We start from the raw sequence: 72,089 nt of genomic DNA, 5'->3' as shown, positions 1-72,089 counted from the left end.
TTATATTGTTCAAACGGAGCAGTTGAAGGACTTGGGTGATTTTGTGGCCATTAAGTTGTATTCCATTCTCTCACATTCAAAAATGGTTGGTTCTCATTAGCAGATGCAGTTGAGAGAATCCTATTTATTTGGAGCGTTGCAATCATACTTCAGTTCTGAAGGAAGGCCCCCAAATTCATGTTGATTTTAGAAATAATTTACTGAACGAAGTCTACGTCTTTGCTGTTCAGAGTTTTCAAAATCCCTTTAGCAACAGGAGTCTGAAAACTGACAGAGCAGCCCACAGTGCTACTGAAGCACTCCTTTAATAAGAAACTTGTTGAATCTGTTAAAACAAATTGAAGAACGATTTATTCCTTCAAACGTCAATGCTGTTCTTCAAAGGGACATTAATTACGAGCATGACCGTGTTTGAAATGGATTTCACCCCTTCGAGCGTTCTTCCCTTTTACGTGGATGTTACTAAATGCCTTTCTCCACGTGGGGGAGAAGTAGGGCATTGCTGTTGTCCCAAAGAGGAAGGGAACAAAAATGAACTGTTATGCTTGTGTGTTGGGGGCAGCGGGGGGGGGGGGGCGGGGGGGGGGGAAGACGGTGAACAACATTTTAAAAAGTCATTGAACAAGAGATGTTCTGGAATCCCGAAGAATGGAAAAGCAACTTCTACCAGAGAAGGTGCTATGACGCACCCCCAGAACTCAAATTCACTGCACAGTTTTCAGAGCTGCCAACGTTCTGCCAGTACGTGCTCGGTAGACCAGCTCTCACAGTGCTGGCACTGAGCACGTCTTCTCACTGATAAATAGTCAAGGGACAAAGGAGTGAAATAAGTGGCATGTGGCCGCTGTAGAAGACGCATCTCGATGGAAGTGGAAAATGGCGGTACCTGCAAGGAATTTTATAAGCCAAGTCTGCAAAACAATTAACTGATAAGGAGAGCTAAGTCATGAGGGAAACAGAATTAATTAAAGCGGTATATAACTTAGAGACTTATAATTTATTTCAGATAAACAATGAATAATTTTAGTAGGAGACGTCCCGCGTAACATTTTTTCCTTGATCTCAGTGACCCTATGCATGGGTAATTAGAAATGACTTAAATGGCCATCACTATTCCCCTGTGCGGCTCTGGTACCACCCCACCCCTACCCGCTCCCTGGACTATGCCATTCCCGGGGCAACCTTGGCCTCAGCCTCATGTCTGTGGAAGGACAGAGCTGCAGGCTGCCTGCTGTGAAATGGGCCTGAGAAGCCCGTCCGGGGTCTTCCTACAGAGCTGCCCCAGGGGCCACCATTCGGGCCGGGCGAGGGCCAGTGGCAGGCGCGGTGGCCAGGACAGAGGGCAGAACTGAAGTCTCCTCTCTTTAAACTGCCAGAGAGAGCACAGCCTCCAGCACCTGCGCCCATGGGGGCCCGTGGATGCCTGTCGGGGGCGGGGCAGAGCAGAACACCGTGGGCCTCGGAATCAGGCCTGGCTGTGTTTCTTACTCTTTCTTTCTTTCTTAATTTTAATTTTACTGTGGCAAGAACACTTAAAATGAGCTCTACCCTCTGAACGAATGTTTATGTGTACAATTCAGTACTGCGGACCGTGGGCGCAGTGGTGGCCAGCGGACCTTGGGAGCTCGTTCATTTTGTTCAGCTGAGACTTTATGCTCCCTGATGAGTAAGTAACTCCCCATCCCCCTGCCCCAGCCCCCGGCAGTCTCTTATCTACTTCCTGTCTCCATGAGTTTGAAGTGGAATCGTGCGGTATTGTCCTTCTGAGTCTGGCTTATTTCACGTAGTGTAGTGTCCTCAAGGTTCATAGCATGTGTTAGAATTGCCTTCCTTTTTAAGGCTTGAATAATGTTCCACGGTATGGATGGACCACGTTGTCTAGCGTATAGGTGTGGCCTTGGGCACTTACCTGGCCCTGTGTACGCTGAGATTCCTGTCCTTACCGTGCCGTCCTAACCCTGATCTGAAGGTGGTGCTGCCACTTGATGTATACAAAGCTGTTATTAAGTGAAATCTTCACGGTCTATTACTTCCCAGATTAGACTCAAAAAATAATCTCTTTCCTGTGATTTATGTGCTAGCCAGGAACCCCGGCTTCACTGAAGTCTTAAGGCTGTGTGCAAGGAAGAGCAGAACCTTCCAGGCCTTTCCTACCAGGTTAGTGATTATTTGTTAGAGACCCTTTACCTGGAGTGCCCTGGGTACAGGCTGCCGTGTTTGCTCTGTCCCGCTTTCACCTCTCCCCGATGCTGCATTTCCTAGAGACAAGGATGGCCTTGATATCAAAAAAAATAGTAGCCCAAACCTGTTCGTAAGCATGACTGGGGATCAAGTGTTTTTACCAACTTCCTAAACTGTGAGCAGAAATTATTCTTAAAGTCTCCAGTTTATAAAAAATTAATAAAAAATCTGACAGTCAAGATTTATATGTTCCCCAAGATTTATATGCAGAGGATTTTCCTTCTCCACTTTCTTCCTTTAGAACATTTCAAAAGAGTTTTGAAAATATTTTATGTATGTGTATATATATACATTTTTTTTTTCAGAACAATTGAAAAGTTGAATGGCTCAGCTGCCTTTTCCTAACCCCTTCCCACTGTGAGGATCACGTGGTGGAGTTTAGAGAGCACTGAGAGGTGAGCAGAAGTTAGCTGTGTGTTCCTGCCTGGAAGGTGATGTGATGGCTAGAGCCACAGTGGCCACGCTGTGGTATGAGGAACAGGCCAGGACAATTGTTAAAATGACTGCCCTGACACTTTTGAGCTGCTGAGCCAAGCTCTGACTTGTTGTTGTTTTATTTAAGCCACTAGAGCTCTTCTTCTATTACTTACAGCTGAAAATATTCCAGAGTCTAACAACAGGTCATGGACATTGCAGGTACAGACCACAGTAGTGCCTGGCAAATGGCATGTCCTGCGTAGGGGACGTAGACAAGGGTGTGACATAAGTGGCCAGATAGTGAAAACCCTGAAGAACTCAGGCTAAATTCTGCAGGGTACTGGAATCCTGCAAAACACACACGCTTTTTATTTTAAAAAGCATATTCAGTCTTAAAAGGAAACTAACCCCATATTTTAAAATATACTTGAAAGTACATTGTGTTCAATTTTCAAAATCTTAAACTGACATTATACTGAATTAAAGAACGAAAACTAAATGAAAGCTGTATCTGGAAAGGCAAAGACGGAGAATGTGTTCCAGGCTACACTTTAGAACACAAATGTTTTGATGCTCATAATGCAGCCCATAGGTCAATGTGTATTTTCCCCTCTCAATTCGCTGAAATTAATGGGCATGTTTTGGCACACCAAGCAAAATAACAAACTTCCTAATTCGCTTTGTGAGAGCCATTCAGGCTGTTAACAGGGAAAATGCTATTTTACAACCTGTAATTAGAGGAACTGCTCCCAGCCTGCACCAGGAGTACGGGGACCAATCACTCTTTGTCCTTTGTAATAAGAAGAAAGAATCCTCGTGAACCCCCAAACATGCTGCAAATGAACACTGAGTCATCAGCAAAGGACGTGCTTCAGAATCCCCGCAGAGGGGTGGGGGGCAGTTGGCTGATCGCAGTTTCTTGCGAAATTACTGGGTGTGTGAGCTATTAGGTGACAGTATGACCTGATAGACTTTGACGTCAATGCATTAGGGTTTAACTGGCAGAAATCCTGTTTTCCTTTGGTGACGGTCCTGAGAAGTAAGTGGTTGTAGAGTGTGTCCTGCATGCCATCTTCCTGCCCGTCCCATCTATAACCAAGCTGGCTCCAGCTGGGTGGGGGAAGCCTCGGACTGTGGGAACCACAGAGCATGCCGGCAGGACTCTGGCTTCAACACTCTACTACATGCTTCGTGTCTCAGTTTCCTCCCTTACGGTCGCGGATTACACAAGGTAACCCCTGAAGAGAACTCAGCACCTCCCGCCACGTGCCGTGTGTCAGTTTCCCAACAGCCTGAGAGCTGTGCTCTGCACCCTCAGAGTCCATCGTCTCCCTTGTTATTTCTGCTTCTGTGCTGCTCGTCATCTTACGGGATCACAGCAACCCCCGCACATCTCACTACAGGGCAGTTCTCAGACGTGAGAGGTCATCCAGGCCATGCCCCTGCTACCAGTCAGTCTTCTGGGAGCTCACGGGCCACACATCTAAACTGTCACTCCCCAGGGGACACTGGAGTGACTCTCGTGTGATAATCAGGCTATGTAATTTCATTGGTTAGGACCCACCCTCAGTCCCCTCACTGTAGCTTGTCCTCTGGTCAGGTGGTAAATCCTCCAGGCCCTCAGGGAAATCTCACTGTTCTCGTGAGGCTGAAGGCAAATCTTACCATTGAACTTGTGATACAAAATTTGGACAAACTTATATGTATTTTCTTGTCCTCATGGAATTATCTCCAAATAGTTAATCAGGTTTGCAGATGCAATTAGCTGGATTGGTATGGTGTGGGGTTCAGATGGCCTGGGAGGATGGGTACCAGCCCTGGACCTAAGAATGACAATAGTCTTTTTTTTTTTTTTTTAAGGCTAATTTGTGCTTTTATTTGCCAGTATAACTTAATTACAGCGGCCAGCAAACTTTCTTGATCTACAAAATACATTTTACACCACAATCCAACAAACACATATCTAATATGTATACATATATAAAAGTGAAACAAAAGTTTTGTCAAAAACTTCTACCCTGAGTGTTAATTTTTTTTTTGAGACATTTTTTTTCTAAAGCAGTTTTAGGTTTACTACAAAATTGACAGGAAAGTACAGAAATTCCCCATATACCCCCTCCCCTCACATGCATAGCCATTATCAACAGAGTGGTACCTTTTTTTTTTTTTTTTTTTAAGCCAGTGATGAACTGCATTGACACATAACCACCAAAGTCCACAGTTCACCTTAGGGTTCACTTTAATGAAGTGAATAGTGTTGCACATTCTATGGGTTTGGACAAAAGTATGATGACATATATCCATCATTATAATGTCATTCAAAGTATTTTCATTGCTTCTAGAAACTTCCGTGCTCTGTGTATTCATCTCTCCTCTCCCCCCGGTCTCCTGGCAACCACTGATCTTTTTATCGTGGTTACTGTCTCCATAGTTTTCCCTTTTCCAGAATGGCATATAGAACCTATTTTTCTTTTTCTTTTTTTTTCCTTGAAAAGAGAGGTTCTAAGCCTTTATGTCTGTAAGACCACTCATGGCCCACCCATGCACGGACCAGACAGGCTCTAGGTGGCAAACTCCCCCACTAAATACCGTAGCTTTCCTTTCAGTATTGAGCCCGGTCCCACTGGTCCTGTGCAGAAGCCACGTGGAGGTGCAGGGGGACACGGGGTGGGTATTTGTTCATAGGAAGGCCACAAGTTTTGTGCCCCTTGTCACAATGCACCCAGATTCCTGTTGGGTATGCTGTGAACAGAGGAGCCGTTTCTTCAGGCCCCCTGCTCTGAGCACACCCCAACCTTAACGGTCTTGAACAAGCTATCATGTCTAATTGGAATAAAGGCAAGTCTTGAGATTTGCTCTCCAACGTGACAAACCCTAAATGAGGAGAAAGGATGCCAGAGCATCTTAACAGGGCTCTCACCAACCAAAGTGGAGACAAGCAAACCATCGGAAAGGAGAGTAACCATGGTTGACTGAAACACATTCAACCTATAAAAATCCATGAGCTGATAATAATTCTCAAAGAGAGCAAACACACAAACAAAAACCCTTCCCTAACTTGCCTTCCTTAGAACCAAGAGTTATACCAATGCTTTCCTCTGAAAATTCAGTTAGGCAGGGGGAAGAATGAAGGCCTTATTCACCTTTCCTGCAGAATCCATATTTGGGGTTACTAAATAGCCCCAACTGATAAGAAAAAAATCTTCTGTATGGAATTAGGCCAGCTAATAACCACAGGTGGTAAGATGAGAAAATCCCCTTTCATAGCCCCTGATGAAATAACTCAGGGCCCTGAGGTAGACGGGGCTAGATACACTCAGGGTTCCAGATGTGCGCCCCAATAGCTTTCAGCTCCTAAACCCAGAGAGCTACTTGAGCAAAAGGAACAGTCAGGCTGCTGCCTGCAGCCTGTGGAACCCCAATGTGGTTTCCTGCTTAAATTGTTCAGACATAACCACCTCAGGGCTCAGGGACCTCCTTTCCAGAGACAGGAAATAGGGAGCCATTAAACCACTGCAGGACAGTCAGACCCACCAGAGGACAGATCCTCTACAAGGCCACTGACCTGGCCTCTCCAACAATATAGTGAAAAAGGGAGGTGAGGGAGGAGTCAATTTAGCTTAAAAGTGACACAAGAAATCAAAAATCAAAAAAAAAAAAAAAAAAAAAAAAGAAATCAAAAATCAAAAATTCTGTCCTTGATCTGCATGAACCATATTTTAAAGATATCTTGGAAACAACAGGAGACACTTGACTTTCTAATAAGTATGAGATGATGACAAAGAATGATTGTTAATTTTCTTAGGTGTGGAAAATAGGATTGGTATTATATAGGAAAGGGTACTTGATTTTTAGAGGAGAACATTAAAGTAATTAGGGTTAAATGCCACAATGTATGTTATTTGGTTTAAAATACTTCCGCTAAAAACAGCAGATGTAGCAATATAACAAAATGTTAACAGTGAAATCTAGGCGGTGTGTATATGGATATTCATTTTAATATCCACTATATGTTTGAAACATTTCAAAATAAAAAGTGAAAAAAAAGGTAAAAGATACATGGCTTAACAGTAGCTCCTTAAGGGGCTTCCCTGGTGGTGCAGTGGTTGAGAATCTGCCTGCCAATGCAGGGGACACAGGTTCGAGCCCTGGTCTGGGAAGATCCCACATGCCGCGGAGCAACTGGGCCCGTGAGCCACAACTACTGAGCCTGAGCGTCTGGAGCCTCTGCTCCGCAACAAGAGAGGCCGCGATAGTGAGAGGCCCGCGCACCGCGATGAAGAGTGGCCCCCGCTCGCTGCAACTAGAGAAAGCCCTCACACAGAAACAAAGACCCAACACAGCCAAAAATAAACATAATAAATAAATAATAAATTAAAAATTAAAAAAAAAAAAAAACAGTAGCTCCTTAAGCAAAAGATGCGGTGATTCTGTGTAGGGCAAGAGATGAGAGCTTGTGTATCACCAGCAAGGTGGCAGCGACCCCCGGGCACATCCCTGGAAATAGGGTTTGCAGACGTAGGACAGTGGTCATCCTGCAGGTGAAGAACTGGAAGGGACATTTGGGAAAGGTACTTGGAACCACGCTCTAGAACAGAAGTGACAAACAGATCTTGGATGGTGGCCGCCATGCTGAGCACCTTCCCAGACCATCCTTCATGTCAATGGGCAGAGTTCTCTGAGCAATGGGTGATGGACCATCCTTTTACCTTTCTGAAATCCTGACCTTTATGGACCCACAACATATATGAGGGGAGAAGTTAGAGAGGCAAGAATCTGTACCAAGTGAGTTTAAAAAGAAAGAAGGTTTGGGTTTGATATGCAAAATAATGTTAGCGACATGCACATGACCCGAGAGGAGATGCCCAGGTTGTATAGGAACCTTCTGCACACCAAGGGCCCAGCCTGGAGGACACAGCCCAGCCACCCAGTTCCTGGAGGACAGAGAATACCCTTGTCCATCCCAGGCAGAACCTCTCTGTGGTGGGAAAGGGAGATGTCAGAGAAAAGAGAGGAACTCAGTCCATTCTTGGAAAGAAGGCTAGAGCAGGATGTTCAGGTGCGTGCATGCACGCACGCACGGACGTGTGTGTCTTCCTATTGCTTTTGTGTTTTTATTTCCTTGATTTCTCCTCGTATTTTTTTATCTCCTTCCTTCTGCTTGCTTTGTGTTTATTCTGCACTTCTTTTTCTAGGTTCTTGAGGTGGTAGCTCAGATTATTGATCTGAGACTTCTCTTCTAATGCAGGTATGAGACTTCTAATGCAGCCTCCAACAGCTAACTATCAAAATGAAAAGTTTGATACTTTTTATTTTCATTTGGTTAAAAGTATTCTGAAGTTTCTCTGGACTTTGATTCATGGATTATTTAGAAGTGTGTTCTTTACTCTCCATCTATCTGGGGATTTTTCACTCCTCTTTCTGTTACTTGCTTCTAGTTTAATTCTTTTGTGGTCAGAACATACTTTGTGTGATTTCTATTCTTTTAAATCAGTTAAGGTGTGTTTTAAGGCTGAGAATGTGGTCTACCTTTGTGAATGCTCCATGTGAGCTTGAGAAGAGTGTGTGTTCTGCTGTTGGATGGAGAACTCTCTAAATTTCAATTAGGTCAAGTTGATTGATAGTGTTTTACAGATCATCTGATTTCCTGCCTCCTTGATCAATTACCGACAGAAGCATGTTATAGTTTCAACTACAAAAATGGATTTGTACATTCTCGTTTCAGTTCTATTAGTCTTGCTCTATATATTTTGACATATTTTTAATGTATTGTTAGGTTCATGCATGCTTAGTGCTGTTATAGCTTCTTAGAGAATCTATCGTGTTACTCTTCATTCCTGATTATCTTTCTTGTTCTGAAATCTATATTGTCCGAAATTAATACAGTTCCTCAAGCTTTTGTTTGATTAGTGTTCTTTTGATTAGTAGCATGGTATTTCTTTCTCTGTTTCTTTCTTTAGGGAGATTTTCTATCTAAATATTTATATTTAGGTGGGTTTGTTGTAGACAACATAGTTGGGTTTTTGCTTTATGTCCACTCTGCGAATCTCTGTCTTTTAATTAGTGTACTTAGACAACTCATATTTTAAATGACTATTAATACAGATGGATTGGTATCTACTATCTTTGTAACTGTTTTATCGTCATTTTATTTGCTCTTTTTTCCCTATTGGTGCATTTTGTGAGTTCAGTTGAGCACTTTATACTATTGTATTTTCATATTTTCTTAGCATATCATTTACACTTCTTGAAAAATTTGTAGTTCTTGGCCTAGAGAGTACACTGTACATTTTTCACTCATCTTAGTCCACCTTCAAAACAACACTCTAGGGGCTTCCCTGGTGGCGCAGTGGTTGAGAATCTGCCTGCTAATGCAGGGGACACGGGTTTGAGCCCTGGTCTGGGAAGATCCCACATGCCGCGGAGCAACTGGGCCCGTGAGCCACAACTACTGAGCCTGCGCGTCTGGAGCCTGTGCTCCGCAACAAGAGAGGCCGCGATAGTGAGAGGCCTGCGCATGGTGATGAAGAGTGGCCCCCACTTGCCACAACTAGAGAAAGCCCTCGCACAGAAATGAAGACCCAACACAGCCAAAAATAAATAAATAATTAATTTAAAATGAACATCTGCTTATAAATAAATAAATAAATATGGGGAGGAATAATATTTAAAAAAAAAAACAACAACAACACTCTACAGCTCCATGTGGTACAGGTACTGGCTATTCCCACATTTTCCCTCCTGGTTCTCCCGTCATTGTTATCATTCATCTCACTTAGTCAACCAATACATTGTTATTATTACTGTTTTAAAAAGAACAACTACTTTTAGATCAACTAAGAACAAGAAAAATAAAATATTTTATTTTAACCTCCATCCATTCCTTCTCCAGCAATATTACCTTCTTTGTACAAATACAAGTATCTGATCTATGCAGTTTCCTTTCTACCCAAAGAACTTCTGATATTTCTGTGTGGCAGGTCAGGTGGCAATGAGTTCCTTCAGTTTTGTTTTAGAAATTACTTTTTTCTCATCCATTTTTAAAGAATAATTTCTCTAGATATAGAATTCTAGGTTTCTTTTTTCTCCAGCACTTTAAAGATGTCAGTTCACTCTCTTCCGTCTTGCACGGTTCCTGGCAGGAAGGTCTCTCTGATTCTTACACGTGTTCCTTCAGAGTTAAGGTGGTTTTTTCACCCTCTAGTCTGCTTGGAGTTCTCTGAGCTTCCTGGATCTGTGGTTTGGTATCTGTCATTAATTTGGGACTATTCTCAGCCATTATTACTTCAAACATTTCTTCTACCTCCCTTTCTCTTTCTTCTCCTTCTGGTATTCCAATTAGACATATGCTACACATTTTGATATTGCTCTATAGTTCTTGCACGGTCTGTTCTGCTCTTTTTTTTCTTTGCATTTCAGTTTGGGAAGTTTCTATTGGCTTCCTTCAAGTTCAGTGATTTTTTTCATGGTATGTTATTCAGTGTTCTCCAGAGAAAGAGAGCTAATAGAATGGAGAGGGAGAGAGGGATGTTAATGAATTGGCTCATGTGATTGTGGGGCAACTGTGAAATATGCAGAGTAGATCAGCAGGCTGGAAGCTCAGGCAGGGTTTCTGTGCTGCAGTCTTTTTTAAAATTTTTATTAATTAATTAATTAATTTATGGCTGCATTGGGTCTTCGTTGCTGCGTGCAGGCTTTCTCTAGTTGCGGCGAGTGGGGGCTACTCTTTGTTGCGGTGCGCGGGCTTCTCATTGCGGTGGCTTCTCTTGTTGCAGAGCGCAGGCTCTAGGCATGAGGGCTTCAGTAGTTGTGGCTCACGGGCTCTAGAGCGCAGGCTCAGTAGTTGTGGCTCACGGGCTTAGTTACTCCGTGGCATGTGGGATCTTCCCGGACCAGGGCTCGAACCCGTGTCCCCTGCATTGGAGGGCGGATTCTCAACCTCTGCACCACCAGGGAAGCCCCTGTGCTGCAGTCTTGAGGCAGAGTTGCCTCTTCTTCAGGAAACCTCAGTCTTTGCTCTTAAGGCCTTCAACTGACTGGATGAGGCCCCCCTCCACATTACAGAGCATTAGTAACCTTACTCCACATCTGAGTAGAGTCTGAGTAACTGATTTAAATATTAATCACACCTGAAATATATCTTCACAGCAACGTTTAGACTAGTGTTTGACCAATAAACAGTACCGTAGGCCAGGCTGGTTGACATAAGTTAACCACCACAGTCCGCCCCTTGTCAATCTGGCACCCTTCCACATCTCCTTAAACCATACTTACTTCTATAGCCAAACACCACAGACTGGGCAGCTTATAAACAACAGAACTGTATTTCTCACAGTTATGGAGGCTGGAAGTCCAAGATCAAGGCACCAGCACAGTCATGTTCTCGTGAAGGTCCTCTTCTGGTTCACAGCCAGAGCCTTCTCATTGTGTCCTCTTGTGGTGGAAGAGGCAAGAACCCCTCTGGGGTCTCTTTTATAAGGACACGCATCCCATTCATGAGGACTCCACCCTCATGACCTAATCACCTCCCAAAGGCCCTACCTCCTCCAAGTATCATCACCTTGGGGATTAGGATTCCAGCATATGCATTTTGGTGGCAGGGGGACGGGCACAAACATTCAGTCCATAACAGGTAAATACCCAGACGTGTGATTGCTGGCTTATATGGTAATTGTATGTTTAATTTTAAAACAAGCAAAAAACCCTGCCAAATGAATTTCCAGAGTAGCTATACCATTTACATTCCCACCAGTGGTGTGTGAGAGATCCAGTTTCTCTGAATCCTCACCAGCATTTGATATTGTTTTTGTTATTTTTTTTAGCTGTTCTGATAGGTGTGTAGTAAACCATCTCATCATGGTTTTAATTTGCACTGCCCTATTGGCCAATAATGAATATATTTGCATGTGCATTTTTGCCATCTGCATACCCTCTTTGGTGAAATGTTTGCCCATTTCTTTTACTGTTTCATTTTGAAAGTTCTTTATATATTCTAGATATGAGCCCATTTTCAGATATGTGGTTTATAGTTATTTTCTCCAAATCTGTAGCTTGTCTTAATACTCTTTTTTCTTTATTTTTTCTTTTTCTCTTTCTTTCTTTCTTTCTTTCTTTCTTTTTGGCTGCATCAGGTCTTAGTTGTGGCACGTGGGATCTTTCGTTGCAGTGCATGGGCTCCTCTCTAGTTGTGGCGTATGGGCTCCAGAATGCCTGGGCTCTGTAGTTGCCGCACGCGGGCTCTCTAATTGTAGTAGGAGGGCTTAATTGCCCCGCAGCATGTGGGATCTTAGTCCGACCAGGGATCGAACCTGCATCCCCTGCACTGGAAGGCAGATTCTTAACCACTGATCACCAGGGATTGCTCAGTTTGGCTTTCTGGGCCTAATTCTGTTTGCTTATGGGGAACAATTGAAAGAGAACAGCTTTCAAAGCTCGTTTTGCAACACAAATAGACGATTTATGTAATTAGCCCAGGTGCAATTTCATGGCTCGCCATCAAGTGGCTTCTTCATGAACTAGATTGGCACCACCTGATTCTTCTAAACATAAATAGATCAAGTTGTTAAGTAACAAGTAATTGCAGAGAGCACATGATATTCTCTCTGGGCAAATCAGACTACCCACGTTTAATCTGGCTTCTGTACTGCTCAGGGGAATCAGAAAGAGGTGGAGGGAGGCTATCAGAATGATGTGCTGAGCAGTTTGGGTTAAATTCAAGGGGTTATATGAACGGCCCTGTGATCTAGTTAAAATGCAAATACAGCAGTGAATGATAAGAACACATTTTTCACCATGGCTTTACTCTCCTTCAGAGGAATCCATTATTCTTAAATTACACACCGAAAACTATTTGCAGCAGATATTATAACAAGCGTGAACAACTTTTTATGTATAAAGAGCTCGTGCAGGGCTTCCCTGGTGGCGCAGTGGTTGAGAGTCTGCCTGCCAATGCGGGGGACGCGGGTTCGAGCCCTGGTCTGGGAAGATCCCACATGCCGCGGAGCGGCTGGGCTCGTGAGCCACAATTACTGAGCCTGCGCGTCTGGAGCCTGTGTTCTGCAACAAGAGAGGCCGCGACAGTGAGAGGCCCGCGCACCGCGATGAAGAGTGGCCCTCGCTTGCCACAACTAGAGAAAGCCCTCGCACAGAAACGAAGACCCAACACAGCCATAAATAAATAAATAAATAATTTTTTAAAAAAAAAAGAGCTCGTGCAAAATTAAGAAAAATATGAAGACCCAAATATTTAAGTTGTCAAAGGATATGAAGAGTCATGTCCCAGGGGAAATACAAATGACTGATGCATATGTGACAAAAATTAAATTTCACTAGTAAGCAAAGAAATGGAAAATAAAGCCATGAAGTGATGCCTTTTTGTCACCCATACTTCTAGCAATAATTTAAATGTTGATATTGCATTTGCTTTTATCCCTCTGGAAACCCCATTGGATGGCCTCATAGAAGCACAGAAAATACACCCGTGAGAGCAAAGGAGGAAGGAAAGTTGTTCTGTCTATGGATGACTTGAGACAGGCATGGGGACCGGTGTTTGTGGATGGGTGAACAGAGCGAGGGATGTCACAGCCGGCAACATCCCGGAAGTCTGCCCTGTTGCCCTGAGCTCAAGGTCATCGGGAATAGTAGAGGCCAGGAGTGGGAGTGACACAGACACCCAGCACTGATGGGAGGTCTGTGTCTGGAGCAGCTGCAGCTCCAGCCCCTGGACATCTCCCACAGCCTGTCCAGACAGCAGATACCTGTGCAAGCCACCCACCCAAAGGCAAAACCAGAGGATTCTTCCCTGAAGAAATGGAGCTTTCTGGGGAGTCCCAGGGTTTCCAGAGTGGTGCTGGTACCCAGAATCAGCCCCACCCCTCCTGGAATGTGGACCCACAACATGACCCGCCTGCTGGCCCGCGCCCACACCATCACAGTGTGGTCAAGGAGGGGGCCTTGCCAAAGGGACGGAGTGAGGCCACTTCAGGCCCCATGTTGGCGAGAACACAGGAGGAATGTCACAGCGGGGAGCATGAAGAGAAGGGGGAATCCACAGGAAAACTGACCCGGAAGCGTGGATCATTCTGCAACAGAAGAGCTCCTTCATAAAGGATTTGAGTTTGTGTTTTCAGAGTTGTTCAGGAAGATGTAACATACATACAAAAATAGGATACTGCGACAAAGTAACACTTGGAAAACAAGACGACCTTTTAGAAGTGAAATCGATTGTTTCAATAAAACATGGAGCTAAAAAGGACAAGACAGAAAATATGAAAGAAAATGTTAAAAAGAGACAGAAGATCAATGCAGGATGGCCGTAATTTGACTAAAAGGGAGGGTCTGGTTGATCCATGAAACAATACAAAGTCTTCAGTTTCAGAGGCCACCGAGAGTTCACAATGATTGAAATAGACCACATATTCAGCCTCCGTTTTTAAGACTGTGAAAATATTAAGGATAAAGAGAAGATTCTAGGAGCTTCCATAGAAAAAAGCAGATCACCTGCAAAGGAACCAGAGCCGAACGGGCATCAGCATGTTCACTAGTCATTCCAGATTCCCAGTGGGTTTCAACCTGGAACTCTGTGGCCACACGATGAATCAAGTGTGAGGACTCACTGCAGGGTGTCCAGACACGCAAAACATTCAAAAATGCATTTGTTTTTGCACCCTTTCTTGGGAATTTGCTTGAAAATGTGCTGTCTCAATAGAAGAAAAGCCCAGAGGAAGAAAGCTAGAAACCCAGGGATCTTGGTTGCTCCTGGCTGTGTCCCCAAGTCCGCAAGAGAAGTGAGGCCCAGGGAGAATGGCGCTGATTCCCGGGGAGGAGTAATGCGGGGAAAGCAAGCTGAGGGTGACGTGTGTGTGACCGGCTATGGGAAAGCACACTACTCCTTTTCCGGTATGAAAAAAAATCTCCAGGGGGAAAAAAAAGCCAGACTGCATTAGTTTGCGAGGGCTGCTATAACAAAGAACAATAGGCTGGGCAGCTTAGACAGAAGTTTATTCTCTCACAGTCCAGGAAGCTGGAAGTCTGAGATCAAGGTGTCGACAGGGCTGGTTTCTCCCAAGGCCTCTGTCCTTGGCATGCAGATGGCCATCTTCTTCCTGTGTCCTCACATGGTCGTCCATCTGTGTGTGTCTGTGTCCTAATCGCCTCTTCTTATAAGGACACCAGTCATATGGGATTAGGGCCCAGCCATATGGCCTCATTTTAACTTAGTCACCTCTTTAAAGACCCTACCTCCAAATACAGTCACATTCTGAGATCCTGGGGGTGAAGACTTCAACATACAGATTTTGGGGGACACGGTGCAGCCCATAACATGTACTGAAATGTTGTTACTAGAAAGAACAGAATGTACAAAGCAAATTGCAACATGGCCTGACTTCGCAGGGCAGGTGGAATGTAAGAAATGAGAACCCATTTGGCCACTGAACACCTGGATGTCTGGATTTTAAAGCACATGCCTGCCACACTTGTGAGCTTCAGGCCCTTCACAGGGTTTGGAATTTGGGTTTGCAGGCTCAGTTGATGAAGGCGGGGTCTTGTTTCTCCTTCTATGAACACCAACCCCCGGCCAGTGTTCCCACAGTGGCTGGAAGAGGGAGGCTGTGACACCCGGAATTCCTCCCACAGTTGGTGGGTGAGGAATTTAATGAGGGACCACCTCAGGCTCTCATGGCCTCGAGCAGCCAGGTCCAGAAAGAGGAAAACAGGCTGGAAGAACGGGGGCGTGAGGGGAAGGTAGTCAGAGGATGTTCTCCCGAGGCCACCCTAGTCCAGGAAGGTGGGTCCAGGTCCTGGGGCGCAGAAGAAGGAGAGATGTTTATGCCAAGCTCAGTTATGACTGATCAGTGGGGACGGCCGTGCAGGTGGTCGTTTACCAGATGAAGAATGGGACCCCGGCCTGTGTCTGGCCTCATCCAGGTGAGCAGGGGCCCCCCTGGGTCTCAGCTAGGGCATGCGGAGAAGGGATTCTTCACAGTGGGGATTCCTTTACCCCTCGCTGCTTCCAGGAGCACAGGGCTCAGGTGAGATCCGACACGGTCAGGCTGAGTGTCATCACATGTGTTATGGGAGCCCCTCTGGCTCGTGGGTTATACATGCACGTATGTTTTTGTCATTTATTAATTTGTTCTTCTGAAATTAAGAAATACCTACTTGGATCATTTTTCTTTTTTTAATATTTATTTATGTATTTATTTTTATTATTTATTTACTTGGCTGCATCGGGTCTTAGTTGCAGCACGTGGGATCTTTCGTTGCGGCGCTCGGGCTTTTCTCTAGTTGTGGCTCCCGGGCTCCAGAGCACGCAGGCTCAGCAGTTGCAGCACGCAGCCTCTCTAGTTATTGTGCACGCAGGCTCTAGAGCACACGGGCTTAGTTGCTCTGTGGCATGTGGAATCTTAGTTCCCCAACCAGGGATGGAACCTGCGTCCCTTGTGTTGGAAGGTGGATTCTTAACCACTGGACCACCAGAGAAGTCCCAGATCATTTTTCTTTTAATTAAGGAAATTTCTCTGAAAATGAGTTCAGCTTCGTAGGTGGATGTGTGGTAACCTTCCTGCAGCCTCCACCATGCTGACGAGTTCCCCCAAAGGATTAGGCGGGAGTGACAAGCTCCGTGCTGGTTTTGGCTCATTAGTCATTTCTGTACATTCTTTTCATGTGAACAAAATCCCAGATAAAGATAATGCAGTGGTAGCTTTGGAGCCTGCCATTGCGGGGGGCACAACAGCGCCATGGGCTCCTGCCGGCACTCCCTGATGGTTGCATGCGTAAGGGGGGACCCTATCTCCAGCCCCCCTGGAAAGACTGCCACCTGGAGCCAGGGATAAGTCCTGCTCCTCCTGCCACCCATCAGAGTGAGTGCAAAAGGGAGGGGTCCGGGCCCCCCTGAGGGCTCTGCAAGCTCCCTGTCAGCTCATGCTTCACAAACAGTGTAACACCTTCACTTGCAAAAGCTCCCGCAGATATATTTCCTTTTTGATCACAGAGCAAATTAACAATCTCACTTATATCCTCTGGGAAGACACAAGGTTCCACTTGTTTCTTTCCACCTCTCCGCACCTCTCTCCGGGCCACTACTGTCAGAAATAGGACCCCCTCATCACGCCCCCTCATATGAGTGTTCGTCCTCCTGGTGCGTCTCAGCGCCAGCCACCCCATACATGATGCCATAACGTGGTCCATGAGGACGTTCCGTCTGCGACAGGGTCCCTGATAGCACCCTCACCTTCACTCTAGTCAGGCAGTTAGGAGCTGGCAGAGCAGCGTCAGGAGTAAATGGGGGATCCGCAAAATTAAGAAAGAACCATTGTCCAGTCCAGACCAGACTCTGTAGCTGGACAGCCAGGAGGCCCTGGGTTAAGTCTCCTTTTGGGGGGAGCTCTGGGTCCCATCTGTCAAATGCATAACTAATCGATGTCTGGATATCTCACAGGAGATTTATGAAAGTTGTGTCTGTTAATGCTGTAGTTCAAGTGCTAAGATTTGATTTTTGTATGATTGAATGACTTCGTTCAGCTTCTCTTATAGCAACAAAGACAATAATTCATGAATCTGAATTTTCGAAATCTGATTTTTGTAATATTACCTGTGTTTCTTACAAATAGAAGACAATATTTATTGCCAATAATATAGTAAAACCTTAGCTATGTGCACAATATTGATTGTCTAATTCTGTTATATATTATGATGTTTATCATCACTTATATTTTATCAGCTAGATGACTTGAGGCAATTTTCTCCTCATTTCTGTGATGAGATTTTTATTATTCAGAATTACAACACAGAAATTGGAATGTTTATTTTTGAATGAGATGCAGTTTCTTCTCCCAGAATTTATTTAGAATGTTTCACAACACATTTTAAACTCTAATTTGAAAAGAAATTTCTGTGTCAGCAACCACCCTGCAGAGACACCCAAATTGGTATTGACAGAAAAAGAAAAAACAGATATAACTTTATCACTTAGAAAAAAATGGGAATGATAAAAATCGTTATTCTTTTTCAGAAAGCAACACATGTAAATTTTTTAAAAATAAAAGTAGTCATACTTATGTGATGAATCGTGAAATATATGGGAAAAAAATGAAGGAAAATGAGTTACCTCAAATCCTACCAGCCAGAGAGAACCATTCTTAACATATTGGTGTATTTCCTTCCACTCTTTCTTCTATGAAATAAACCGATAATATTAGCTGTGCAATATTGCTACACATGACTGTGTCATAGCTTAGTAACTCCCCCCCAGAGTTGAAAATTTAGGTTGTTTCAAGTATTTTGCTATTAAAAGATGACACACCTTCTGGTGGGTATGCAGGGGTATCACACTGTGATTTTAATCTGCATTTCCGTCTAGTGAAATGGATATATGTCATATGTCTGTTGGACATTTTGATGTCCTCATTTGTAAAGTGTCTGCTCAAATCACTTGCTATTTTTCTATTGCGTTGTTTGTCTTATTAATTGAATAGTAGGAATTCTTTATATCACTGTCCCTCGGCATCCACGGGGGATTGGTTCCAGGACCCCTGCAGATACCAAAATCCACAGATGCTCAAGTCCCTTATACAAAGTGGTGTAGTATTTGCATATAACCCACGCGCATCCTCTCATATACTTTAAATCATCTCTTGATTACTTATAATAACTAATACAACGTAATGCTATGTAAACAGCTACAAATACAACATACATGCTATGTACATGGTTGCTGGTGCGTGGCAAACTCAATTTTTGCTTTTTGGGAATTTCTGGAATTTTTAAAAAATATTTTTGATCCGAGGTTGGTTGAATCCTCAGGGATATGAAACCCGCAGATACAAAGGGCCAACTACATATTCTGGGTCCAAGTCCTTTGTCAGTTACAGTAGATTCTCAATACTCAAGGTAATTATGTGCTACAAAGTTGCCATGAATTTTGAATTAGTGAACCCTGAACCATTGCTCCTGGAGAAATCCAGGGTTTAGGTTCCCGCGAGCCTCTGGTCACAACAAGTTCATCAACCAAAACGCTATTTGCGTTTTCTGGGTTCATTTACCAATGTTCTGGTAAAGCAGGACGGTCTCATCCGCTTTTCAAATCTGCTCTTCCCGTAGCCTTTTCCCTCTGTAACGCATAACAGGTATCTAGACAATCTTCCTCTAGTTCCTGAGCTCAGAACCCCCTGGTGCATGTTTGACATTTTCATGCCTTGTCGCCTTTTGAAACCTGCGAGCCAGCCCACGCTAGCCGAGAAGGGTTTTACATTTTCTGGACCCTGGGCAACACGACAGTAAAGATCTTTGGCTCTCAGCCTCCCCCCGCCACACCATCCACTGCCCTTTCTTTTTTATCAGTCGTCATTTCGTGAATCTACACATTTAGCCGCTTGCCCGTCTTCTTTCCCACCGCTTAGTCACACACTGCAGATGTTACTTTGGCGCTTGCCGGTGACCTCACATACAGATGGGTGAATTTCCTCTTCCTTTTCCTGGATGTAGCATATCGTACTATTGATTCATTCTCGCTGAACTCCCCGGCCGCAGCACCGGGACTCAGGCCAGGACGGCTCACCCGACACACGTGTTTCCTGCGCAAGGTACATCCCGCCTTCTTGCTCGGGACTCTAGACAGCACTTCAACACGGCACTTGGGGGCCATTTTAAACAGTGATATCACCAACAAAAAGCACAAATATGAACTAAAACATGGTACTAAATAGGCCACGCAACGAACACTTGTTTACAGTATGAGCTGAAATAAGGCGGTGTCGCCGTGTTCGACCTCAGCTGGGAACGTGCCCACGGGGTGACTCAGACTTGTCACCTCTCTGAGCACGTTCGCAAATGCCCGTGAGGGTGCCGTGATATTGACTTGGGGTTACCTATAACTTTTCGTAAGCAGGCAAATTCACAGCTGTGGAGTCTGTGAATAATGAGGACCCTGTGTATTTGTATTGTATCTTCTCCCTCTATGGGTTACACTTTTTACTCTCTTAATGGGTCGTTTACTAAGCATAAGTTCTAAATTTTAAAATAGTTAAACTGATTACGTTTGTTAACGGTCAGAGTTTTTCAATGCCTAATCCAAGATCATGACATTGTTCCTTGCTCTTAGTTTCCCTTTAAAAGTTTTATTGTTTACCCTTCACATTTAAATGGGCACTCCATCTGGAGTTGATTCCTACATATAATGTGAGGTGGATATCCATGTGGCTATCTTATTGCTCCAGCATAATTTATTGAAGATAATATTTCTTTTCTCTTTATGGCCCATTTTTTCATAGATCAAGTAACCTATAAAGGTGGGTCTATGTTCAGACTATTTTTATTCTATTTATCTTTGTGCCAATACCAACTGCCTTAATATAGTTTTTAACAGTTCTTGATATGTAGTGTAAGTCCTCCAACTGCTGTTTTCTAGAGTATCTTGGTGATTTTTGACCCTTTGAATTTCTATATAAAGTTTAGAATCAGCTTTTTTTCTATAAAAATACAATCACTGGTGTTTTGATTGGGACTGCATTGAATCAATAGATTCATTTGGAGGGTATTGACTTTAAAAAATATCATTGACCTTGATTCATGAACATGGACTATCCCTCGATTACTTATTTCTTCTTTAATTTATCTCAGTAATGTATGTCAGTTTTATGTAGAGTCCTCGCACATCTTGTATTGGGTTTATATCCTCTTTGTTCCTACATCTATTTTATCTCATATTGATAAAGCAACTCCTGCTTTTGTTCTTGAGTAACATTAGCATGATATATCTTTTCCCATTCTTTCACTTTAAAGTACCTGTGTTTTTGTGTTTGAAGGGAGTTTCTTGGAGACAGCATACAGCGGGGGTCGTGTTTTTGAATAAACTCTGCTGAGACCAAGTAATTCCTGACATGTTAGGACTTAAATCTGCCAATTTTTTAACTTATTGTCTGTTTTATTCCTCTGTTGTTCATTCCTCTTTTTTCTTGTCTTCTGTGTACTTGTACCTTTTCTAAGGTTCCATCATGTCTCATTTATAGTATTTCTGAGTACATGGCTTTGTGTATTTTTCATGGTAGTTTCTCTGGACATTATATTGTGCATACCTAACTTATCACAACATACTGTCATTGATGTCTTACCAATTCAAATGAAGTATTGAAACCTTCTCTCTATATAGGTCCCTTTCCCATCTCTGTCTCAAAAATGTAATTGTCTCAAGTATTTCCTCTGCATACACTGAGTACTGCAACTGATACTGTACTTTTGCTTCAATCATTATGTCTTATTTAAGGAACCCATGAGGTGGAGAATAGCTTTTATACTCTCCGTGATTTTTCCTATCCAGCTGTTCTTTCCTCTCTGAAGTTCCAAGTCACCTTCTTTTAAAAATTGGTGTAAAAGATACATAACACAAAATTTACCATCGTAACGACTTTTAAGTGTACAATACAAAAGTGTTAACTATGTCATTGTTGTACAATAGATTCCTAGAACTTTTTCATCTCGTAAAACTGAAACTCTATACCCACCTAACAAATCTCTTCTCCCTCAACCCCACCAGCCCCTGGCAACTGCCATTCTACTCCCTGCTTCTATGAGTGTGATGATTTTAGATTCTGCATATAAGTGAGATCATGCAGTATTTGTCTTTCTGTGTTTGGCTTATTTCAGTCAGCATAATGTCCTGAAGGTTCATCCATGGTGCAGCACGTGTCAGAATTTCCTCCTTTTTTAAAGGCTAAATAACGTTCCATTGTACATGTACATCATATTTTTCTAATCCATTTATTGATCAATGGACATTTAGGTTGCTTCCACTTCTTGGCTATTGTGAATAATGCCCAAAAGGACATGGGGTACAAATATCTCTTCCAGATCCTGCTTTAAATTCTTTTGAATATATACCCAAAATTGGAATTATTGCATCATATGTTAATTCTATGTTAATTTTTGTGAGGATTCTTCATACTCTTTTCTACAGATGTTGTACCATTTTACATTCCCACCAACAGTGGTCTAAGTGTAATTCAAATCCAATATTTCCTTATTGATTTTCTGTCTGGATGATGAATAAATCGTTGAAAGTGGGGTATTGAAGTCCTCCACTATTACTGTGTTGCTGTTTTGCCTTCAGATCTGTTAATATTTGCTTAATAAATTTAGGTGCTCTGATATTACATACATATATGTATATGTATCAATATATGTATATGTGTATATATATATCTATATATATATAACAACTTACAATGAGCAATTTACAATTGTTATGTTTTCTTGATGAATTTATCCCTTCATCATTATATAGTGACCCTTTTTGTCTCTTGTTACAGTTTTTGACTTAAAGTCTATTTTGTCTGAAATAAGTATAGCTACCCCTGTCCTCTTTTAGTTTCCATTGTCATGAAAATCTTTTTCCTTCCCTTCACTTTGAATCTATGTATGTCCTTGAAACTGAAGTGAATCCCTTGTAGGCAGCATATATTTGGGTCTTGTTTTTTAATCCATTCAACCACTCTGCATCTTTTGATTGGAGAATTTAATCTATTTACATTTAAAGTAATTATTGTTAGGGAAAGACTTACTATTCCCATCTTTTAATTGCTTTCTGGCTTATTTGCAGTTCCTTTGTTCCTTTCTTCCTCTCTTGCTGTCCTTTGTGAATTGATAATTTTCTATAGTGGTATGCTTTGATTTCTTTCTCTATGTCTTTTGTGCCTCTACTACAAGTTTTTGCTTTGTGATTACCACAAGGCTTACATAAAACATAGTTTTCACAATCAATTTTATTTATTTATTTATTTATTTATTTATTTATTTATTTATTTATTTTTAATTTATGGCTGTGTTGGGTCTTCGTTTCTGTGTGAGGGCTTTCTCTAGTTGCGGCAAGTGGGGGCCACTCTTCATCACGGTGCACGGGCCTCTCATTATCGTGGCCTCTCTTGTTGCGGAGCACAGGCTCCAGACGCGCAGGCTCAGTAATTGTGTCTCATGGGCCTAGTTGCTCCGCGGCATGTGGGATCTTCCCAGACCAGGGCTCGAACCCATGTCCCCTGCATTGGCAGGCAGATTCTCAACCACTGCGCCACCAGGGAAGCCCCTTTTTTATTATTTCTATCTCTCTGTTGAGCTTCTCATTTTATTCATGTATTGCTTTCTTGATTTCATTGAATTGTCTATCTGTGTCCTCTTCTAGCTCCCTGAGCTTCCTTAAAACAATTATTTTGAATTATTTTCCCAGGAATTCATAGATCTCTATTTCTTTGAGATCAGTTACTGGAAAATTATTGTATTCCTTCATTGGTGTCATGCTTCCTTGATTTTTTCATGTTTCTTGTGTTCTTGAATTGATGTCTGAGTATTTGATGACACAGTCACCTCTTCTAGATTTTATGGACTGGTTTTGGTGGGGAAAGATCTTCACCTGTGGGTAGGTGTGAGGGGACAGGCTAGGTAAGCTGTGGTGTTTCCAGCTCTAGGGAGGGCCCAGCAGTGTCATCTCTGCAACTGTCAGCTGAGGTCAGTGTCAGTGAGGACTGCAGTGATCCTCGGGAGTCAAGGCTGTCGGGGTCTTTGGTGGCAAGGGCTGATCTCTTTTTGTCCCATCGGGCATGTTGTCACTAGCCCACAGTGGCAATGACGTGTGAGGCATGGATGCCTGTGGAGCAACCACAGAGCTGGGGACTGGAGCTCAGGTGCTCGCAGAGCAACAGCGCCTCTGGGCTCCAGGATGTCCACAGGGTTGGAGGGTGACAGCCCCACCCCACGATGGCACAATAGCAGCTCCTTCTGGGCAGGGGGATATAGTAGCACCTCCCTTCCCAAGGAATCTGCGGTGAAAATGGCTATTGGTTATCTCAGCAGCAAAGACTTCCAGTGTCTTCCACAGAACAGGTCACTGGGAACCAGGATAGCACCTACCACATGGCTGATAATCCTAGCCATCTTCTTTTTTCCTAGCCATCTCCAACATCTCAGCTAAGCCGATCTCCCCAGTGATCCCTTCTGTGCAGTTATTCTCCTTTTTTTGTTCCACTGTTTTGCAGTAGGTTCTTAATTAGACTCTTAAGCCCTACCCCCAACACTCTTTTCACTTGTGGATAGTTGTCCAGTTGTTGTTTGGTGCGGGGGGGACGGGGGGAGGGGAGGGGGAGGCAAAGCTAATATGGCTTACTCTGCCATCATGCTGATGTCACTTCTCTGTAACAGATTCTTGAAGTATTTTTGATGGCAGCTTTAAATCATTCTCAGTTAATTTTAACAACTCATTCATCTTTGTGTTGCCATCAATTGATATCTTTTCTCACTCAAGTTGTGATTTTTCTGGCTCTTGTTCTGATGAGTGATTTTTTTTATATTGTATCCTGGACATTTTGGAGACTATATTAAAAGACTCTTGGTCCTACATAAATCTTCTGTATTTGCAGGCAGTCATCCTGTTCAGGTTTAGTGTGTAGGCTCTGACCTACTTGTGTGAGCTTTAGTTTCTGAGCCCTTGCCGTGCTATTAAGGACTCCTTTGTTCTTCTGATTCTGCTTGAGCTTCTGCTGGCTCCCTGATAATGCTGCCCACTGGGGTGGGGGGGTGCCTCCTTGGACCACTCATGTCCTTGAGTATAGGTGGGATGCTGGGCCTGTGGGATGAAGAGTTTATACTGGCCTGTTCTCTGGTCATCCAGTTTTAATGGGCTTATAACTCTATCTCTGCCAGTGGCACTGGGTGAAGGAAGTATTTACTGGGACCACCTTCTTTCGTAGGATATGGTTCAGGAGACCCTAGGTCTGGCTCACCTTCTGCCACTGGAAGGAGGGCCTAGAGAAGCCTGGATCTTCTGTTACCAGACAGAGGGCCAGAAGCCACTGGATCTAGGTGGATAATAGGGAGACATTAGGCCTGTTGGCCCCACAGTACCAGCAAAGGGGAAAGACTGCTGCAGTCAGACCCACTCAGGTCCTAGAGCTGCCACTGCTGTAAGCAGACCAGTCCATAACTTTCAGCTGTTGGAGCTGGTGCTGCAGGAAGATCTGACGACCTGCCACCAGTTATAAGTCTCCCCATTATATCTCTGCTGGGCTACCTCTTTCCCATTTTTTTTAGAGGGGTTTTTAGATTAAGCCAAAATAGTTTATAGAATTAAATGTAGGATGTAACACTATAAAACTTATACAAGAAAACATAGGAGAAACATGGTGACCTGGATTAGGAGAAAGTGAAGAGGTTTTTTACATGACATCAAAAGCAGGATCCATAAAAGAAAAACAGTCAATAAACTGAATTTCATCAAAATTTAAAACCCTTGCTCTGCAAAATATACTGTTAAGAGGATAAAGACAAACAACAAATTTGGAGAAAATAACTACATATCTACATATACTACATATCTACAAATATGTAGATAACTACATATCTACATAACTACATATCTACAAATAACTACTTATCTATATAACTACATAAACTACATATCTGAAAATAGACTTATATCAAGAATATATAAAGAATTTTCAAAATGAAACAGTAAAAGAAATGGGCAAACATTTCACCAAAGAGATAGATATGCAGATGGCAAAAATGCACATGTAAATATATTCAGCATTATTAGCCAATAGGGCAAGACAAATTAAAACCATGATGAGATATCACTCCACACCTATTAGAACAGCTAAAATTTTAAAAAATAATAATACCAAATGCTGGTGAGGATTCAGAGAAACTGGATCTCTCACACACCATTGGTGGGAATGTAAATCGTATGGCCACTTTGGAAATTCATTTGGCAGGGTTTCTGCTTGTTTAAAATTAAACATACAATTTCCATACAAGTCAGCAATCACACTTCTGGGTAGTTATCTGCTATGGACTGAATGTTCGTGTCTCTCCAAAATGCATATGCTGGAATCCTAATCCCCAAGGTGATGATACTTGGAGGAGGTAGGACCTTTGGGAGGTGATTAGGTCATGAGGGTGGAGTCCTCATGAATAGGATGCATGCCCTTAAAAAAGAGACCCCAGAGGGGTTCTTGCCCCTTCCACCACAAGAGGACACAGTGAGAAGGCGCTGGCTGTGAACCAGAAGAGGGCCTTCACAAGAACATGACTGTGCTGGAGACTTGATCTTGCACTTCCAGCCTCCGTAACTGTGAGAAGTACAGTTCTGTTGTTTATAAGCCACCCAGTCTGTGGTATTTGGTTATAGCAGCCCAAACAGACTAAGACATTATCCCAAAGAAATGAAAACGTGTCCACACAAAGTTCTGCCCACAGATGTTCATAGCAGCTCTTTTTGTAATATGCAAAATGGGAAAATATGCAAAATGGGAAACAACCCAAATGTCTTTCAAAGGATGAATGGTTAAGCAAACTATGATACATCTGTACCACAGAATATTCCTTAGCAGTGTAGCCAGTGAAGTGTTGATAAGTCCAGCAGCTTGTATGGATCTCAAGGGTGTATGCTGAGTGGGAAAGGCCAATCTCAAAAAGTCACATATGGTATGATTCCATTTATGTAACAGTCTCTAAAGGACAAAAGCATTGGTGGTTTCCAGGGAAGCGGGGCGGTGATAGGGAGATGGGTGTTACTATAAAAGGTATCACAAGGAATCTTTGTGCTGATGGAACAGTTCTGTATCTTGATTGTGATGGTGGTTACACAAATCTACACATGACAACATTGCATAGAGCTCTACTTGTACACATACACACACACAATGAGTTCATGTGAAACTAAAATCTAAATAAGGTCTATAGATTGTACCAGTGTCAGTTGCCTGGTTTGATAGTGTGCTATACTTAGATAAGACATGACCACTGGCCAAAAAATTCAAAATTCTTACATGTCCGCATTCTTTAACTCACTATTTCCTTGGGACATACCCCAAGAAAATTATTAGAAAGGTGAGCAAATCTTTACAAACATGAATGTGCATTACTGTTTTCTTTTTATACATATGTATCATATAACAATATAATTTGTATGCCAATCCAGGAAAACCTTAAAAATTAGGGGAAGGTGCTAACCTAATTGAAATTATATAATTTCTTGAAATATTTCCTTTTTGACTGACAAGTTGGTTAACCATGGTTTAACATGGACTTAACGAAAGAATTCTAGTCACAAAATACTGTAAAAGGACAAATTAGACATTCTAGCTATACATCTTTGATTATGTTTTAAGAGTTACTCTGTAGAATATAATATACATCCACAACTTATCACAATATACCTTGAATTACTAGTACACCACTTCATGTATAATGTAAAAATCTTACAACAGCATATTCCTACTTAAAAACTTTCTGTCCTCTCTGCTACTGGGAGCATATACTTTACTTTAAAATGTTATAATCCCTAAACACGCAATTATTAGTTATTCCTTAAATATTAAATTGACTTTAAATGAATTTTTTAAATGAAAGAAAAACAGTCTTTCATATTTATCAACCTATTTACCATTTTCAGCTCTCTTCCTTCCTGTTGATCTGAATTTCCATCCTGTATTTGTTCCTTTCAGCCTGAAATTCTTTTATCATTTCTTGTAGTGCAAGTCTGGTGATGGACAATTCTCTCAGCTTTGGTATACTGAAAATAACTTTATTTTGTTTTTGTTTCTGAAAACCTCTGCATATAGAATTCTGGGTTGTCATTTTTTCTTTCAGCCCTTTAAAGATGTTCCATTTTCTTCTTGCCGCTGTATTTCTGATGAGAAGTGGGTTGTTCTTATCATTATTCCCCCAGTATGTAATGTGTCTTTTTCCTCTGGCTGTTTTTAAGAATTTTTTTCTTTATCTTTAGTTTTCAGGAGTTTGTATTTGGTGTGCTGTGGTGTGAATTTGGTGGTGGGAGGGGGAGGGAAATTTTTATACTACTTGAGGTTTGTAGTGATTCTTGAATGAATGGGTTGATGAACTTATCAAACCTGCTAAATTTTGTCAAATATATGTATATTTTATTGAATGTATAAACTCCATTTCTCCCTCTTCTTCTGCCTTTGAGACACCACTTCTATGCACGTTAGACCCCTCGGCACCGTTCAACACGTCACTGAAGTTCCATTCATTTTTCAGTCTTCTTTATCTACATGCTTCAGTTTTCTTCAAGATCACTGATCCTTTCTTCTGTTACATCCAATCTTCTGTTAAGGCTAGCCAGTAAATTTTTTTTTTAATTTTTTATTTATTTATTTATGGCTGTGTTGGGTCTTCGTTTCTGTGCGAGGGCTTTCTCCAGTTGTGGCAAGTGGAGGCCACTCTTCATCGCAGTGCGCGGGCCTCTCACCGTCGTGGCCTCTCCCGTTGCGGAGCACAGGCTCCAGATGCGCAGGCTCAGTAGTTGTGGCCCACGGGCCCAGCTGCTCCGCGGCATGTGGGATCTTCCCAGACCAGGGCTCGAACCCGTGTCCCCTGCACTGGCAGGCAGACTCTCAACCACTGCGCCACCAGGGAAGCCCTAGCCAGTAAATTTTTGACTTGAGATATTGTATTCTTCAGTTCTAGGATTTCCACTGGGTTCTTTCCTAGTTTTCACATCTCTCCTGAAATCCCACTCTTCACTCATTACAGTCCTGTTGTCCCATGGACTGTGTGAGCAGAGTTACTGCAGGCATTTCAAATCCTTTATGCTGATTCCAGCATCATCATCCCTTGTGCTTCTACATCTAATGACTTAGTTTTCTGGACTGTGGGCCGCATTTTCCTGTGTCTTCACCTATCTAGTAAGTACAGTCCTGTGCCATGGTTTCTTAATTTAGTGAGAACATTGGTTTCCTATGACCGGTACTCCACTAAAACACGTTCATATTAGTGCCACCAAAAATTTATTTTATCTTCAACATCAACTTTAGTAGCGTGCAGGATGATGTCAGATGTTATATTTTCTATGAAATAAACTTTTAAGGTCTTTGTGTTGATTCCCTGAATTACATTAAAAACAATGAAACAGTTCATATTAACTAATTTTCTATTTAAAGGATCTAATGACTACAACAAAAATGGACATTTTTAAACTGATTTTAAAGTTTTTTTCTGAAAATGGAGGCCACGTAATAACAGATACAGCTGTACTTTTGATACATGCAAAAAATCCAAAAATAGAAGTGAAGAAAATAATTTAGAATGACAGCCATTTGACCTAAAAAGGCATGTTTCTCAGGTGATATATGAGTGCAGCTTCTGTCATTGTACATCTTAATTGTTCACCTTTGAGCACTATGTTCTTAAAATAACTACTAACTTTTGAAGCAAAAGCTGATGCTTTCTCAGAGTTTTTTTTTTTCTTGTGGAGACTGGTGGCCTGGTGCCTTTGTGTGTGTCAGAGACTATGCCGTGCTACTTGCCTTTCAGATTTAATCAGGAGTTAAAGTCAGAGCTCTGCTTACCACACATTCATCTCACAGTGGCAGCCATTAGAGGTACACAGTGGCGGTCTACCAGGGTCACCTATCTTAATGTGGCTATTTATAATAAAACAATTAAAAATGAAAAACCCAAGATAAATAATAAGCTATATGGGACTCCAAGACAATAGGATTGTCGTGGGAAATTGGGGACATATAGTCATTCAGTTTATACATACACTTTGCAGTTATTTTGGAGATGGGGCTGGTCCTTTTGCTCATCACAATTCTATCCCTGTACCATTTGCCGGTATCTGCCATTCCATCCCTGTTTAAGGTTCAGGCCTTGAGCAACGACACGCTGAGTGCCCACAGACATGTATCTGGCCGTTCTTTTCTGCGTCACTCACTGGATTGAGAGGACAGCTTCACATAGGTTTCTCCAGGTTTGTGGGGTCATTTCAGCGTTAACCTGAGAGTAAAATGGCCCATTCTGGGATTCTCTAAGTGCACTTCATTTGCTCACATCTCACTCTTCTGTCACAACAGATCACGCCCACGGAACTCGAGTTGTTCCATAATTGATTGTGTTCACTGCTGTTCATAACAGGCCACAAGCTTGTCATCTGGCATTAGTGCTGGCAGGGCCGGGGCTGGGGCGGTCCCTGCATGTAAGGGACCACACACACATGCTCACGCTGAACAGAACTCATCCCCGTGGTGGCAGATGTCACCTTCCGCAGCAGGAACCTCCATCTCCAAGAGGTTGTTAAAAGTAGATATACATCTTTAATGGGGACATTAATACTTCATGAGCTTGTAACGTCGCTGGAGAACAGGGCTTTAGTCACTTTCCAGGACCCATTAAAATTCATGTGCAAATTATCGGCGGGAGTTTTTTCAGCTCATCATCCATTAGTAACTAGTGGAACAGCTGTTTCACATGTGCATGGTGGAGGGAAAGTGCTGCATAAGCAATCAGACCTAATATTTATCATACTGGTTGGTTTTTAGGTTTGGGGGTAGTTGGTAATTATTACAAAGTTGGTAAAATTTGGAACCAGCGTATTGGTTGTACAGGAAGTACAAACATAACCAATCAGTGGTTCTCTGACTTTAGGAGGGTTCAGGCTGCTGCTTTTAAGAAGCATCAAAGCCCATTTTGACAGCTGAGTGTTATGGGAAGAGGCTGCTATTGACACTTGCTTTAGGAATTCACATCCTCTTAACAGACTGCACGAATTCCAGCCCTGCCTAAAGGTGCTGGTCTGAATAGAAATGTCACAATTATCTACGCCTGTCCCAGGAACAATAACTCAAATTCAACTAAACTAAGCAAACATTATTAAGCATTTACCGTGACAGACCCAGTGCTGGAGCTGGGGATTTGTGGAGATCAGGTATGGTCCTGGCCCTGAGGAAGCTCACAGTCTTGTAGGATCCAAGGAAGCAAAAGGTTACACCATAGCGGTGTGTGTGAGGAAGAACTGGAGAAGGCATGGGCAATGGAAGCTTCTAGAAAGTGGCAGGCGGCACCACAAAAGGAGGAGTGAAGATGAGGCCTGCAGGCACACAGGTGGGCAAGCGTTCCAGACAGTGAGAGCAGTATTTGCAAACCCAGTGATCTTAAACCTATGTGAATTGGGTAGGTCCTGTTACCCAAAAGCTGGGTTCACCTCTTGGGTGTTAGGCCAAAAGACACAACCAAGCCAAAGATGAAGAGAAGGAAGGGGTGATTACTTGCAGCAAGTAAGGAGAACACAGGGGATCTTTCCCAAAGCAGTGTCTCCCCAATAGCAAAACTGGGGAAGTTTTAAGCTAAGGGTACGTGCATACTCATGAAGGGGCTCGAGCAGAGGAGAATTCAGCATAGAATTGGGGCAAAGGTCGACAGAGTCCAAACTTCAGTTGACTGAAGTCACGAGGGTCAGAAAAGGTCAACATCATCATTCCCAGTCAGTATGGGGTCTCAGCCTGTAGTTACCACCTTCCACCTCAGAGGGGTCCTTAGTTCCTGCAGAACTCAGAATATGTATCAGATTGTCAGGTATATCCCTTGAGGAGGAAATAGGACTCTGTTTTATCGCTGAACTATTGTTTCCTGACTGCTTTTCCTTTGTTCCTGCATTTCCTCACTACCCTTAAGATCATTAATTACTGAGACCTGTTCAAGGGCAAGCACTGTGGTCTGGCTTAGATCACAAAATGGCTTAGGTCAAAATGGCTTCCTTTATGTCAAGAAAGCCATGCCTAGTTCTCTTTCTCCGGGGACCCCCCACGCTATCTGCTTACAGCTCCAGATGAGTGTGGGAAGGGATGAGGAGGTCGTAAACACAGCATGACCTAATCAAGGAAAGATAGGCTATGGGGAAGCGAATGGAGGGCAGTCCTTCTCAGGTCATTCTCAGGCATTTGGGCTTTAGCCCGAGAGAAGGAGGTGAACGGTCAGCTGGAAGGACATTTGCAGTGAAGCCTCTTCTTACAGATAAACAAGCAAAGCCATATCAGTAGCACGGAGGAATGATTTAGTGGGGAGGAGGGAGCCTCTTGATTTTGCTGCTCTGCCGGCCCCTCCCTCCAGGCTACACTGCAGTTTGGAGAGTCAACAGCCCACCCTCCCCTCCCCACCTGGCCCTCTGTATGCCAGTAAACTTTCTTTTCCTGGTATTAAGAAAAATCATCCAAGAGACACAGATGTAGAGAACAAACGTATGGACACCAAGGGGGGAAAGTGGCGGGGGCGGGTGGTGTGGTGGGTGGGATGAATTGGGAGACTGGGATTGACATGAATACACTGATGTGTATTAAATGGATGACTAATAAGAACCTGCTGTATAAAAAAATAAATAAAATAAAATTCAAAAATTCAAAAAAAAAAAAGAAAAATTATCCAAAACTTGGAACTAGGCAAGAGCTATTACAGGTGTCTTTTCAGTGTCATTCTGGACATTGTCTACGAAGCTTGCCACTGCTGGGGATTTCCTGATTTTTCTAGGCATGTGTCCCTTTGTCTGACTGCCTATCTTCTTTTGTTTAGGAGAGCTGACAACTCTGTTAGGGTAGAGCTACATTGCAGAGAACTGATAGAATGCAAATGATCCTTGTCCAAAAACAGAGCAAACCATTTTCACCTGGAAGGAAAGATAACTCCTAGTGCAGTTTATTGCCTTGTAGGAGATTAACCAGTTGTACCTCTTGGGAAATGCATTTCAGCATTTGTTTGGCTGAAAAACTCCGTGTCTTCTTCAAATTCTCTTTTGAATGGGTATTAACATCTCATTAGTTCTTTCATCATTCAACGACTTAAAATTTTTGACTCAGGTTCATTTTGTATTTGTATGAGAGTCATGGGTTTGGGTTTTTAAATTAAGCTTGTACATTGTCCTCTTGAAACTAAAGAGGGGAAACATTAAGTTCCTTTTTTATTATTAAATTCCTGTTGTCATACACATCATCTGTGTTTAGCAATTGCCACCTCTGTTCAGTGCTGTTCCTTAGCGTGATGGCCTCAGCTGTGACTCAGCTGGGAACCAGCTCCTAAGTCAGCAGGAAGAGTTAAAACTCACCCTGTGACCTGACTTTGTCGGACCACTCTGTGAGTTCTGCACCCAAAGGTGTCAGTGGAGGGTAGTCTTTTCCTTGACCTGACCCAATCCAGGCCTGACTGGTATCTTTCTGTCTCCATCCTCCCTCTCTCTCTCTCTCTCTCTCTCTCATTATAAACAATGCTGCAGGAAAATTTCTCTCATTTCTCTCCCTGTGCACATGTGTGCGAGTTTCTCTAGGAAAGTACCTAGATTTGAAAGTATTAGGTCAGTGCGTGGTCATCACCAGTGTTATTTTATATTGGCAGCTTGCGGTGCAAAGTAGCAAGCTCCTTGTGTTAATTTACTAGAACTGCCATAAAGCAGCACAGATTCTCCCCCGGGGTCACTCCCTTCAGCTTCCTCCCCAAATGTAACTATTGTCCTAACTTCTAATACAAGGCGATCAGTCGTGCCTTTTTGTGAACTTTATATAAATATTACCATGCAATATGTATTCTTCTGTGTTAGTTCTTTCTCTCAACATTATGTTTGTAAGATGCATTCTTGTGGATTGTAGCAGTAATTTATTCATGTTTTATGGCTACACATTACTGCACTGTGTGCATACACTACAATTCACTGATCCATTCCACTGTTGATGGATATTTGGGTAGTTCCTAATTTGGGGCTATTGCAAATAATGTTTTTATGACATTCCTGTGCATGTCTTTGTTATTGAATTTGCTGGGTCGTAGAAGAAGATAGTTTAGTAGAACTTTTCCTAACTGGTCGTATCAATTTGGACTCCCATCAGCAATATATGAGAGTTCAAGTTGCTCCACATTCTCATAAAATGCTTGGTATTGTCAACTTTTTATTTTCAATATTTTTTAATCGAAGTATAGTTGATGTTGCATTAATTTCTGCTGTACAGCAAAGTGATTCAGTTATACATATATATGCATTCTTTTTTTATATTCTTTTCCATTATGGTTTATCATAGAATATTGAGCATAGTTCTCTGTGCTATACAGTGGGACCTTGTTGTTTATCCATTCTGTATATAAAAGCTTACATCTGCCAATCCCAACCTCCCACTCCATCCCTCCCTCAACCCCCTCCCTTTGGCAACCACAAGTCTGTTCTCTAGGTCCGTGATTCTGTTTCTGTTTCACAGGTAGGTTCATTTGTGTCATATTTTAGATTCCACATATCATATGGTATTTGTCTTTCTCTTTCTGACTTGCTTCACTTAATATGATAATCTCTAGTTGTATCCATGTTGCTGCAAATGGCATTATTTTGTTCTTTTTATGGCTGAGTAGTATTCCATTGTATATATGTACCACATCTTCTTTATCCATTCATCTGCCGATGGACATTTAGGTTGTTTCCATGTCTTGCCTATTGTGAATATTGTCAACTTTTTAAATGATAGTCGTTCAGGAAGGGGTATGAAGACATCACATTAATTTTATGAGGTTTTCCAGTTTTGTGGTGGAAGCAACCATTGTTCCAGCACTGTGTAAGCAGTGGACATGGTCACCTCTAATCCTTTTGGGTGGTTCTTTCCCAGCTTCAGGTGTTTTCTCATGCACAAGTGCTGACCCGCAGTCTGCTATTCACTAAAAGGGTACCCTTTGTAGATTTCTCTGTGCCGATGGCTCCTGCCTCAGTCTGTCCTGCAAACTCTAGCTGCCTTGATCTCCCCAGACTCGCAGCTCCATTTCTTTAACCTGGGCATCCACTAGGCATCTCCTGGCACCCCTTTGCTGGGCAGTCACCTGGAAACTATCCCAAGGTAGTAATCTGGGGGCAATCACAGTGCTTATCTCACTTGTTTCCTGCCTCTCAGAGATTATTCACCTACATTGCTAAACATCCAATGTCTTGGAAACCAGTGTCTCATGCATTTTGTCCATTTTTTGGTTGTCTCTGATAAGAGGGTCAGCTGGTCCCCATTACTCCATTTGTACCAGATGTGGAAGTCTTCTTCATACATATTCAAATGGATAATTGGTAGATATTTAAACGTTATTGTATTTAGATTTCAGATACATTTAAAAGAGTGATGTCACAGTTTTATTTTAAAACTTCAATATTTACATTACTCTAGGGGTCACATCCATGGAGTATTTAAACTTTCAACAAACATTTTTATATGTCAACTTGAAAAGCACTTTAAGTTAATATTTAACTTAATTTTAGCGTTTAAGTTAATATTTTTATCAATATTACTTTGAGGTTACAGAAGCAAAACAGTCTGAGGACCATTGTTTTAATTACCCATGTGGTGTCTCTGTCGGTCTGAAACTAGTGACATTTGCCAGCATAGTGGTCTTTTAGGGACTCCTGGGGTCCTAGGACCAGTCTGTGTGGTACCCTTGTCCCAATTCCTTCCCGACAACAGGCTTTGTCTTGAATTTCATGAAAGGGGAAACTGCACCTAGTTTGCCATCTATGGTATGACAAGTATCAATCTCCCTGGTTGCTTTTCGCATATCTCATTTGTGCAAGTCCATGTCTTGGTCTTGGTGTGATGAACATAGACACACACTCTTGACGGGTGAGTATAAGATCAGACCTTGTTTGGAAGGGTTGCCGTCCCAACGAGAGACAGTGAGATGGCCCATGTCACACTGTTAATCATGTGTGGATCCAGAATTGGAACCCAAGTGACTAGATGCAGCATCTCCTGTCCTTCCTCCCACCAGAGTCTCTAATATAAGTGGGACAAACAACCATATTGGCCATCTAGCCCATCTGTTCCCACTTTCATATGAAGAAAGAACTTGAGTAAAAATTGTTACTGTACAAGTGAAAATTTGAGGGGGACTTATTTATTACCTATGTTTTATCAATAAGAGCATAGATGTTTCATGGTTGATCTGTGTATAAGTCTTAAGTCTACTTCTTGGAAAATTATAACCCAAAATAAAGTTGATACAATAACATACCACTATATAGTGGAAAATTAACCAAACAAATTTAAACAAATTGTATTAATAATCATGTAGCAATATTTTCAGTAATTTAAGTGTAAAAAATAAGAATGTCAGCAAGTGAAATCCATTCAATTTAAAATGACAGTTATCATAAAACAGTCTTTCCTCAACTGTTGGTAATTTCAACTATGTGCATGCACAGGAGATTTTCACCTATTTAGGAGGTTTCTAGTAAGTGGCTACTAAGAGAAATACAAATATGGAGAGCTTCATGTGATTCTTCCATAAAAAACAAAGAAAGGGCTTGAAAGTTGAGATTAAAAAGGAATTTGAACGTTGATTCTGGTGGCATGGTAGATTAAGTACCCCAGTGGATCTTCCTGACTGAATCAACTAAATGCTGGATAAAATATAAAGGTGAAAAATAAAAATTACAAACAACAATAGCATGTGCATTGGAAGGGGGTGATAAGGAATAAAGCATTCTAAAGTCCTTGAGTTATTGGGGTGAAGGTATAGATACTGACTAATGTTGTCCTGCAAAATTAAGTACACATGTTAATATACTAGCATAACCACTAGAAGAAGAAGCCCAGAGCATATTACCTGCAAACAAGAAGTTTAAAAAAAATTGGAATCGGAAAAAGACAAAAGAAAATCAATGAAAAAGATGGCAGTACAGAAGGAAATAGAAAACAGAGCAGACCAAAAAACATACCTAATATGATAATAAGGTTATATTCAAATATAGGAGTAATCAGAATGAATGTAACTGGATAAGCTGTGCAGTTATAAGACAGAAATATCAGACTGTGTCTTTTTTAATTCAGCCTAACAGTTGTTGACTTTATAAAGAGACACAACAAAAAATTACAGACACAGAGATAGTCCTTAAGTCAATGGATGGATGGGAAAAAAATGTGCACCAGAAAAATACGAACCAGAGAAAAGCTAATGTAGCCATTTAAATAGAAGACAAATTAGTTTTTGATAAAAGGTTCGTGTTAGCAAAAAGATATAACCTCTCTAAGCTTGTAAGTGCCTGATAAAATAGCCTCAAATTGTACAAGGCAAAAATTGTCAGAAAACTAGGAACGTTTGACAAATTCACTAACATAATGGGGGATTTAAACCACTTCTTTCAATAATAGGTTGATCAAGCAGGCCAAAAAGTTAGTAGGAATGTAGAAGATTTGAACAACAAAATGAATAACTGGATCTAATGAACATTTATAAAACACCGCAACCAACAATCAGACAATACACCGTCGTGTTAAGCGCTTACTAGGATCAATGAATTTCAAATGCTAAGCCCCCTTCTCTGACCACAATTCAATTAAGTTAGAAACCAACTGCAAAAAGAAAATGAGGAAAACACCACACATTTGTAAATAAAACCTCACACACAGCTAAAGCCTTCATGGATAAAAGCAGAAATCATCATGGAAATGAGATAATAGAACAGAAGGATGATGAGATTACCCCTTATGATAATCTGTGGGCTGCAGTAAAAATATTACTGAAGTGAAACTTTATAGCCCTGAGTGCTGACTTCATATAGCTGGAAAAGCACACATCTCAAAATACAGTCATTTCATCCCAGGTCTAGACTTACATACATACTGCACCAGAAATCATATGTAAGAAAGTTGTGGAAGCCAGGTTTCTCACAGAAAAACGCATGGTAGGTAACTGTGGTACATGTATGATGACAGGCAAAGGGCTTACCAACTTGCATGGTACATTTTATTCATACATAAATAAAAATCAAAATTCCCTTATATTCTTTAGATAAAACAATATTCTTTTACGTAAGTGCCTACCAAGCAATGTAAATTGGAGTGCAAATTTTTAATCTGAGAACTCACTCTAATCATTTCTAATTTTTTAAATGTTTAATTGTGGTAAAATACATATAAAATTTACCATCTTGACCATTTTTAAACATACAGTTTGGTGGTATTAAATACATTCACATTGCTGTGTAGCCATCACCACCATCCATCTCCAGAACTCTTTTCATCTTCTCAAGTTGAATCTCTGTCCCCACTGAATACTAATTCTCCATCCCTCCTCCCCCAGCCCCTGGCATCTGCCATTCTACTTTCTGTCTCTATGAATTTAACTAAACTAAGGACCTCATATGAGTGGAATCATACAGTATTTGTCCTTTAGTGACTGGCTTATTTCACTTAACGTCCTCAAGGTTCATCCATGTTGTAGCATGTGTCAGAATTTCCTTCCTTTTTATAGTTGAATAATACTGCATTGTATAGATAGACCACATTTTATTTATCCTTTTATTCTTTGATGGACACTTGGGTTGTTGCATCTTTGGGTATTAAAAATACTCTTCAAGACTATGCTTCCATTCTTTGGGGTATAGACCCAGAAGTGGGATCCCTGGACCATATGGTAATTCTATTTTTAATTTTTTGAGTAACCGCTATACTGCTTTCTATAGTGACTGCCCCATTTTACATTTTTACCAATGGTGCACTGTTTTTGGATAGTAGCCATTCTAATGGAGTGAGGTGGTATCTCGTTGTGGTTTCTAATTTTTTTAAAGAAAGGATTTGTTCAGTATTTTGTTTGATGCAGCTGTTACAAGCTAAATAATGGCACAGTTTGACCTGGGAACCTTTATCCAGTGTTCACCAATTTCCCCATTAACTTGATACTCGGTGACGTATACTCACAAACAGAAGAAAATTCCTTTCGACATGAAATTGTTCATGGTGCTGCATCTTTTCTCCTCTTCTGTTGCAGAATAAATATTTTTAACATGTTCTAGTCCTTATAAAACTGTGTGATTTTTGTATATCAATATATATTTTAACAGCTGTCTTGAATATCATTATTGAAACATCATATTTAATTAGCTTACTTTTGTTCATTTTTATTAATTTTCAAACTCCAGATTTTGAAAAACATCATATAAGCAAGTCTTTGGATTCATTAAATATAAATACCTTAAATATTTATTGTATATTTTTTCCTTTTTTTCATCAAACAGAAAATGTCTTCTCCTATAATTTATTAGATAATCATAAGTTGTTCTCTTGGATTTGATTTTTTTTTGTTGTTTTCAACTGTTATTTGATATGTAATCAGTCAGTTTCAGCTAGTTATGATACGCAGCCATAAAAGAAAATCTCCATGGCCTTCGACAAGGTTGTTTCTCACGCATCTGGTCCCCCGCGGGTTGGGGGCCGCTGGCTTCAGGTCTTAGTCTGGGATCAGTGGCCCATCTTCATGCCTGGATAACTGCCCCACAGGGAACCGAACCAGCAGCTGCTATCACATCAGCTTGGAGGGTCCAAGAAGCACAAGATGTGTGAAAGAAGCAAATCTCCCAAGAAGTACAGCAAGAGACTGTCCATGGCAGGTTAGACACAGTTGCACAACATGCTGCCCAGGGACCCAAATACGGGCTCTAAACATTACAGCATAGAAGGGAACGATTAAGACAAAATCCAGGATACTGGTGAGCTCCGTGGGGGGAGGGCGTGGGTGATGTAACCAGGAGAACCTGGAGGGGCCATGAGGGCAGCTCACACACCATAAAAGAAGAGACGGCTGCAGGTCAGCAGCACGCCGAGGTCCACACTCCAATGTTCTCCACCCTCCCTGCTTTGGGGTTAGCCCCGAAGGAGACTCATTTTATTATATAGCTAGGAAGTCTGGACTGCTCCTGACCACGCCCAGTGAAAGGGGAGGTTCATTATGTTATTGGGGATTCTCTTAGCTGGTGTCAGCAGCTCAGGGTAATTAAGGACCTACAGGAAGAATAAACAACAAGAAACTAAAAAAATTCCTGAAGCCATGGAACGGCTTCACCAATTAGGTTGGATTACGATGTTTAATTTTTTGGAGCTCTCTGTTGCTATAGAAATTAACAACGAAGACAAGGCACCTGACCTCGGCCTTTTGAAGCAGTCCAGCCCCCAGCCTTGCTCTGCAGCCGGCGTCTCCGTGTGGTCTCCAGGGCACCGGTGCCCAGAGCCACCCCTGAGACTGAAAGGGGTGGGGGTCATGTGGTCTGTCTCCAGGCTCCAGGGCAGTGCCAGCTGCACGCACGGAGGTCCCGACTGGCAGCCTGCACCCAGTTTAGGAAGGTGACCAGGACTTGACCCACGTCTTTCTCTCCCTGTGTGGCCTGGGCGGGACCTCAGTTTTCTACCTCTGGGATGCAGTCGTGATGTCCTCCTCACCCGGCGATGAGGCCTGGATGCAGAGCACATGTGGAGCCCTCCCGGGGTCTTCGTGGACCCCCCCATAGCCCGTGGTGACCCCCACGTCCCCATGCTCGGTGAGGGCGTCCCCAGAATCCACACCACAGCCACGTGCACCATGCCCTGTGCAGGGTCCCTGCCTGGAGTGCACGTGCTCAAGCCCACACCATGAGTACCCACCCCTGCTGCATCACACACTAACGGCCAGTATCTGCTGGGGAGGGGTTGGAAGTGGTTTGCATTTATTCGTTGTTCTGCCAGCAGAAATAAAGGAGGGTATGTGGGCAGAATGGGGTCAGCTGAACTCAAGCCCCAGGGCGGGGCTCTGGGGACACCTCCACCTGGTCTTCTGGGACAGCACCATCTTGGCCATCGCCGGCTTCCCCTGTTGACCACACGGCTAGTGGGCAGCCCTGTCCTGAGGCGCAGCCATGTGACCGGGTCTGTGGGGCAGCGGGGGCAGCGGGCACAGGGCGCACACTCGTGCGTGAAGCCCTGCAGGGGGGAGGCTTCCAGGGGGCGAGGGTGGAGGAGGCTGTGGGTGCAGCGCTGAGTGGGCGGGGCTACAGCCCCGTGGGGTGCAGACGCGGAAGCCCCAGGCCCCAGAGGCAGGAGCTGTGGCCCCTGGGCCGGGAGTACCTCGTACAACCCTCTGAGGAGCTGGAGAGCCCTCTGCGTCCGAGTCTCCGTAAAGGTCAAGACCGCATCCATTTTGAAATCTCAGAATTTGTTTAAAATGGAGCGTCAAAGAAGTCAGCGTGATGGGATGTGAGCAGCGTGATTCAGGAAACCACCCTTTCCCCAGAGGTCGTAGGCACAGCCCCTCAGCCGAAGGTCCCAGCACACGGGCCACTGGGGAGTCTGAAGGGTGTGGGGTGCGCCTGTGTGCGTGTGTGCACGTGTGCGTGTGTGCACGTGTGCGTTGGCACATGTCACGGGTGCATGTGTGTACACATGCATGTGCACTCAGGCACAGGGTGCCACATTCCGACGTGCCGCCAGGTCGCCAGGTCAGCACCTACAGACACACGTGATAGGACAAGTGTTAGCTCCCCGCCCGTGATGTCCCTGATCCGATACCCAGGGCCACCTTCTTTTTTGGTGGCTTCCATGACCAGAAGTGAAGGGACCCCTTGTTTCTCGGTGGGAAGTTCTCTGAGGAGAGAAAGGGAAAGACCTGAGCCAAAAGATATTTTAAACATCACAGACACACGCTGAGACGCCCCCGTGCTCCTCGGGTGCCTAGAAACGCACGAGGTGCACGGTGGGAATTTATCCATCACCAAAACTTCATGAAATACACGTTCCTAACTTTGTGAATTTCTCCAAAATCTGAAAAAGAGGGAATGACTCAATGCCTTGATTTCTTCTTTTTTTTTTTTTTGTCGCATCAGTGCAACGTCTACTCCCAGGCCTGGCAAGTGCTGACCGGACCTGACTCTGTGACATGAGAGTGAGTGGTCACATGACGCTTGGCTGGGGGGGGGGGGGAGGGGGCGGGCCCTGCTGGTACCTCTGGGCCACGACTCCCGCGTGTGCTGTTCTCTGGGATGCCTTGCGTCTGGCCCGGCTTTCCCCGTCCCCACCGTCTGTCCTCCTGACGTGTCCCTCCACCAACATGGCTCTCAGACCCCCGCATCGAGCTCCCAGCCCTGCGTGCCACCTCTGCCTGCCCCACGTGCCCACCCCCCTGCCCCCCACCCTCTCTGCACCACCACTCTCAGGCTCCACTCCCAGCTGTGGCCTCCCAGCCTCCCTAGCTCCAGTCCTGCCCCCATGGTGGCCCGAGGGGTGATCTCAATCCCCTGCCTCTTGTCTGGGTGGCAGAGCTGCAAACTGCACAACCTGCCCCAGCGGGCTGAAACCCTGAGGACAAGGACGGGCTCCCAGGCTGGAAATCACAGGTGTGGGGTCCCAGGGGGACCAGCAGGGGCCCACCTCTGTCACTTAGCACCACGGCCCCGGGGTGGGCTCCACCTGAGGCTGGTTCACAGCAAGGCTCCTGGCAGCACAGCAGGGCCGGCTCCCTGCCCTTGTCCTGCAGGGGACACACAGGCTATTTTTGCTGCTGTCCCTTCGAAACAAGGAAATTTCCTCACTTCTCCTCACGCTCTTTGGCCCCAAGCAGGTCGTGAGGCCATTGCTGACCACACACTGTCCCTGGGAGGCTGAACGTTGACAGTCTTGGGCCTGGGTTCCCGAGTGGCACCCACGGGGGTGCAGGGGTGGGCTGACTGTGACAGGTGATTTTGAGAAAGAATAAACTATCACTGCTTTAAGCCACTATGCTTGCGGGGGCTGGGTTATAGGACATTCAATCCTGGCATGCACAGCGATGTGACCAGTAAGAGGATGGCCCTGGAATGTGCTGGGGTGGTTTTGAGGGATAAGCAGGCCCTCCGTGGCCTCTGATGCCCAGGCTGGTAGGAACCCTGACCTTCCTCCACCACAAGCCCCTCTCGTGTGCTCAGCCAGGGCTGCAGGGCGTCTCCTCAGGGAGTGTCAGGAGGACCCTCGCAGACTCAGAAGAAGTATGTTGAAGCAGAATTCGTGACTGTGAAGGTCCCAGATGGCCGCAGCGTCCAAGCTTCAATGGCTTCTCACATGCTGGGTGACACATGCAGATATGCCGAGAGCGTGCAGCCAAGCTCGGGAGCTGGTGAGCAGCAAGTTTGCCCAGCATCGCAGGGAATGCGTCAGTGAAAGTGGCGGGGCCGGGCTGGGCCCCCCATGGAGGAACGAGGTCAACGCTCTAAGGACATCCCACGGCGGTGTCTCCTGTGGTCTTTGAGCATTGACTGGGGCCTTGGTCGGGGATGAGGCGATCACATCTGCAGCTGCAGGAGAACAGAGATGGGCAGCGTGGTGGTGACTGGTGAAGGGAGTGGTGCAGTGGGAGGGTGCCTGTAGAATGACATCTACCATCATGGTTTCCCAGGAGTCCTCAGGATCTGGAAAGAGTTGCACTGATCTTGGGTCCAAGTGTAGGGGCTGGGAGTATTGTTGAATAGGAATCACCATGCTGGGGGCGGGGCTGCCCAGAGTATCTGTGTATAGCGTCTGGAATCGTACACAGGCCATCTTGGCCGATGGTGTGGTGGGGCATTCGAAGCACAGCTGGAATGTTGGCCTCCCTGGCTGGATGTGGAGCTGGTCACTGTGGTAGAGGAGCCCTTGTGGCCCTCTGTCCACCATGCGGTAGCTTTGGGTCTTGGCTAGGAGCCTTGCTTGCTTGGTCAGTCTTTTAATTGACCACAGAACGGGCAGCTTAAACAACAGACATTTCTCATCTTACAGTCCTGTACACTGCAAGTCTAAGCTAAAGGTGTTGGCAGGGCTGGTTTCTCCCGAGGCCTCCCTCCTTGGTGTGTAGACAACAGTCCTCTCCCCGTGTCCTCATCGGAGTGTCTCTCTGTGCGTGTCTGTGTCCTGACCCCTTCTTCTTATGAGGATGCCAATCATATTCAATTAGGGCCCACCTTAATGACCCCATTTTAACTTAATTACCTTTTTAAGGACCTGACCTTTGAGGAGTACCATTCTGAGGTCCTGGGGGTTAGACTTCAACCTGTGAATCTGGGGGACACGGTTTGACCCACAACATTTCCATTAGCCTCTCTGATCCTCACAGGAAGCCAGGGCACATGTGGGACAGGCATTATCCCCCATTTTACAGATGAAGTGACTGGGGTGAGAGACACGGATGCTTGCCCACCAGCACAGAGGCGGGAGGGTCAGGGAGAAGCCGCCCAGCCCCTTCTTCTCCTTTCCTGCTTGTTGCCCGAAGATCAGGGCTGAGATGAGCACGGACAAGACACCTTGGCAACACACAGCTGACTGCGATCCACCCCTGGAGAGGCTGTCTGACAGGAGTGGGGGACCATCCGGGGGCCTGGGAAGGGTGTGGTTGGACTCTGCCAGGAGAGAAGAGGTCTTAGCCAGTGACCACAGCTCTGTACACCCCCAGCCTCTGCCTGCACAGCTTCCAGAAGACCTTGCTTCCTGCACCTTCTCCTGGGAAGGCTGTCCTTGTGTGAGCCCTGTGCCCCTTGGACCCATTCGGAGTCTTGCAGCACCTGCCTCTCCTTCCTGCATGTCCCTGCCCCTTCTCGGACCACCCTCCTCTGTCACCATTAGAGACCTATCTGCCTGTCCACCACAAAACAGAGGTGCCAAGAGGAAGCGCTAGCTCTCACAGCTCAGATGCAGGCATTCAGGAGATGTTCAGTGAGAGGCCGGTACAGCACAGGGTTCTGTTGGTTCTGCCTTCTTGGTGCCACTGCTTCGCTCCTTCCTCCCTGGCAGGACTTCACGTGGTTATCAACAGGTATTTACTGAGCCTCTACCGTGTGTCACTTCTGGCCCATGGAGCTAACCCACGAGCAGGGTAAACAGACAGCAGGTACCAAACTTAACGCATAGGTGAATCACAGAGTGCGCTGAGGAGGCTTCCTAAGGACTAAGGAGAAAAGAACAAGGGGTGAGGGCGGGAGAAGCAGGGCGGGGCTCCTGGGCACGGGTGCAATTTCAGGGGCCACTCAGTGACATGGAGAAGGTAGTATTCCAGCAAGGACTTGACGGAGTCAGACGCCCATCATTCCTTCTGGGATCACTGTAGCAAATTGCACAGGCCCCCGAACCTGCAGCTGTGCTCAGAGAGGTTGGGTCCCCAGCTTAGTGCTGCATGGCTGGCCTGGCAGATAAAGCGGAGTGACTGAGTGGAAGCAGTAAGTAGGAACTTAAGGAAGGATAGATAATTCTGGAACTCTCTCCCTCTGTCTCGTTTCAATATTTCTAGCATCCTGATTACAAGTCAGCAAAGATTTGTATTGTCCATGGTCACTTTCAGAATGATCCTACATGCTGTCTCATTGGGTCCCGACTTTTGAAATAAACACATTTATGCCCGTTTCACAGACGAACAACAGATCACTCTTCAAAATCACAATTCTCCAAAGAACGGTCTGGAAAAGAATTAAGAAATAAGACAAGGGAGTTTAACTAGGCAATATCTCTTGTTTCCATCTCTGCACATCCATGATCACAATGATCTGAAATGTCAACATTCTGCTTCTTCCACTACTTACATTTTCAAAAATTAAGCCAAATCACACTGGCAGGCATTCTCTGAGGACATCTAACCGCTCAGATAGGTGCTGTGAGGCCTGACAAACGTGTAAGCTGCAGTCTGAATTTGCAAGCAACTTAGCAAAGTAATTTACACATAAAAATACGGACCTTCTTGTATTTAAGCAACCCCATTAAGGAAAATGCAGGAGGTAGCTGAGTGTGGTAGATTACCGCTCTGGGAGAGACCAGCCTGGGTGGTGGTCCTGACTTGGCCCCCATGGCTGGAAAGTGCCCTGGGCAATCACCAGCCCCTGCCTGGCCTTCTGAGCTGTCCCTTCCTCAGCCACGTGCCCCAGGTCCCGCTGGAGTCCCACAATTCTGTGAGAGGTCTGCCCTCAGTCACAAGCATCTATCTGGCCTCTCCCTGTTTTCTAACCCTCTTGACAATTTTACCCAATGAAGATTACACCAAAGGAGACAAGAATCAACAAGACAGGATTCCACCCCAGGGCTACTAAATCAAAAGCAAACTGAGAAATGTCTTTGCATTTAGTGAGTCTTGAATATTTTGTGTGCCAAGCTGAAGGCACAGCCTCTGATGCTGAAACCTCACAAGAATCCATTTGTGTGCTCAGCTGACCTTGTTGGTACGTGCTGGTCTTTTTATGGGGTTGCTTTATATGGACAATGCCGTTCCTTGTCTTGTGTGAGGCAGCGCCTCACCCCTGCGGGCGCATGCTGAGTAATGTGTGGTCATAATCCTTCTAGAACTTCTTAGCTAAGAGCAAAATGGCTTCACCTGCTCATTTTATTTTCAACTTACTTCTGTCCCTTCCCTGTACGGTTTCTGTTGTTCCAGAAACAGGTCTGTACTCAGATGAGAAAGGTGCAAACACCTTGAGTCAAAGTCCCAGGCCAGAGTTCAGATTCTCTGAGCTTTGGTTATTTCGCCTCTGAAAAGCGACAGGAATAACAGTGCCTGTTTTGATAAAGTGAAAGAATCGTGGAAACGCACGTAGCCCGGCACGCCCATGCACGTTTGCCAGAAGACTTCCCACCCTGTTCTTCTTGTCTTATCTTTTATCATTTTTAAACAGGAGATGGCTACCCTTATCTCCTCTCACCCCACACTGAGCAAAAACAATGATGGGGTGCCCCGTCAGGAGCAGAGAGTAAACAAAATAATGAGGACGGTACGGGTCAGCGCTGAGTTCCAGTAAACCCCTCTGGCTGCAGCACGAAGGGCTGGGAGACAGAGATGCTAAGACATGCTGGTTTTGCTGAGGGCGGAGACCCGGGTGGGAAGGGAGGGCCAGCAAAGTGGCACAGCTCCCAGCCTGCTGGCTGCCTGCACGAGGCTGCAACTCAGTGATCAGGGAAGGAAGGAAGGTTTGGAGGAGACGATGGAGGGACGCCGAGCCAGACGCACCTGCCATCTGGAGCGGCAGCTATTCTGGGCCCCAAGCTGCAGAGTGGAGCAGGGTGTCCCCAGAGCCATGGAAGAGAAGGTGCTGGAGGGGAGGGAGGGGAGGAAGCGGCGGGCAGAGGCTTCGCGGGGCTGGGAAGCAGATGCAGGCGATGGAAGGGTAACCAGCATTTGTCCACTTCTGCCAGGTGTCCTGGTGCAACCACCAGCCAAGCCGTGCAGAGCTGAGAGGACCCGTGGCCACAGAGCCCAGAGTCCCAGCATCCCCACCGGGTCAGAGAGCAGAGTACGGCCTCTTCACATGTGTTCCCAGAGGGAGGGGGTGCCCACTCCACCTTCCGCCTCCAGTGGGAGGACTTTTACTCTTTAGATGGAAACTGGCAACGCTGCTCTGCCTTTTCAGTCTGCAGAATTCACATCACATGCCCCTCACCACGGATGCCCCTTGAAGACACACGTGGTGCCCACGTCTGCATTTCTTCAACACGTCCTGGCCTCCCAGGTGCTGCTGCCACACGTGCTGTCCAGGTGCTGAGCGCTGACCCCCCAGACTCGCCATCCCGACATCCCGTGCGGCTCCCAGGGCTGCAGGTACGTCTCCACCCCCAGACCCCACCCTGCTGCATTTGGGGGTTTTAACCCAAAAGCAGAGCCTGATAGCCATCCTCCCTGTCCCATCTCACTGTCTGTCTTCCAATCGCCACCGAACGTAAAAGCAACTAAAATGGACCTGACACCTTCTTCTAAGAAATGGAAGATTCAAAAATGCTTTTTTTTAAAAAAAGCTTTAAATAAATGACAAGAGCAAGAACAAGCTAAAAACTCATCATGAATGAAGAAATTTAAATTCCATTTTGATTAAAAATAAAATAGAGAAGTGTGGCTTTCTGTGATGAAACATGTCTCTCACTTTCAAATCTTCATTAAAGTCTCAAAGGTCCCCCCAAATACCCATTCTGTCTAAACCAGAATAGAGATTTAATGCAATTTCATCCCAATGGCCTTTGTTTGAACTAAACAATAGATTCTAAAATTTATCTGAAAAAATAAATAATGAGATTGCGAAGAAACTTTTTAATATGAAAATTAATGAGGGAGCTTCTTTTTTATTGAAGTATAGTTGATTTACAATGTTGTGTTAGTTTCAGGTGTACAGGAAAAGGGATTCAGTTCTACATATAGATATTCTTTTTCAGATTCTTTTCCATTATAGGTTATTATAAGATATTGAATACAGTTCCCGGGAGCTTCTCCTTTGAGATAACTTTAAATGATTACGAAAAAGGAGGAAGGTTATTTTAAAAAGGAAAAGCATGTGGGACTTCCCTGGTGGCGCAGTGGTTGAGAATCTGCCTGACAAAGCAGAGGACACAGATTCGATCCCTGGTCTGGGAAGATGCCACATGCCGCAAAGCAACTAAGCCCGTGCACCGGACCTACTGAAGCCCTGGCGCCTAGAGCTCATGCACCGCAACGAAGAGTAGCCCCCGCTCGCCACAACTAGAGAAAGCCCACGCGCAGCAACAAAGACCCAACGCAGCCAAAAATAAATAAATAAGTTTTTTAAAAAGAATAAACACGTAAAGATTCTCAGCCATCTCCAGAAACGTGCTTCTCCCCTGAAGGCCAGTCAATAACGCGGTTTGCGGTCCATCCACTGGCCTTGCCTTTGACTCTTCCCATCGTGGGCAGGGTCCTTTGAGGAGGACCCCCTCTCAGTGATGCAGATGTTGGAGGTGCAGATGTGGCTGGCACACAGGACGCAGCTACTGTCTCCCTGATTTAGTGCAAATGCACCCATGCAGAGCCCTCACCCCACCACCCCTGACTGGGCCTGTTTTTAGGTGGGAGGTTCCGTCCTGTGGACAGAAAGGAGAGGCAGTGGCCTAACTCCCCAGACGGCCAATTCCAGCTCTTCTGGGCACTTGTGGTTTGGGAACGAGGCTCACGCACCCACCCCTGCCGAGTAGGCTGGTCTCTCCGTCACGTGGGCAGGGCTTAGGGAAGCTTTCCTGAGCCTTATTCCCACCTCTGTTGCAACGTGGGGAGAGGGTGTTAACACCGGTCACTAGTGCGCTCCTTGCACTAACCGCTCTGCCGGTGTCACAGGCATTCGAGTTAGCCGGGTCCTGCCGCGGCTACCGCGCTCCTCGTGGGTGAAGTGAGGGGTGAGACAGGAGACGGTTAGAGAGGGCCTCCTCCACAAGCATTTTCTGGCACAGACCACCTTCTGTTTTTCCAGACACGCTGTCCCTAATGAAATGTGCAGCTACGTTTGTTTTCCCCGACGAGGCTGAGTACCAAACACACGTACCACAATGACTGTGTTTAAAGCACGAATTGCTTATGATTCAAATGTTCATATTTCTCAAGCCATGAATCATCATTTCAGTAATACTCAGTAGTTGGAAATGGCCGTCGTGTGTGTGTGTGTGTGTGTGTGTGTGTGTGTGTATGAGAGAGAGAGAGATGGGGGCCATTAAATGCCATATGGCCTCAGTTTAAAATCAGGCGACCTTATTTACCTTTTCCAGTCTTTTGTGAGAAAAGGTCAATTGAGCCCACTTAAGGAACATCGGCGATGTCTGTGCCTGGAGCCTTGTGCTTCTTTGGGTGTGGGAGCTGGGCCCTGGCTGCCGCGGGAGGAAGCCAGCTGGGTCGGTCTCTGAGCTCGTCCAGAGCAGGGAGGGTCCGCAGTGCTTGCCTAGCGGGTTTGGGTGGAGCGGGGGCGGTCCCTCCCTCGACACCGCGACACCGCCCCAGCCAAGCAGCCAAGCAAGCTTCCCACAGGGCGGGCGGGTGAAGCATCCACACAGGCTTGCACAGACACCACTTCCTGACATTCAGGACACAAGGTGGCTCATTGGCCGGAGGGAACGTGGAGTGAGGGGAGGGCCGCGGGAGTGGGCGGGGCAGAGCTAGCATGTCAGCCGCATCCGGGCCACGTGGGCAGCTCACCTGCTGTCTGAAGCAGCCGGTGCATCTGGCATCACGCCTGGCTGATTTGCTGGGCAGATCTTGCCCCATGTGACTAGTGAGCAGAAGAGAGTGGAGGGTCACCAGACACTGCATGCCCTCCCGTGAGGACCAGCTGGCTAAAGCCAGTTCACGGCCTTTGCCCAACGACCTGTGGGGCCATGCCTTCTGGTTCTGCCTCTTCACCCAGTGCCCCCTCCCTTCATACTGGCTCGTCCACGGTCCAGCTCCAGGGCTCCTCTCCTTTCTCACACCCACACGTGAAACAAGAATCCTCCACATCTCTGGGCTTCCCCCCAACCCAGCAGTTTTGGGCATCCCGGCATTACCATTATGTGTGCATACATTCGACATCCTCAGTTAAATATGATGCCTCCGGTAAAGCCAAGCGGGGGCAGCATCGGGCACAGAGCCAGCCCCTCTGACCCAGACGCTGCTTGGCTGAGAGGTGGCCGAGGTGAGCGGCGTGGCTGAGGCCTGCCCAGGGCCAAGCCACCAGTCGTGGGGACCCGGAGCGCTATGTTTGCTGCTACAAAAATGGATTAAAGGGACATTCTCCACCTGTGTAGCAGAAGTGCAGGGTCTACCCTGTTGCTTGGGTTTTTAAATGAAGATGGAAGCCAATTGCTGGGATCCAGGAGACTGCTCAGGGTGTTCTCACAGCCGGAAAGTAATTGAAACACTTTTCAAATAGGCCAGAATGTCCAGTCTGGAAATAGTCTGTGCTTTTGAAAGTAAAACATATCCGCTGCAGATCTCATCCATGGGGAAGGCTTCTCAGCAGCCCTGCTCTGTGCTGGTGACGGGGCTTCGTGGAGGATGGACCAGAGGCTCTCACAGCTTTGCATTTCAGCCCCTCTCAGCCCCACCCCAGAGGGTCTGCGGGCTGCAGGGCTGGACACGAGGGATCCCTCAGACCATCTTGCAAAACAACAACAATAGTGATGGCAATAACAGAGCTGCTAGTTACAAACATCACCACAGCCAGATGGGGCCTGCCCCCACTCGTCCACAGAGGCCCCAGTGAGCTTGTACAGCTCCACCTGCTTCTTCTCTCCTCGCCCCAGGGCCCCAAGGTGGGAGAGGAAGCCTAGAGCCCAGCTCCACGTGAGCCTCAGTTGGCCCATCTGTGAAATGGGAATAATGCTGCCTGGCCCGTGTCCCGCTCCCCACCCCCGCCCCCAGGGCAGCCTGGCCTTAGGTGTGGCTGGGGCAGTGAGGCTGTGTTCCAGGAGTCCTTGTTCTCCCTGTTCTCAGCACTTGTTCTCCCTGAAATAATATCGGTCTGAAGAAATAACCCCAATAAAAAGTTAATGCACTGACCGACTCATCTTCCCCTTTGGGGAAGTCCCCAGGGGCCTCAGTCTGACCCTGGTGCTCATAGCAACATGCAAACTTCTCCTGTCTCCGCTCCTTCATTGGCACCCGATTCCGGTGAGTAGTCATCTTGAAGCCTCCTCAAGTGGCTTGGACAAGTCCACCAGTCACGGAGAGTTGTCTGCCTCCTTTTTCCATGCTCCCAACACGCCAGGAAGAAAAGGCACCTTAGAGCCCTGCAGGAAGCCAGCCAGAGGAAACCATGCCCCCTTCCGCAAAGCAGGTGCCAGGGGACATCTCAGGGCAGTGTGGAGGGAGGGGACTCCGGACTGGATATCAGGTTGAAGTTTCGGTGTAGACTCAATGGGATTTTCACATCAGAGAGTGAGCCCTAATCACTTACAGAGATTCTTCAGGCCATGAGATCTTCCTGAGATGTCGTGTTGTGGGAACTAGGAGACATGAAGACAGCCTTTGCAGGCAAACAGCCGTTTAAGAAGGCTCACTGTGCAGTACATTGGTGACACAAAGATTCTTTTTTAAAAACAACTTTATTAAATCATAATTTACAAACCATAAAGTTTATTTTGGAATTTTTTTTGGGGGGGGCCACGCCGCACAACAAGTGGTAGATCCCCGACCAGGGATTGAACCCGTACCCCCTGCAGTGGAAGCACAGAGTTCTCACCACTGAACTGCCAGAGAATTCCCAAAATTCACCTATTGCAAGTGTAAACTTTAATGATTTTTAGTAAATTTGCAGAGCTTTACAACCATCACCACAATCTAATTTTAGAACATTTCCATCAACCTCAGAAGGTCTCTCATGCCTAATTATAGTCAATTCCAGGTTCCAGTGCAGCCCTGGGGAACCACTAGTCTACTTTCTGTCTCCATAGGGTTCCCTGTTACGGACATTTCATAGGAATGGAATCATAAAATAAGTGGTCTTTTACTTCTGGCTACTTTTACTTACTATCATGTTTTTGAGGCTCATCCACATTGTAGCATATATACTTCATTCCTTTTAAAAGCATTCCATTGTAGGAACAGACTACACTTTGTTTCTCCATTCTCTAGTTGGTGGGCATTGCGACGGTTTCCACTTTTTGACTATTATGGCTAATGCCGGTATGATCCTGATTTTGTTTCTCTCAGGGAGATCTTTAGGAGTGAAATTTCTGGGTCATATGGTAAATGTATGTTTAGCATTTTAAGGAACTGCCAGACTGTTTTCCAAAGGGGCTGCACCGTTTTACATCCCTGCCAAAAAATGTATGAGGCTTGGGTGTGCGATTGTGTGGGGCGACCGCGGAGCGGCTGACCCTCTGCCTGCGGGGACGGGAGTCATGAGGCGGCCGCCAAGGCAGGGTCAGAGAGCCAGCTCAAGAAAATGGTGTCCAAGTTCAAATACAGAGACCCAACTGTACGTGAAACTGTCAGCGTTACCGCTTTATACAAAGATCTCAAACCTGTATTGGATTCGTATGTTTTTAATGATGGCAGTTCCACGGAGCTAATGAACCTCACTGGAACAATTCCTGTGCCTTATAGAGGTATACATATAAATAATCCAATATGCCTCTGGCTGCTGGACACATACCCATATAATCCCCCTATCTGTTTTGTTAAGCCTACTAGTTCAATGACTATTAAGACAGGAAAGCATGTGGATGCTAATGGGAAGATATATCTTCCTTATCTACATGAATGGAAACACTCACAGTCAGACTCGTTGGGGCTTATTCAAGTCATGATTGTAGTGTTTGGAGAAGAACCTCCAGTCTTTTCTCGTCCTACTATTTCAGCATCCTATCCACCATACCAGGCAACAGGGCCACCAAATACTTCCTACGTGCCAGGCATGCCAAGTGGAATTTCTGCATACCCATCCGGATACCCTCCCAACCCCAGTGGTTACCCAGGCTGTCCTTACCCACCTGGCGGCCAGTATCCTGTCACAACAAGGTCCCAGTACCCTTCCCAGCCTCCTGTGACCACTGTTGGTCCCAGTAGGGTTGGCACAATCAGCGAGGACACACTATCCGAGCCTCTCTCATCTCAGCAGTCAGTGACAAACTGAGATGGCGGATGAAGGAAGAAATGGATCGTGCCCAGGCAGAGCTCAATGTCTTGAAACGAGCAGAAGAAGACCTGAAAAAAGGTCACCAGAAACTGGAAGAGATGGTGACCTGTTTAGATCAAGAAGTAGCTGAGGTTGATAAAAACATAGAACTTTTGAGAAAGAAGGATGAAGAACTCAGTTCTACTCTGGAGAAAATGGAAAATCGATCTAAAAACAATGATACTGATGAAGTTATCATTCCCACAGCCCCACTATACAAACAGATTCTAAATCTGTATGCAGAGGAAAATGCTATTGAAGACACTATCTTTTACCTGGGAGAAGCCTTGAGGCGGGGAGTAATAGACCTGGACGTCTTCCTGAAGCATGTATGTCTTCTGTCCTGTAAACAGTTCCAGCTGAGGACATTAATGCAGGAAGCAAGAAAGACTGCCGGTCTCAGTGACCTCTACTGACTCCTGTGATACCAGCTGGAGATTGAGCACTCCTAAAGCATTATTTTCTTCTCTTCCTTTCTCTTACATCAGTAGGTGCCCAGAATAAGTTATTGCAGTTTATCATTCAAGTGTAAAGTATTTTGAATCAATAATATATTTTCTGTTTTCTTTTGGTAAAGACTGGCTTTTATTAATGCACTTTCTATCCTCTGTAAACTCTTTTTGTGCTGAACGTTGGGACTGACTATGCTAAATAAAATTTGTTGCATAAAAAAAAAAAAGTATGAGGCTTTCACTTTCTCCACATCCTTGTCACTTGTTATTACAACACTTGTTATTATCTGTTGTTGTTTTTTTTTAGCCATACTAGTGGTTATGTAATTGGATCTCGTGGTTTATATTTTCATTTCCCTAATGATGTTGAGCATCTTTTCAGCAGCTATTTATATACCTTCTTTGGTGAAATGTCTGTTCAAATTTTTGCCCATTTGCTGTGTTATTTATTTTATTTTTACTAAGTTGTAAGAGTTCTTTTTATATTCCTATATAAACCTATATATAGGTCCTCCAATTTTGTTTCTCTTTTTCAAGACTGGCTATTCTGAGCATTTGCTTGTTCACTTCTGCAAGAAAAACTGCTAGGATGTCATAGGATTTGTGTGGAAACTATAGGTCAGTTGGTGAAGAATTGTCATCTTAACAATATTGCTTATAATATCTTAACAATAGCTTAACAATTCTAATTCATGAACATAAGCATCTCCCCATTTATTTTGATCTTAATTTCTCTCAACAGTGTTTATAATTTTTGGTGTATGTTTTATACTTTCTTTTTAAATTTTATTCCTAAGTATTTATTATAAATGGAATTGTTTTCTTAATTTCATTTAAGATTGTTTATTGCTAGTATGCAGAAATACAGTTGAATGTTGTATATTGATTTATATCCTGCAATCTTGCTGAAGTTGTTTTTTAGTTCGTGTAGGTTTGTGTGTGTATGGATTACTTAGGATTTACACATCTGAGATCATATCATCTGTGAAAAAAGACGGTTTTACTTCTTCCTTTTCAATTTTAATGCCTTTTATTCCTTTTTTTGCCTTAATGCACTAGCTAGAACTTCCAATGTTGAATAAAAGTGGCGTGATTGGATGTCCTTGCCTTTTTCTGATCTTAGGAAGAAAATATGTAGTCTTTCACATTTAAAGATGACACTAGCTATTAGTTTTTCATAAATGCCCTGTATCTAGTTGAAGAAGTTTTTTTCTATTCCTAGGTAGTCCAAAGTTTGTATCATAAATGGGTGTTGGATTTTGTCAAATGCTTTTTCTGTCTATATCATGGTTTTTGTCCTGTTAGTATTCTGTACCAATGGATTTTCAGCTGTTAAATCAACCTTGAATTCCTGGAATGAATTCCATTTGATCATGTGTATAATCCTTTTTATACATTTCTTGATTTGGTTTGCCAATATTTTTTGAGGATTTTTGTATCTATATTCCCAAGGGATGTTGGTCTGAGTTTTCTTTTCTTGTGATGTCTCTGTCTGGCTTTGGTATCAGAGTAATAACTGGCTTCATAGAATGAGTTGGGAAGTATTCCCTCCTCTCCTATTTCCTGGAGGAGTTTGTAAAGAATTAGCAGTATTTATAGTCTAAATGTTTGGTAGAATTCGACAATGAAGCCATCTGGGTCTAGGCTTTTCTTTGTGGGAAGATTTTTAATTATTAATTGAATGCCTTTACGTCCTATACTACATTCCCTAGAATGCCCTTTCCAGTACCTTTCTGGCTACGGCATACTGCAAGGGATAGTCCCTTGTGATTGGAGGACATAGGGAGGAAAATGCCATTTTGTAGCATACATGCACCTTCTCTCCGTTATTCAATCAAATACATTGCAATTGCTGCTGTGAAGGGATCTTGCAGAAGTAATTAGAATCAATTAGTCAATTGAGATTTAATCAAAAGGAAGATTATTATGGGTGGATCTGATTTAAGTAGTTGGAGATCCTTTAAAGGAAGGTCTTAGGTCTTCCCTGAGCTCAGAAACTCCAAGGAGTAGTATAGAAGGAAAATTGCAGAATCTTTGTACATTTTGGGACCTCCACACTCACTTTGTTGGTGATGGTCTGTTGATTTACCTCACTGGTATGAAGCAGCAGCTGGTCCTGCAACTGCTTCCCAATTGTTTTATGGCCTAGACATGGCCTTTCCTCAAGAAGAGTCCATGTGTGCTTGAGAGGAAAGTGTGTTCTCCTGTGGTTAGGGGAAGTGTTCTATAGAGTTCAGTTGGGTCAAGTTTGTCAATAGTGTTGTATGAATCTTCTACATCCTTGATTTTCTGTCTAGTTGCTCTCTCCATTACTGAGAGAGGGGTACTGAAGTCTCCAAATATTATTGCTGAATTGTGTATTGTTTTCCCTTGAATTCTGTGGGGTTTTACTTATTATATTTTGGGGTTTTGTTATTAATGCATATATATTTATAACTATTCTGCCTTCCTGATGAATTTTCCCTTATATGATTATAAAATGACCCTTTGTCTCAAGACCTATTTTGCCTGATAATTCTACAGACACTCCAACTGTCTCGTTGTTGTTTGCACGATACATCTTTTTTCCATACTTTTATTTTTAACCTGCTGGTGTCCTTGAATGTCAGTACATGTCTCTTATAGACAGCATATAATCGGATCTTATTAACTTGTCTACTATGACAGTTTCTGTCTTTTGCATGGTGTGTCTATCCACATTTAATGTTATTATTGGTAAGATTGGATCTACATATTCCATTTGCTATTTGTTTTGTGTATATCTCGTGTCCTTTTTATTCTTTCTCCTTTATTACTTTCTTTTGTATTAAATATGTTTTCCTACGGTGCATTTTAATTCTTTTACTGAATTTTTTACTACGATGTTTGAGTTATTTTCTTAATGATTGCTGCATGGATTTCAATATGTATCCTGATTTAAGACAATTTACTTCATATTAATAGTGCCTTAATTCCAGTAAAATATAGAAACTTTTCTCCAACATTGCTTTATTCCCTTCCCCCACTTTATGCTATTATTGTCATCTATAGCATGTCTATATATGATATAAACTTAACAATACAGTGTTATTATAATTCTTATTATTGTTACTATAATAATCTTATATTTTTTAAGTTTTTAAGGAAGAAGGAGAAAATGCATTTTAGAATCTCTTAGATTAACTTTCCACTACTCTTAATTTCTTCCTGTGGATCCATATTACGCTTTGGTTTCATTTCCTTGTTCCAATTTATTTCCATTCCTTGTCTTCTCTTTTGTGCTATTATTGTCATAAATTTACATATTTGTATAAGGCCAACAGAACAACTTTATAATTATTGTTTTGTGTAATTGTCTTTTAAATCAGTTAAGAGATTTTTTAAATCAACTTTTTATTTGCACTGGCTTTTATAATTACCTACTTAAACACCATTATTGGTACATTTATTTTTTCACATGGATGGAGTTACTGTTTGGTATTGCTTCCTTCCATCCAGAACTTATTGTAGTATTTTTTTATAGTATGTATGCTAGCAAGGACTTTTCTCAGTCTTTGTTTACCTGGGAATGTTTTTATTTGGCCCTTATTTTGAAAGATAGTTTTGCAGGACATAGGATTCTTATTAGACAGTTTTTTCCATTCAGTATTTTGAATATGTCACCCTCCACCTTCTGTTCTCCATTGCTTCTGATGAGAAGTCAGCTATTTATCTTACTTTGGTTCCCTCTGCAAGATAATTTGTTTTCTCTTGCTGCTTTCAAGAGTTTCTCTTTGTCTTTCAACAGTTTCACAATGTTTCCATGTTGCACTACTTTGTGTTTATCCTACTTAGACTTTATTGATCATTTAGATGTGTAAATTAATTACTTTCATCATTTGGGAAATTTTCTACCTTTATTTTATTTTAGCCCCTTCTGTCTCTCTTCTCCTTCAAGAATCCCATTATGCATGTGTTGGTACACATGATGTTGTTCCACAGATCCCTTGGGCTCTGTTCTTTTTTTTTTTTTTTTTTTTCTTTCTGTTCTACAGATTGGATAATCCCTATTTACCTATGTTCAGCTTCACTGAATGTTTCTTCTGCTAGCTCAAACCTGCTGTTAAATCTCTCTAGTGAATTTTTCACTTTGGTCATTGTACTTTTCAACTCCAGAATTTCCATTTGGTTCCATTTTATTATTCCTAATTCTTTGTTGTTGTTCTACATTTAATAAGTCATTGTTGTCAAACTTTACTTCTTTAATCATGCTTTTTGTTTTTTGAACATATAGCTTCTTTGAAGTCTTCATCTGCTAAGTCTAACATCTGAGCCCCTACAAAGATAGCTTCTATTGATTTTTTTCCCCTGTGTATGAGTTTCACTTTCTTTTTTCACCCCAGATTTGTCATTTTTGTTTTTGTTGAACTGGAGATTTTAGATAATATATTGTAGCAACTCCAGATTCTTATTTTCCCCAGGAGTTGTTAGTCTTTCGTTATTGATTTTGGTTTGCTTGTTTAATAATTTGCCTATCGGACTATTTATGTCTGTTTGCCTATTGGACTATTTAGAGTCTGTTTCCTATGCAATGTATAACTGCTAATATCTCTTTTAAGGTTTTTTGTTTATTACTGTTTCAATTTTTAAGCCTGGCTTCTTACTGGTCAAAAGTAAAGTAAGATACCCATGCAGGTCCTCACCTCCGCCCTGCCCTTGGAGGTTAGTGGAGGTGGAGACAGGAGCAGCCCAAGGCCAAAACCCCACAGACTCCCACTATTTTTTAAACAAAGTTTCAGTAGACTTTCTTAAATAAATGCTTCTCAACCTGCTGTATGACTTTGGCCAATTTGACAGAAACTTTAAGAGATTATTTTTGACAATTTTGTCCAGTATTGTGTATGCTTTGTGGGGGACAGGATTTGCCAAGCTGTTCATTCAGACCTTCCAGAAGTCTTGCCCCAGACAAGGATTCAGATTAGGAAATATTACAAAAAATATCCCCAATGGAAAAAAAGTCTGGGAAAATATCCTAAGTATAAACAATAAGAAAACTCCTTTGATATCCAAAAGCATAAACTTTTGTATTTTAATGTATAACCCATATGAGCAAGGTCCCCTGAGCCTGTACTATACCCACAAAATGAAGCCTCGTTTTTATCATCAAAGTATGATGGCATGAGCTTTCCCTGGCCTAATGGGAGATATTAGCTCTCTTCAAAATTGCCCCCAACGACTTCTGAGAGTTCTCCAGTCACGTGTCCCACATCTGCTCAGGAGCCCACCCTTCAGGACTCCCCAAGACTTCCTCTTCCTGCTGCACATCTAACGTCCTATAAGATGACCACTCTTCTGGGTCTAACTGCCACCCATGGAGACAAGCTGAATGCCCCCTCAACGAGGGACACAGCCCCCTGCTCAGTCCCTTCGTCTGAATTGTGTGCAGACTTTTCCAGTTTCCCCCAGAACAGCTGTGGCTCTTATCAAAGCTTTAAGGGAGTTTAATTGAGGCGAAGTTGTATGAGTTACAGTTCTAAGTGAGTTGAGGTTCTAATTATGAACAGCAGAAATGGACTCTGACTGATTAAATAGTAAAAGGAATTCATCAAAAAGCTATTTGGCAGATTGGAATATGAACAGGAGCAAAGGGAGAGCGGAAGCATGGACCACGGGCGGAACAGCCCCCAGGAAGCCCCCTGTACACGCTGATCTGTGGACAGTACAAATGGCACTGAGCCCCTGGTACCACCACCTACCTCCCTGACAGTGGCTGCAGTTACACCCTTCCGTTCCATCCTTGCCTGCCAAGGATGCTTCTTTCCCAGCTCTTGGCTCCATTTTCAAGCATCTGACTGGCCAGGGTAAGGTCACATACCCACTCAACAGCAGCCAGCGGCCTGGCTTCGGGGCTACAGGAGGGGGTGGCCCTTTGGAGCCCTCAGACCAAACCTGAGCCCGGAGTTCTTTGCCAGGACAGGCTACATCTTACTCATCCTGTGTCCCTGGATGCTTAGGGCAGTGCCTGACCCACAGCCTGTGCTCGGTATGCATTTATTGAAATAAATTGAGAGATATTCATCCTCTCAATAACAAGTATAACAAGTATAATAATAACAAGAAATAACAAGTCCACACACCAATGGATATGCTACCTTTGATAAAAGGAAAGCAGAGTTTTTTGTCATTGTCCCATCCGAGGACATGTTCCAGTTTCCATCTTGGCTTCTGCGTCTCAGCTACCGAAGACCCACTGAGAGCCACTCTCCCCTTTGTCATCATTCAATCACAGATTCAAGGAGAAGCATTTCTGTGAGGCGGGGGCCCTTTCCTGTCCCTGCAATGATCAGTGCCGAAGAGGAGAGTCCTTGCCTTCTGTACTAAGCCCTCAAGGGACCCTGAGCAGGCAGGGGGGAAGGGGCTAGTCCATGGTCACGCAGCACATTGTGCTGGAGCAGATGTCCGACTCCTGCGGAAGGGAGAGATCCTTCCATCACCTGGCACTTCCTTATTTGGGGCATCAGAGTCTCCACCGGTCAAATGAGGATGCTGAGCTGGCCAGCACGGTGGAGCCCTCCTGCAATTCCTCTGTCCAGCACTGGCTGTGCCACCGTGAAGCCCCCCGACCCACCCACCTCTCACCCACTACACTCCTCCTCCTTGACTCCCCAGGAAGACTCTTGGGAGTAAAAGGAAAGATACATCTAGATGAAAGTCTTCGAGGGAAGTCAGAGGTCCAGGAAACTGTCTGGCATGGCTTAAAAGCAGCTACGAGCAACGGTCTGTTCTCCTCCTGCTGAAAACAGCCTTCAGATGAGCCCGTCCAGGAGGCCCTGTGACTTCTGTTCTCCAGTAACTCAAAAGATACCTTGAGGTTCCTGCCACTAAACTAGAGCCCTCTGTTGTCTCAGGAGCACATCCCTGAGGACTGCTGTGGACAGCAGTCTTCCCTGGCGCTTTGAGGCTGCATGTAATCCTGATACTCTCAGCCCCACGGAAATCTGGTCAAGGCTCTGCCTTCCTCTGCGAGTCCTTCTGAGATTGGTGACGTGCATGCATCACCACTCATCCTGAAGGCATGGGGAAGGCCAGGCTGTCCTCCCTGTTTGATACATATGGAGACCAAAGTCAGGAGCAGGACAGAGCAGGACTCATGGACGCTGAGGCTTTCACAGGGCTAGGGCTTCCCTAGGCAGCGCCATCTCAACTCAGAATATTTCTTTTTCATTCATTCCTCATTCATTTATGAGTTCAAGAACATGGACCTCACGCCAAGCCTTATGCTGGAAGCAGGGAGGTAAATAAGATACAAAACCAGTCCCCGCATGGCTCAGTGTGGAGAGGCAGTGGTCCCACCAACAAACACCTCCCCGCACGGTGGGGTCCAGGGAGGGACGAGGCATGACCGTCCCGGGGGCACCAGGCTCTGCAGAAATTGCACCAGGAGCGAGGTGAGTGAAATAGCAAACCCCTGGCTGCAAGAAGAGCAGAGACCAAGGCCGGGAGGACCAATGGGACAGGACAGTGCAAGTTCCCCTGTGGTCAGCAGGTGGGGCTCAGTATGGAGGAGCGGAGGCAGGACAGCCAGCTCACCCAAGCACCCCAAACAAACCCTGGGCACTGAACTTGGCTCCTGGAATCCTTCTTAGAAGTATACTTCCACGCCGGTCTTTGAGTTACTGAGGCTACCACAGGTGTTGCTGGAAACAGCTCCCAGATGGACAGAGCCATGCAGGAGGTGGACGTTGTTTGCTCCCCTGCCATGTTGGACTGCTGAACGAGCCAGTACTTACTGTGGATGTGAAATTGGGAAAAACCAAGCACTGCATTCAAAGAGAGCAAACCATGCTCGGCAGGGTATTTATTTTCATTAGGATAACGCCTCATCATTCTAAGCAACTGTGATAGATACCATCTCAGCTTTAACAGATGTAATTTCAAGAATTAGCAGTGTGCTGTGGGGAAGAAGGAAAGGTATCTGGTATCTGGAGACAAGATTAAAGCTAATGTTCCACCCTAAGAGTCTACATTAGCAGATTCAAAAATGTAATTCTTGTCTCCCAGTGTCTGGTAGCAAGCCAGTGCATCTTATTACATGTATTTTAAAATTCATTCAAGGGTGGAATAATTGATGGTCAGAGAGCTGGGAGAAAGACTCGTGTGTAACTCAATTTGAGGGGCTCTTCACATGCTAGGGGACATAATAGAATAAATAATAAAGCAGCTACCAGATGATGAATCAATTCGAGTGTCAATCCCACACCAAGAACAGCAGAGTCTAGAAGCACCGTGACCATTGCCTAGAGCGGCCCCATCACCCACAGCCCCACCATCATGGCTCCTTGACATGACGCCAAGATGACCATGACCATGTTAGCCCCAGTGCCGCCCAAACCACCGTGATCGCCCTCTGCACCATCATTATTCACGTCTCACTTTCTTCCTAACCTACTGACCTCTGAAATCGAGTGCCCTGGGGCCTATCCTCAGACCTCCTGCTTTCTGTGTCCCCCCTCCTGCAGTCCAGTGGCTTTGAACACCAGCAGTTTCAAGGCCAACTCCATGTGCACACCATTCACTTGACCTTTCTCAGACTCGACACCTCTGCTCAGTCTCCACACAGAAGTCTAAGACGCATCGCAAGTGTCAACATCCACCAGTTTGGGACTTCAGCCCCCGACCCCTGCTGCCTCCAGCCATTCTCATCTCAATAAATGGCCCCTCAACTCTGACCTCTGTAACTGGCTGCGGAGATGGGAACCTGGCACCACCTTTATTTACACCGAACGCAGCGCGCCTAGACTTCACCCACAATGCCACATCCCACGGCCCAGCGCACCCGCTGAAACAACGTGATGCCTTCTTAACTCCCCTCCCCCCTGCTCTTTCCCTCTTAATTCTACACAGGAGCCCGCATCCTTCTTCTAAACAGACGTGAGATCTTGTCACTCCCAAACCCAAAGTCTGTTAAAGGGCCTAACCAGATCCAGGTGCAGCCCCCCGCCCTCAGGTGGCACTGCTCTCCGTTTTCCTAGAAGGACATGCCCGACTCCCAGCCTCCCACCCTCCCAACATGCCAGACTGGTTTCTTCCTCGGAGACTTTGATCTCCTATTTGCTCTGGAAGCCGGGACCACTTCTCACTTCCTTCACCCATGTTCAACATCGCTCTACCAGAGGAGACTAAGATAAAATGCCATGTCACCTGCCGTGCTTTGTCAGCCTACCGCGTTTTGTTTTTCTTCACAGCATGTTTCAGTCTGTTTGGTGTCTGGCTATCCCAATCAAAATGTCAAATCCACGGAGCAGAGGTTGGCCTGTTTTGCTTACTGCCATCTCCCCACCCGGTGCTGTCCTGCCCCACGGCAGTCATGGAATGCGTGTTTATCGAGTGGATGAACAGATGGATGAGGAAGTGTGGAAATATCCCTAGTGTTCGTGATGCTGAAACATCAGTGTCTTCCATGTGGAGCACCTAGACCAGAAGGGGAGACACCAGCACCACTAGAAGCACCACAGACACCAAGAGAAGCACCAGCCCCTGTCTTGGGATCTGGGAGTCACTGTGAAACGGTGGCCAGTGGGCAAGTTCTCACTACATGTGTCCCCACTTCTGAGAGGGTTTCTGCCAGTGACTGCTTTCAGGAAGTTATCCATAGAAATGTTCTCCGGGGAGGGGAAGAAATTAACGATGTCCAGATAATTCAAGGTAAGTATTACAAATTAAAAATGGAAACATAATACAACATTTTCAATAACAGACTTGAAAACTAGCAAAGCAGGTTGCTACAGACCAGCCCCACGAGAACTTGAAATAAGGTAAGGCTGCCCTCAAAACCAAAGTGCAAAATCAATCCTCAGTGGCTCAGGGATGTGACAGGTCATGCTCAGAAGACACGGCAGGATGCAGACGACTTCAGCCAAAATGGATGTGACACCTGCTATGTGCCTGGAGAGTGTCTAAGCACTTTGTGGTCCTGATGACAATCGTGTGACCTATTTTGTTGACGAAGACACTGAGCCACAGGGGGTGGGAGGGGGGCGGCGGGGAGATGGGGTAAACTGCTCGGCCACCCGGCTGATATACGGCAGGACAGGTGTACAGTGCAGGTGGCTGGCGCCTGAACCACCAGCCTGGTGACTCCTGGCTGTGACCACCTTGTCTTACCTGAAAGGAGAGGGTGTGTGGTGTGTGTGTGAGTGGCTACGGTGGGGCGTTCTGGTGCCACGGAAGCTTAGAGCAAGGGAAGTCACAGAGATGGCGCAGGCAGGGTGGGAGACCTTTACTTCTCCGATCCTCTTGGCAAAGCCGTCCCCCTTACAACAGGGCAGTACCCTGGACTGACCCCATTAAAGAGATGTAGGTTGTCTTACCTGATAGCGTGACAGTCAGGCCCCTATGAACCTCCCTTTCTGCTGGTGCCCATATGGGTCTACCTTCTGGAAGGGAGGCACTGGGTCACGTGGGTGGGAATATTCTGGTCTGCACGAATGACATACATTAACAAATTGTTTTATGATTTACTCCTGCATGGCAGTGGAGGTCATCAGCTTCCCTAAGCCGGGTCAGCGATGAGTGGCTGAGACCGCGGTGGATCCTTCCCCCACACGCATCCATAAATTTCTAAGAATCCTCCTGGGAGGAAAGGGATTCCACTTCTGCTCTTACCCCAACTCCCTCCTTGAATACAAGACTGAAAAACACCTCCTGAATGAGAGACTCAACAGCCCCAACCAAAGCTTGACTGCAGGTGCAGCAATTACGTGGGGTTGGATACTCGGGAGGACTCGCGAGACCGCACAGTTTACTCACGAAAGGTGTGGATAAAGGCGAAGATGCCGGGGGAGGCAGGAAGCACAGGCAACCATAGAAAGATGCCGACCCCCAGGATCCTTTCTCAGTTGCAGAAGACATGTTTCACCTTCGAAACATGAACGACAAAGATACGTGTGAGATGTCTTAGAATTGGGGCCACGGCACAATTAACCTGGAGTAGGGTGCGGGCTGTAGCCATAGGGTCCTATCTTGGGTACAGAGCCGTGTACCTAAAGTGATGGAACCTGGGAATAAAGGGCTGTAATACCTGCCAACTGTGGGTTTTTACAGAGAGGTGAGAGAAGGAATGCCTCTCCCAGTAGAAAAAGCTGTCTTTCTGGCTTTGCCCACACCTCCACTCTTGAATCTGTCCCCCTCACTCCACACCCACTGTCCCCACCCTAGTCCAGCCAACTTCACCTCTCACCTGGATCGTTGCAATTGTCCTCCACCCTGGGAGTCCCCACTCTGCACTGGTACCCTGTGGTGGAGACTGGGGACTGATACATCACATTCATTCCAATTTTGTCCAGGCCGGCCATCCTCTTCCACAGAGGCTGAGGACAAAAAATTAGATTTCTCACATGTCTTTGCACCGGTTCCAGTTTCACCAATTAGACACATCCATGCAAGATACTGAAAGCAGAAGAGGTAGGGGCTGAGGACACGGGGAGGGGGAAGGGTAAGCTGGGATGAAGTGAGAGAGTGTCATGGACATATATACACTACCAAATGTAAAACAGATAGCTAGTGGGAAGCAGCTGCATAGCACAGGGAGATCAGCTCGGTGCTTTGTGACCACCTAGAGGGCTGGGATAGGGAGGGTGGGAGGGAGGCTCGAGAGGGAGGAGATATGGGGATATATGTATACATATAGCTGATTCACTTTGTTATACAGAAGAAACTAACACAACATTGTAAAACAATTATACTCCAATAAAGATGTTAAAAAAAAATTAAAAAAGAGGTAAGGGCCCTCCTGCCTCTGTTTCAGCTATTTCTGTTGGCACAAATGGGAGATTTCTCTGCAGTCACATTCCAGTGTCTATTCACCAGCTTTGTGGGCGTTTGGAGGCAGGGCTGTATATAGCGACAACAGTGGGTCCCGAATATTGGATCACAACTCAGGTATGTTTTTCCCAGGATGGAATGCAGAATATGACAATAGAGTCTAACTAGATTATGAAAGTATGAACCAATCTCACTGAAGGGAGTGGGGAAGAGGTCCCGACCTCAGTAACTCTGGAAATGAGTGGAGTCTGTACGACTCAAGGCAAAAAGAACAGTACGTAAATAAGCACTGCACTCTAGTTGGCAAAGTTATTTCTCATGGGAATACGATTTTACAAGTCTGAAATCACTATACATATATATTGGAAATGAAAAATTAACTAAACGGATAGAGGGTGGTGAGAACCAGGTTTGTCACTGTTGGAGTTAGAAGTTCCAGAAAAGCTAGAGAAGGTTAACATGAACCATGTGGTATGGAATAAAATTTGGATAGATAACTATGAACTTATGTTTACCCCAATATAGGTACGGATGGATGTGTGTGTGAGTGTGTGTGTGTGTACACAGGTAAGTATACACACGTGTGTTCCCCAGCCCCATCTGCTGAGAAAGCCTAGAATCAATGATACTCCTGCAGTCATGAGCACACTCAACACCCGGTTCATGGTCTCTAAGAGCATTCTTCACTGAAAGGAACCAGGGCTCCTTAAAGAAATGGCTTATTCTAGGACTGGGGCAGGAAATACTGACGTATGAGATGATTCTGGAGTATCTCGTGTTATAAAAGATAAGAAAATGCTCAGAAAGATAACAGTACACAAAGTGACATAGGAGCAAACCAAAGAGGCTCCTAATGGCCAAAGTTGGAACCATTTGAGCAACAAAATAGGTAATGTAGAATTGGATTATAACACAAAGTATAGCATAAGCATCCCTGGGTTCTTGCTGATGTAAATGATGGAATAGATGAGTAGACAGGAGGGAATGGACAGGACTTCTTGCAGCAGAGGTCCAAGGTGTTTATTTCCCCCTCCACAAGGTGGTGCAGTATTGTTCCCACCCCGCGAAGGTGGGGAGCACGTGGTAACTTCTTTATGAAGAGCACAGTGTGGAAGGGGTGGGGGGCAGGGAGTAACTTCGCAGCGGGGAAACTGGCCAGCACTACCCCCAGTCCCTCTTCTAGTATTTATACTAGAGAAATGGAAGCCAGCGTTCTAATTTTTGTTTTAATTTGTATTTTATAATGATTAGTGTGGTTTAGGATATCCATATGCTTACTTGCAATCCATATATTGTCTTTGAAGTATCTATGTAAAACTTTTTTGCTTATTTTTTATTGGGTTGTCTCTTGTCTTGTCTTTTTTTTTTTTTTTTAAGAATTCAGTGAGAGACAAAGTGATAGGTAAGAAGTGGATTTATTTAGAGAGAAGAAACACACTCCACAGATAGAGTGTGGGCCATCTCAGAAGGCAAGAAAGGCACCAGGGTATGGGGTTGTCAGTTTTTACAGGGGTGGGTAATATCATAGGCTAATGAGTGGGAGGAGTATTCCAGCTCTTTTGAGAATGGGTGGGGATTTCCAGGAATTGGGCCACCCACCACCCACTTTTTGTTTGTTTGTTTTGTTTTGTTTTGTTTGTTTGTACTGCAGGTCCTTATCAGTCATCAATTTTATAAACATCAGTGTATACATGTCAATCCCAATTGCCCAATTTTTTTTAATTCTCTTTTTGTCTCTTTTCTTATACTGAGTTTTGAGAGTTCCTTCCACATTCTGGATACAAGTTCTTTGTCAGACATAAATAATACTTTGGAAATAGTTTTTCCCCGTCTGTGGCTGAGTCTTTTCATTCTCTTAATGTCTCTCCGAGATCAGAAGTTTTAAATTTTCATGAAGTCCAATTACTTAGTGTGTTTGGCTGTGGATCACACTTTGGTATCATATCTAAGGATGCTTTGCTTAACACAATGCCACAAACATTCAATTCTGGCTTGGCTTCTGTGACTGATTCCTCTTCTCATTATGGTCCTATTTTCTGGCTTCTTTTCATGCCTGGTGATCTAGGATTAGATGCCAGCATTGTGTATCTTACCCTGTTGGGCTAGGGGAGTGGGGGGAGATTTGGGGTCGGCCTCCCTGTGTCTCCCAGCCCCTCACTCCTCACAGACCCCAGCAGGAGGCATTCCAAGCCCTCCTAGGTCCCTCCCTCCCCTACTCTCCCTCTACTTTGCACTTGCCCATCTTGGCTGGGCAGCGCACATCCCCTGTAAGCAAAGATCACCTGTGCTTTCTCTCCTCTTGAGGCTGCTAAAGGTGTCAGCCTGCCATCCCCAGCACCACTGGCCCCGGTGACCTGATGACCATTGAAAGATTTCCCCCCTTAGCCCAGGCTTGGCTGCTGTCCTAATGAGAGGAGGGGTCTCCCTTGCTGCAGTGGGCAGGGGTGTGGGGTGGCGAGGAGGGAGCCTAGGAGAAGGGCCAGCTCTGCCCCTGCAGGAACATGGAAGGCAGACACAGATGCTTTCTATGATGAACTATGGCTTTTTTATTCTAAGGTCTCTAAAAAGCAATATTTCCACCCTGAGGGCAGCAGTTTCCTTCAAAGACCCGCGTGTGATCTATGTGGGTCTCAGACCCCTCTCCCCGTCCTCCACAGCACCAACCTCTGTGCCCACACCAGGCTGACCACACAGCCACCCTTCCTCACGCCGGCGCATGCCACAGAGCTTTTCCAGCGTTGCCCTGGTGGGGTGGGGGGCAAGCCCCCCGACTTTCCCCTCTGCCAAGAGTAGACAGGCTGGGGGAGGAAGACTGAAACACAGTTAGGGGTCATGGCACAAGCAAAGGCAGGGTCAGGCTCGGAGCCCACAGGCTGGTCCCAGATCAGAGCCCCACCATCGTCACCACCACCAAGCTGAGGGCAGGGCTGAGGGCAGGGATGAGGGAGCCATGTACCAGGAAGAGCACCGGTGTATCGGTGGATAACCCTCTCGGGTTGGAGTCGTTGACTCCTTTCCTCATTAGCTGGATCAGCCTGGGCAAAGGGCCAGGAAGTGACCTAGCAGAGGACAGGGCACCGACATCCAGGGGCCACCCAGAAAGAGCAGGGTGATTCTCCAGGGAACCCAGGAGCGGCTGGGGCACAGGCTGGATGGGTCCCCAGTCCCCTCTTCACACTTAGTGCTGGTTTTTCATCCCTCCACCTCTCACCAGGAGACAGAGGGTTTCCTCTCCAGGGAAATGAAGCCAGAGAGGATCCACGTCTGGGGCACAAGAGGCAGGATAGCAGGAGAGGTGGGACGGGGCAGGTAGGGAGTGAGACCAAAGACCAAGCATTGTCTGCAAACCCTCCAAAGGGAGAGAGGTCCACACCCCTGGCCAGCTCCCCAAACTCCATCAAGGCAGGGCACCCTTGGAATACAGCCTTTCTGGGAATCGATATCCTCAAAGATAAGGTTTCCAGGTGGTGAGAGGAGGAAAAGCCTGCCAGTAGCCAATCTCCACTAAGTAAGTGAACACGGCATTTCCCACCAGCTTTAGAGCACCCACGCTCAAATGGGAACCTAGCCTCCACAGCAGGCAAAACGGAAACCTAGAGGAGATAGAGGCAGTGCAGGGGGATAGGATAGAATCCTAGAGAACAAAGCTTCTTTATCTTAGATAGCTTTACCATCCAAAGAAATGAATGGGAAGGCCATTGCAGACAAGGGGATAAGCAGAAACACAGTGTGCTGGTGAGAAAAACACAAAGCACTAAAATGTTAATTCTGCTTTGCTTTGGTGTTTCAAAATTACTGGGAATTCATTCTAAGAAAATTATACCAAACTATGAAAAGCCCCCATGCTTCATGGCTAATAATTATCTGCACTAGGAATCAATGTGAGTGGCAACAATAGAAGAAAAGTGAAGCAAATCACAGCCCACCCACGTGAAGAATTATCACGCAGCAAGCCAGCCTGATACCTAAAGGACCAAGTAGTGATGACAAAGACATTTGTGATGCAATTACAGGAAATTGTATACAGTCGGCCCTTCATATCAGCAGGTTCTGCATCTGCAGATTCGACCAACCACGGATCAAAAATATTCAGAAAAAAAAATTCTGGAATGTTCCAAAAAAGCAAAACTTGAATTTGCCAAGCTCTGGCAACTATTTACATAGCATTAGCATTGTATCAGTTATTGTCAGTAATCTAGAAATGATCTGAAGTATACGGAAGATGCGTGTAGGTTTTATGCAAATACTACACCATTTTATATAAAGCGTTTGAGCATTTCTGGACCTTGGTATCTGCGGGAGTCCTAGAACCAATCCCTCGTGGATTCCGAGGGACAACTACATGTGCTGTTTGCACATGTTTAAGACGTGCGCATTCCCGGGGTAAAGGCTGGAAGAACATTGAATAATGAACACATGGCAAGATTGTACATGAAGTTTATTAAATGAGGTTCTTGCCACATTGCTGATTACTCAGTAAATGAACCTTCTGAAAGCTGAAATAACCTAGCTGACTTTTTTTGTGTGTGTGTGGTAGTTTAGTGATAGTGTCCCCTGATGGAAGTGGCTGCATAAAGAGTTGCAATCGCCCCTTGCTTCCCAGAAGACACGTCCCCAGGCTGTGTAGACCAGGCTGCTGGAGGCGAAGGCTCTCAGCAAACTGACACTCCAGCAGATGGTTTCCCAAACTGTGTTATGTTTATTAACATTTAGCCCAGACTTAATTGACAATACTAAATGTTGGTTCTTTAAACATTCAGTTTCATTATTTGCAATGGTAATTTCGGTAAACAGTTGCTATTCCAAAACTCTGTAGTGTGAAATTAAATTTGTTGGTTAATTAATTGGAAGAATGTAGCAACTTCATTCTGCTTACAGATTGTGGCATTGAAATTAGTGATCTGTAAAATTACTCACAGTACAGCAAAGTCAAAACAATAGAATAAATACACTTATCAGCTTTTAGAAACCAGCAAGCACTGAGTTGCCTTCAACAATGTTATTGGAGAATTAACACACTGCCATGTTGGTTGGAGGATATTCTTGTTTTAATAACAAATTCCTCGCTTGCTTATTGCTTTGGGGTCACTCTAGCACCCGAGTTATCGTCCTGGACAATTTTTCTTACTAACGTTGCATTTGACAGAATGGAAGTTGGAGAGCCTCACCCTAACGGCAGTTGAAAGGAAAAGGTCTTATTCAGAGAATGGCCTTCTAGCTGAAGGTGGTTACATTACATCAGTATTTTCTATTAACTTGTTATAAATCTTCCAGTTACAAATTATAACATGAACTACTTCGACCAAGGACATTTTAGATGGTTGACTTCAAAAGATAATCACCAGCATATGTCTGACGTCCATTAGCAGGCCCAGAACATTACCAATTATAATAATGAGATGACTTTTTTTTTCACCTATTGAATTGGCAAGGATTAAAAGCATGGATAATCCCAGTGTTAACACAGTGGGTGAGAAAGCATCTGACACACTCTTTGAGGAGTAGAAACTGATACAATATTTATGAAAGCAATTTGGTATCAAAATTGTATCAAACAAGTATCACAAGCCTCTGTACAGCACCTCCCAAGAGATTCCATATCTGGAAATGTGTCCTTCAGGTGTGATTGTGGATGTGTTGAAAAGTGCACACATGAGGATTTGACTCACAGGGCTATTTACAATCACGAATAGTCCAAATGATTAATTTTTCATTGATTCTGGCCAACATTATGGTGCTGATTAAATGCATTTACAATGTTCATTCAATGGGATGATTATGCTATAACGTAGCAGAAGACAATATAACGATACGAAAACATGTTCAACACATAGTGTCAAGTTGTAAAAGCTGCCTGTGTATTCTGCAGGGCGGCCCCCTTTCCTGAAAGCCATGTGTGTGGGTATTGAAAGTGACTTAGAGGTTTACAGGTGGGGCTTCAGGATGGGGCTAACAGGGGATTTTCTTCTTTTTGGTCATCCATATTTCTTCACTGGAGCACAAAATTGTTTAAGACACAGTAATCCCCAGCTCTCCCAAGGAGTGTGGAAATGGCTTTGGCAAGGGCAGGAGAGCACCTCACCTCACTGGGCAACCCAGCCAGCACACAGAAGGGTCTTCAATGAGAAAGTGAGGCCAAGTTGCCTTCCCAGAAGGCTGTACTAGGTTTTCCCTGAATGCCCTGTGGCTTGGTCATGCTTGAAGCAAAGAGGAAATTAGAATTAGAAGAGGCTGGGGTCAGGGACTTCCCTGGTGATCCAGCAGTTAAGACTCACGCTCCCAATGCAGGGGGCCTGGGGTGAATCCCTGGTCAGGGAACTAGATCTCGCATGCCACAACTAAGATCCTGCACGTGGCAATGAAGAGCCCGCATGCCGCGACTAAGACCCAGGCAGCCAAATAAATAAATAAATAGTAAAAAAGAGAAGAGGGGTGGTCAGTTTGCACAGGACCCATAATGGACATCAGCAGATGCTATTGCCCCCAGGTGGATGGAAATGTCCCAGTTAATCATAATCCTTTCAAGGCTTTCGTCAAAACATCAATTAGTATAATCTGCAAAAATACCGAATCACTATGCTGTAACTATGCTGTACACCTAAGACTATACCCAGGCAGGACCCTATGCGGCCTTCCCAGGACAGGCCTTCCCCTTCCCATGGGGGGGCCTTCCCCCCACCGTGCTGTTGCCGAAAAGCCGGCCTCTGTTCACCGGTGCCGAATAGAAACGGGGAGACAGAGCTCTGGAAGAAAAGAAAGGAGTATCTTTATTACTTTGCCAGGCAACGGGCTCCTGCCTCAAAAAACTATGTGTCCCAACCCAGGGGGATTTGATGAGGAGTTTTACGACAATACTTCCTAAGGATGGGGCTGCTGACACGATTAGGGCGTGTGCAAGGTCTCAGGTGGCTGGTCTCCTAATCTTGATGAGCTCCTCTGGTTCCTTTAATCTTGCCTCAGATGGTTTCTTTTTTTTTTCTTTTTTCTTTTTTTTTTAATTTTTGAATTTTATTTTATTTATTTTTTTATACAGCAGGTTCTTATTAGTCATCCATTTTATACATATTAGTGTATATATGTCAATCCCAATCCCCCAATTCATCACAGCACCACCACCCTGCCACTTTCCCCCCTTGGTGTCCATACGTTTGTTCTCTACATCTGTGTCTCTATTTCTGCCCTGCAAACTGGTTCCTCTGTACCATTTTTCTAGGTTCCACATATATGTGTTAATATACGATATTTGTTTTTCTCTTTCTGACTTA

The 72,089-nt window shown here is 44.6% G+C and overlaps 1 protein-coding gene and 1 non-coding gene across 2 annotated transcripts; one reads left to right on the top strand and one right to left on the bottom strand.

The window, feature by feature from the left end:
* Positions 1-5,320: 5,320 nt before the first annotated feature.
* On the bottom strand, positions 5,321-5,450 carry LOC114238569 (small nucleolar RNA SNORA11). The gene has a single exon (XR_003623902.1). It is a non-coding gene; the product is annotated as a small nucleolar RNA SNORA11 (small nucleolar RNA).
* Positions 5,451-46,150: 40,700 nt separating this feature from the next.
* LOC103000867 (tumor susceptibility gene 101 protein-like) lies at positions 46,151-53,191 on the top strand. Its single transcript, XM_057549666.1, is given in 5 exon segments — positions 46,151-46,333; positions 46,702-46,764; positions 48,283-48,329; positions 51,814-52,504; positions 52,507-53,191. Coding segments are annotated over 5 exon segments (1,485 nt in total). The 3' UTR covers positions 53,008-53,191.
* Positions 53,192-72,089: the final 18,898 nt, after the last annotated feature.

Source organism: Balaenoptera acutorostrata, chromosome 7 (genome assembly GCF_949987535.1).
Source record: "Balaenoptera acutorostrata chromosome 7, mBalAcu1.1, whole genome shotgun sequence".
Lineage (NCBI taxonomy): Eukaryota > Metazoa > Chordata > Mammalia > Artiodactyla > Balaenopteridae > Balaenoptera > Balaenoptera acutorostrata.
Note: the sequence above shows the minus strand (reverse complement) of the source record. Positions and strands in the feature narration are given on the sequence as shown.